This window comes from Rattus norvegicus, chromosome 9 (genome assembly GCF_036323735.1).
Source record: "Rattus norvegicus strain BN/NHsdMcwi chromosome 9, GRCr8, whole genome shotgun sequence".
Classification (NCBI taxonomy): Eukaryota; Metazoa; Chordata; class Mammalia; order Rodentia; family Muridae; genus Rattus; species Rattus norvegicus.
The window spans coordinates 68330291-68402073 of NC_086027.1; the positions used below are offsets into that span (position 1 = coordinate 68330291).

General features: G+C 47.2%; 3 long non-coding RNA genes across 4 annotated transcripts; all 3 read left to right on the plus strand.

Annotated features, from left to right (window-relative positions):
• The first annotated feature begins 33715 nt into the window (after positions 1 to 33715).
• On the plus strand, positions 33716 to 34930 carry LOC134480290 (uncharacterized). The gene is made up of 2 exons (XR_010054661.1): positions 33716 to 34275; positions 34692 to 34930. It is a non-coding gene; the product is annotated as an uncharacterized LOC134480290 (long non-coding RNA).
• Positions 34931 to 52809: 17879 nt separating this feature from the next.
• LOC134480373 (uncharacterized) lies at positions 52810 to 57035 on the plus strand. The gene is made up of 2 exons (XR_010054792.1): positions 52810 to 52861; positions 55642 to 57035. It is a non-coding gene; the product is annotated as an uncharacterized LOC134480373 (long non-coding RNA).
• An 11979-nt stretch (positions 57036 to 69014) lies between these two features.
• On the plus strand, positions 69015 to 71193 carry LOC120094798 (uncharacterized). 2 transcript variants are annotated; one of them, XR_005489497.2, is made up of 4 exons: positions 69015 to 69470; positions 69727 to 69861; positions 70368 to 70465; positions 70871 to 71193. It is a non-coding gene; the product is annotated as an uncharacterized LOC120094798 (long non-coding RNA). The 2 variants fall into 2 exon arrangements; XR_010054793.1 differs by lacking the exons at positions 69015 to 69470; positions 69727 to 69861 and having other exon boundaries at positions 69868 to 70465.
• The last annotated feature ends 590 nt before the right edge of the window (positions 71194 to 71783 follow it).

A 71783-nucleotide genomic window follows, 5' to 3' on the forward strand; every position in this document is an offset into this window, starting at 1 on the left:
TGCTAATCACAGTACCCACTTGAAGGAGCTTCCTTAAGATCAAGGGAGTCAACCCATCCCAAGCGCTTACCAGGACTGGTGTGAAACAGCACTGGGTAAATGACAGTCGTTACTACTGCATTAGCTGGGAGTCAACAGTGTCTCACTCCAAATCTAAAAGCTCTACTGCTTCTGCTCTTGCTTACCTGCTTCTTTTCCCCTTCCTCAGTGTGGCTGTGAATCCTTAACAGGCAGCAGGGAAAGAAAACTAGTCTTGGGGCCAAAGATTCACAACGCAGTTCCCCTTCCTCCAATCTACAAACAAGTTCCTTGGTAAGTTACTTCATTACAATGGCCTTTAAATTTCTCCTGAGTCTCCTGGGTTGACCAGATGACTGTGCTGTGATATAGAAATACATCCTGTGGGGTTGGGGATTTAGCTCAGTGGTAGAGCACTTGCCTAGCAAGCGCAAGGCCCTGGGTTCAGTCCCCAGCTCAGAAAAAAAAAAAAGTTAAAAAAAAAAAAAAAGAAATACATCCTGTGATATTCTCTCTCTCTCTCTCTCTCTCTCTCTCTCTCTCTCTCTCTCTCCCATGTGTATGGCATGTGTGTGTATGCGTGCATGCACACGCATCTGTGTGTCTGTGTGTTTGTGTAAAACTTGAATGCCCAATACTGAAAGCCAGGACAATTAAGACTAAACAAGTTAGTGCTTTCTGTTTTCTGTGAACCCAAATCCTGAAACATGCCCCACCTGTAGTAAGAACACACCTTCACTTTGCAGATCTTGCCTTCCCAGTTGCAGAATTATAAATTGGAGCCATTTTGCTACCTCAAGAATGAGTCCATAAATATGTTTCCTGGGTCACACCTTGTTAGCTTCATTACCCAAAGCTTTTAAAAATAATAAAACCATGCTTTTTAAATAAAGAGCAATTCAGGCATCTCACTTAAGGCTCCCATTTAATCAGTGTGAATCACTAAAGTGTACTGCTTACTCCTGCCCACATGAAGACATTAGATGCAAACATGCACATATCCACCAAAAATACATTTTTAAAAATGCTACTTTCTAGCATCTTCGGTTGTTTTTCTCTAGTTCTATTTAGAGGTAGTTAGAACATGCACATCCTTCTAGCTATTAAAAATTAATGCTAGCTCACATAGTCACCCCAAAATAACATCCAGAGCAACCTCTCAATTTAATCCTGATCCCAGCAAGAGCCATCTTCCTCTTTCACAGTTTAAGCAGAATTTTTGCTTCTTTTCCTTCTCCTCTGTCCTTGCAGAGAGAGGGATTCTCTAAAGCCATCTGTCACTCCTCTGGGAGAGAAAGCTGTGTTGCTTGTGCAGAGTCCCAGGAGTCTACCCTGGCACAACAGAGGAGCCCCAGCAGGGCTGTATAGTCCATGGGATTTGGCTGAACAAAGCCCCAGCATGCAGGATGGTTTTACTATTTCCATTGACACAATGCCCTTCTTGGTGGAGTGCAGCACAGGCTGTGCAAGAAAGACTGTCCTGGAGTTTGGATACCTACAACAGGCTCAAATGACTGTCTGTCCCACCTAGGGAGGAGGAAAATGATTTTTGAAGACCGGGAGAGACCTCCCTCCTCCTTCCTAGGAACGGATGGAGCAGAACCAGGTCCAACAACAGTACATCCTCACCAGCTTCATGTATGTGTAACTAAAGGCTATTCCAGGGCCAGCAACAGTACTGTACATGAACCTACATCCTAGAGAGGGAGAGATAAATGTGGTGGGGACTTTTATTGCCTGATGCCTTTGATAAATGACAGTGGTTAGGAGACTAACAACAAAAACAACTCACAGGGCAGCCTTGGAGCCCTTTGAAGAAAAGTACATTTTGTCTGGTGGTACAGCCACAACCAAAGCAAAGAAAAATGGGCCCCTGAGTAGTCTTGAACCAACTAGGCTTGCAGTGAAAGGCCCTATCGATAATGCTCTCCAGACAGTCAGGTCCTAATCCTGGGAGGCTAGGATGCTACCTCTAATGACAAAAGGGACTTTGGCAGATGTCACTATGTGAATGATGAATTAGTTACTATATCATTGCTGTGACAAAAAAAAAAAAAGCAAACAAAAGCAACTTAAGGAAGGAAGGATTTATTTTGACTGACAGCTAGAAATACAGCCCCATCATGCCAGGGAAGGTATGGCGGCAGGAGTTCAAGCAGCTGGTCACGTGGCCATCTTCAGCCAAGAAGCAGAGATGAATTAAGGTTTCTGCTTACCTTACTTCTCCTTTTTATTCAGCCTAGGACCCCAGCCCATGGATTGTGACACCCACATTGAGAGTGGATCTTCCTTCCTTGGTTTACCAAATCAAGAAAAACTCTGTCACTGACATGTTTAGAACTCTGTCTCCTACGTGATTTTAGATTCTGCCAAGTTTGTGTGTGTGCGTGTGTGTGTGTGTGTGTGTGTGTGTGTGTGTGTGTGTGCGCGCGCGCGCATGTATGTGTGTGTGCATGTATGTGTGTGTGAGAGAGAGAGACAGAGACAGAGACACAGACAGAGACACAGATATAGACACAGACAGACAGAGAATGGGTGGGGTAAGCTGACCCTCCTGCTTTTGCTCTAAGTGATGGGATTACAGGTGTGCATCCCCAGTTTCACAGTTCATATTAACCATCACGGATAGGTAGACTATTCCTAAATTAACATATGTAAAATACACATAATCATAATCACATCGTCAAAGTGTCCTTATTAGAAGGACAAACTTCAAAAAAGCTGGTGGTATAGGCAGCCATCAGAAGCAGTGAAAGTCTAGGGCAGATCTCCTCAATGGACTCCAGGAAAGCCGTTCTTCAGACAGCTCGGCCTGAGCCAGGTGAATCTGGTCTGCCATTTCTGGTCATTCTTCCAAATTCTTTCTTTTTTTTTTCTTTTTTTTCTTTTTTTTCCCGGAGCTGGGGACCGAACCCAGGGCCTTGCGCTCCCTAGGCAAGCGCTCTACTGCTGAGCTAAATCCCCAACCCCATTCTTCCAGATTCTTAATGCACACATTGCTGCTAGTCCTGGTTTGCTTTCAGTTGCTATGATCAAACACGGTGACCAAACAGCAGTTTGAGAAGGAAAGGGTTTATTTCAGCTCACAGTTCACAGTCTTTTACTATGGGAAGTCAGGGCAGGAACCACAGCAGAGACCATAGAGGAGTGCTGCTCTCCCCATGATTTCTTATGTCACCAAGGGCCACCTGTCCCCCAGTGGGCTGCACTCTCACATCAATCATGAATCAAGACAATACCCCTACAGACCAGTTAGAAGGAGGCATTCTCAGTTGAGGTTTCTCTTCCCAGATGATCCTACCTGGGGTCAAGCTGATCTAAAACTAACCAACACAGTGTTGGTACAGTCGTTTGTTAGGGAAACATACAGCTTCCAAATACAAGACCTGCTTTGGTAGCAAGCCTCTCCTTGAGGCAGAGGCAAGCCTAGGAGACAAAAAGAGTGTCCATTCTCCCTTAGGCAGTCACTCCCACAGACTGTGCCACAGACTGAGAAAGAAAGAGGCTCTGTGGAGCAACTTTGTGCCTCACTGTCTGTGTTCATGTGTTCCAATCTAACCCTTCCTGTAACCTTGTACGGTGGATACAAGCACTTGAGTTTCTTTCTTTCTCCTTTGTGGCTCTCCTAGGGCTTGAACCCAGGTCCTGTGCAGTACCAGCCAGTCATTCCACCAGCCGAGCTGCATCCCTGGTTGCTAATTATTTCTGACCAGATGTTTTCAGTTACAAATAATGGAAAATTCCATGTAAGTAGGCTCAAGATACTTTATCCAAGTATTTTATAAAAGCAAGACATTTGGAGCAGTTCAGCTTCTGAAGACAGTTGCTGCTAGACCTGAGTTCAGTTCCCAAGACCCACGTGGTAGGAAGAGAGAACCAACTCCTGGAAGTTGTCTTCTAACCTCTACATGTGTCCCATGGTGTGCATATTGTGCATATGCACACACAATAAATGAAGAGGGGTGGGCTGTCAGCTTTGTTTAAACTAGGGTCTGAAGTAGGGCTGCCTTCTGCTTTCTGGGGAGGACTGTTCTGGGGAGGACTGTTCTTATGACTGAACAATGAGCCAAGAAAGGTTGTTTTGTTTTCTCTCCATTTCTCAGCTTCATTTCATCAGGTTCTCCCACATCAGGTCCTCGCCTAATGACCCCAAGATAGCCACTGGAATGGGTGACACTCCCAACCCAAAACCAAGTGAGAAACAAACACTAGAGAACAGGAGAAATTCAAGTGTTGGCTGGTTTATGGCAAGTCATGCACCCCTCACCTAGCACTGAAATTGGGGTCACCTAGATTCTAGGTTCTAGAAGAATGTGACAGAATGGGAGGGAGTCTGACTCCTCACAGATGTTGAGGATGTCGGTAGAAAGGGGAAAATGGATATGGATTGTGGACATGGGTAGGTTACAGAGAGCCAACAGGATGAGTGTTTGCAGAACTAAAAAGCTTTGGACAGCATTGCTTTTTGAGCTAAAATGAGAAAAATGTCTACCCTCCTTAATAATTCCTGGAGTGAACAACCTTACAAGGGCTACTTCCTTAGTTGGAGACATGTGACACCTCCGACCCCTTAGTACTCCTGGCAATGGGGCTCTTTATTAAGCCTATGGTGGGGGTTGGGGGGTTGTTGATGTGCCAGCTCTTGCCCGTGTTTCCTGTCTGTGCTGCCCTTGAGGAACCACAGGCCAGTTGCCTAGTCTGTAGATTGTGACCACTCCTCCTTTCCCTCACTCTGCTGCCCACCCTGTAGCCATCCCCTTGCTTGTTAATAGTCTTGCCCAGAGAGAGAAGGAGGAGGAGGGGAAGAAGGAGAAGAAGAATAAGAAAGAAGCAGAGGAAGGAAGAAGGTAGGAGGGGGAAGGTGGGAGGAAGGGAGGGAAAAAGGGAGGAAGGAAGGAAAGAAGGAAGGGAGGGAGGGAGGTACAAAGGAAGGGAGGGATGGAGGCCTAAATTAGCCAGCTTACTCTTAACCAATGCTGGGAGATTTCAAGAAGAAAGGCGAAAGGAAATTATGGTTTGGGGATGTCTCAATTCCCACTGTCTGTTGTAACTCTATCCCTACCCTGTCTTAGAGATCACCCAGTGCTGACATACATTAAGGAATACCAAGGAGTCCAGGAACATGTCCTTAGCCAACCAGACGTGTCCAGTGCTTTATCCTTCTCTGCTCTTCATTTTCTGGGTATCTCAAGCAACTGACGAAGCCTGTGCTCAGGAGGCCCTGCCACCACCCTCAGGGTTATTCCAAACCCAGCGACGCTTACAAACACATCCCTGTGTGCTAGTGCTTTAGTCCTGGGATGCTTGCCGAGATTCGCATCTCCAGAGGTTGTTAGTTGTCTTGGCTGCTCACAGGGTTGTTCTCAAACGAGTGATTCTCCTGCCTCAGCCTCCTACGTGAGGGGTCATACCCGATTTCAAGTAACTTTTTAAAGTAAACTTTTTAGAAAATCAGGACAATTGTTTGGAAGTATATTAGAAGGAGTACTGAAGCTTCCTTCTGAGTAGAAAGCAGATAATGACCACAGCAAGTGCTAAATAGCAGACAAAGCCAGGGACAGGGCAGAGATGCAGGCCAGCAGGCAGGACTATCACCAGCTCTGTGAGCACACATGCAGATGCCACATCAGGGCTTCAGTAACTTCTGTTAGCTCTCCACCCAATTGCCTTGAGGTAGAGCCTATTGACCAGACTAAAAGCTTTCTCTCTTTTCTGTTATTCTGGCCAGCCAGTAATCTCTTAGAATCTACCTGCCCTCACCTTGCAGTGTTGGAGTTATAGGTACTAAAGCCATGGCTATAAATGATAATAAATAAAATAAATTAAAAAATAAAAAGGGTGCAGGGGATTTGAACTCTGGCCCTCGTGCTTTCAGATCAGACACTTACCCACTGAGCCATTTCCCCAGTCCCAGCTTTCTATTCTTTTTCTTTAAATAATAAACATTTCAGAAGGGTGTGGTGGTTCGCAACTTTAGTTCCAACACTCAGGAGGCAGAGGCAGGCAGATCTCTGAGTTCAAGACCAGCCTGCTCTACAGAGTAAGTTCCAGGACAGCCAGGGTTCCATAGAGAAATCCTGTCTCAACAAAACAAAACAAAATAAAAAGAATAACATTTTCCCCAAGATCTAGAAACAAAGAAGCCATTTTCTTGGACGTCCCGAGCATAGGGATGAAGCAGAGATGCCCACCGTACTCTCAGGAGCAGTGAGAGTGGCTCTCTGGGGCAGCCCTTTCACACTGTCCTCTGAACTACAGAGGCTTTGGATTCAGCTATGCAATGGATGGACATATTTTCAAATCCAGACCCTATCCCTGTACTGGGACACAGCTCTTCCTTTTACCATCAGTGTGCTTTGGCTCACGTCACCAGAATGTTTTCAGGCAGAGACTTACACAATGAAGCCTCCAAGCGAGGCTCAGAAGGGTCATAAGCAGTACTAGGTCCTGTCAGCCATACCAGCATAACTGCTCTTATACCTGCATAAGGCGGTCTGGACTTGCAACACAAAAATGGACTCCGAGCACCTTTGCACTTGCGTGATACAAGGAAAGTAAAGAATCATAAGGGCCCAGTCATCTTCCCAGGAAGTACGTGCCCCCTCAAACATCACCCAGCTCTTCTGAGAACTAAAATCATACAATGTGCATGCGCTTGTAAACTATGCTCCCGTTTTGAATGATGATATTGATGATGGTGATTGGTGATTCCTGAACTCATTCTTTTTGAGTCATTTTTTCCATCACTGTGACAAAGCCCTGTGCTGACCCACTTATAACCAACGATAAAGGGTTACCTGGTTAAGAGCGCTGTGTGCTCTTCCAGAGGTCCTGAGTCCAATCTCCAGCAAACCACATGGTGGCTAGCAACCATCTTTTTTTTTTTTTTTTTTTTTTTTTTTTTTTTTTTTTTTTTGGTTCTTTGTTTTCGGAGCTGGGGACCGAACCCAGGGCCTTGCGCTTCCTAGGTAAGCGCTCTACCACTGAGCTAAATCCCCAGCCCCACTTGCAACCATCTTTAATGGGATCCGATGCCCTCTTCTGGCATGCAGGTGTACATACAGACAAAGCGCTCACACATAAAATAAATCTTTAAAAAGGCTTATTTGGCTCCTAGATCTAGTGATTTGAGTGCATGATGTCACTATGGCTTTCTGTGGCAAACCATAGTGGAACAAAACTACTTACCTCATGGTGAGGGAGAGAAGAGGGGGATCCGAGGACACCCACTAATCTAGAAGTCTTTCACTCGCCCCCGGCTTTGGACGGTCTCCACCACTTCTCCATAGCTTCAAGCTGAGGCTCAAGCTTCTCACACTTGGCCTGTGAGGGACGGTCCAGATCCGTGCTACGGCATGCACCTCCCTTTTGAGGGCCACAAACAATGAATACACCGAGTGGGGAGGGATAGAACCCACAGGCGAGACTCCTCATGAGGGTGGCTTGCTCCAGGAAACTCTTCAGCCTCAATTCTGCTCATATCTGATTGGCCACATCCCCACAGAGGGAGGGACAGACGTCTATCCACTGTCACTGTCATCTACAGGTCCTTCTGCCAACTTGGGATTAGAAATATCTGGTCTGGGCTATGTGACTTCATTAGCGACTCTAATGTCATTGCTGACCTAACTGAGGCACCAGGCCCTATTGCACAGTACTACATCTCTGCCATATGGCGTCATCCTCATGGTAGGTGTCGATTGGATAAGTCGTGGCTGCTACTGTTATCTCAGTCTTACACAGGAAGAAACTGAAGCTCAGAAAAGATTAGTGACTGTAAATTTCCCAGGATTGCAACACTAGAAAAGGGACAAAGTCACATTTCAAAGTGGCAGGACACACCTAACTGGTTCTCTAACCCTAAATCAAGGCCTCTCCGCCCCAGAAGACCTGAGAGAGTCAGTCAGGTGTCTTCTCCAGCCCAGAGGCTCTTTTATTCCGGAGCCTCCTTCAGAAGGGGTGTTCTGTGAGCCCCGTGGTTTCATCTGGAATTCTAGAAGAGAATCTACTTCCTGCAATGCAGAAGGCTCCCAGATGAAGGAGGGGAGTGGACCCTTGCATCAGCCGCGCTCAGAAGCTGAGGCTTAATTGCCCTGCAAGCAGCTTGTTAGAGGCCGCGTTGGCAGATGAGGGGAGAGGCAATAGAGTCAGCCAATTAAGCAGCCAATGGCGCTGAACTAAATGTGACCTCCGACTTAATTGTGGATGTTGTTTCTCACCAGTCTGGATTTGGGGGAGAGAGAGGGAGGGTGAGTGGGAAGGGGGCTCTTGGGCTCCCCTTTGTTTCTCAAGGGGACAGTAGCATCAAGGATCCAGGGATTTCCAGCACAGAAAAGTTGGTGACAAGTAGCCCTTCTCTCTGCTGTAGCCCCAGGCAACAGGCAGATGGAGATCCTAGGCGGAGGATAAAGGATGGACCAGGCCTCTCAGGTGAAGGAAGGGTTTCTCAAGAGGCCCGAGGCTCAGTCTCGGGGGCACATTTCTAAGGAGGGGACAGAGCAAGGCAGGCCTAGGCTGTACTCTCCAGCTCACACATAGTATGGAAACTTCTCTCTCCTCAGTGCTCATGTTAGTAGCTTGGTAACTGGGGAGGCCTCCCTATCCCCCAGTCCCCTCCACACATCAGAAAGGTACCTGAAGCACAGGGTGCAGAATCATGTGAACCTGGAGAACAGTGGGGTCAAGGGTTCAGACAGAAAGAGTTGGTACCATCTCCATGTCTAGTGGGAGCTGCCAATCTGGCTGCTTCTGGCCTGCTCTGGAGCACTTGGGGAGGCATGGTGCTCGGTTAACCTCCAACAAGTTGGGGCAGCCTCCAGCCTGCAGCAGCCTCAAAATCAATCCCAGTTCCAAGGCCAGGTCCCTTGGAGAACTCTAGCAAGGCCGAAACATGGCAGAGTCCTGGGATCTGGCCAGTCTGCCATTGAGAAGCCCCTCCCAGGGCAATCTTGACTCCAGAACACCCGTGCTGTTGTCTGGACTGCCACTTTGTCCCGAAGCCCGTCTAACTAACTCTGACTCTTTGCTCTGTTTTTTCTTTCATAGACAACAGACTCCACCCATCTCCCAGTAACCCCCTGAACTCTTTTATTTATAAGACAGAGTTCGAGTAGCCCAAACTGGCTGACTGGAAACTCATAATCCCTCTCCTCTGAAACTGTACACCCAAGCCCAAGTCTGATTTATTTCTTCACTTGATTGGTCTGTCTGGGTTGGTTGGTTGGGGTCGGTTGGGGTCAGTCTGTCTATCAGTCTGTCTATCTGTCTGTCTGTCTCCTCTCCACCTGTGTGTGTGTGTGTGTGTGTGTGTGTGTGTGTGTGTGTGTGTGTGTGTAGATGTGGAGGTCAGAGGACAAACTTGGGGCCCTGGAAGCAGGTGCCTTAACCCACCAGGCCATTGCTCCACTCCTGCGACCTTGGCTCCATCTTACCGTCTGTCTCTTTCAGCCAGGAGTCTAGGACATGCTGCCCTCAAGTATCTCTCCATTGGAGAAAACAGCAGGAGTGGGAGCCCATGGGTTATAAAAGCCTGGGGCAGTCGCCTCCACTCTCCCTTTGAAGTCATCAGGCCCTGGCTGGAGAGTGGTCCTTGTTTCACACACAGGAAATCAGCCAGTCTTTATCTCACTAACCTGGACTTTGCTCACTCTGTAGACCAGGCTGGCCTTGAACTTACTGTGACCCATCTGTCTCCAGCTTTCCTGTGCTAAAGTCACACTGGTGTGCCACCATGCCTGTTGTTGTTGTTGTTGTTGTTGTTGTTGTTGTTGTTGTTGTTGTTGTTGTTGTTGTTGTTTTAAGACAGGGTCTTAAAAGGACAAGCTGTCCTTGAACTTCTTAAGTAACCAAAGCTGGCCTTGAACTCCTGACCTTCCTCTTGCTTCCACTGAAAAGTATGGGGTGACAGGCATGCATCACCACAAGCACTGTAAAATCTGTACTGAATCAAACTGCATGCTTTCCTCCCATGAGCAGACACAAAGGAGCCACAGAGCGAATATGAAGGTCAATGGACAAATCTTTGGAGTTGGTCCTCTCCTTCCAACAGGTAGGTCCCAGATAGCAAACTCGGGTCAACAGGCTTGGCAGTAGGTTCTTTCACCCGCCAAGCCATCTTGCCATCCCCCAAGAATGAGGACCTTAATGCAGCTGGCCTTTTAGGAACACAGGGCATAGACCACACTCGGTACTATCACTGTGAGTAAATACTTCCTCAGTACACAAACGTATAACCAGAGTGTACCTAACACCTCAAATAAACATAGAGACTTTCCCCAAAGTACTTTTTCTTAAAATTGTAGGGGCAGAATCATTATTTATGGGAAACATTTAGGAGATCGAAGATATTCATTATGTTGAGAAAATTTTATCATCCTTGGCCTAAAGTTTTTTCTCCTAGCGCTTTTGATCGTTCGAGACTTGCGGGTCTCACAGGTACCTGTCTGAATAAAGCCCAGGGACTATGCCGTCTTTTACGTCATGTTTTCTTTCTCCCTATGTCTCTCTCTCTTTTTTTTTTCTTCCTTTTTTTTCTTTATTGGGATGATGTGGTGAACAACCCAGTCCGACCCTGGAATTCATTATGTAACCTCCAATTTGCAATGATCCCCCTGCCTCAGTGCTAGGAGTATAGGCATAAGTGATGTGTCAGGGTAGTTCCTGCCCCCTCCCCCAACCTCAAATCTTTCCTACACCAAACTTGTTACTTGGGACATTAGAGAAATGACACAGCTTCTGCGAAGCTTCCTTGTCTCTGTACACTGTAACTTACATGTTGTAGCCTGGAGAAGTGGCTTATCTACTGGAACACCATGGCTGTGAGAGTCTCTTAGGATGAACCTGCCTTTGTGTCTGACCATTTCAAAGTAAATGTCCCAGCTCTGGTGTGCACCAGTGTGTCGTCCACTTTAGAGGACTCGGGGCTGGTGGACACTAGGCTTCCCAGCCCCTGCTCCCCAGTTTCTGCAGCAGATCTGAACCTCATCCTCAACCAGCAGTCCTGGGGAGCTGTCTCCCTGGAGCCCTGCTGGAGGGCTTGCACCTTTGAGATCAGATGAGGACATCAAGAGGCAGCTGTGTTTGTTTTCTGAATTAAAGGTTGAATCATTCAAATTATTGTTTTCCTGAAAATAAAGAGATTTAAACAGGCCTCCCTCCCTCACTGCCCTCCCTCCCCTTTTTCCAGTTTGTCTCCAAAGAACTCCAACTCCCAGTTAAATAGCAGAGGGTTGTCTGTGTTTCTATCTTGGGGCCTGAGGGGCTGCACAACAATCTGAGACCTTATCTGAGGTGGCCTGGGGTGGTAGTGGTGGTGGTGGGGGAAGCGGCCACTGGAGCTGAATTCTTTCCAGTATTACACACTATTCAAATGGATAGAGAAGCAAAATTGAACCCAGACCTTTAGTGTGGGGCCTCACAGTGGTCTCAGACCTTTCCTAGGTATTTATTTCTTCCTAGGCACCTCCCACCAAAGGAAGTCAGGTGACTTGGAAACTAAACACGACTACAGAGAGGAGGGGGATCGTGTAAAATAAGCATGTGAAAAGTGTTTAGGAAGGCGCAGTAGGTACTCAGTTAGCTAGTTACCTAGTCAGAGCACAGTAGGCACTCAGCTAGCTAGTTACCTAGTCAGAGCACAGTGGGCACTCAGCTAGCTAGTTACCTAGTCAGAGCACAGTAGGCACTCAGCTAGTTACCTAGTCAGAGCACAGTAGGCACTCAGCTAGCTAGTTACCTAGTCAGAGCACAGTAGGCACTCAGCTAGCTAGGTACCTAGTCAGAGCACAGTAGGCACTCAGCTAGCTAGTTACCTAGTCAGAGCACAGTGGGCACTCAGCAGCTAGTTACCTAGTCAGAGCACAGTAGGCACTCAGCTAGCTAGTTACCTAGTCAGAGCACAGTAGGCACTCAGCTAGCTAGGTACCTAGTCAGAGCACAGTAGGCACTCAGCTAGCTAGTTACCTAGTCAGAGCACAGTGGGCACTCAGCAGCTAGTTACCTAGTCAGAGCACAGTAGGCACTCAGCTGTTTACCTAGTCAGAGCACAGTAGGCACTCAGCTAGCTAGTTACCTAGTCAGAGCACAGTAGGCACTCAGCTAGTTACCTAGTCAGAGCACAGTAGGCACTCAGCTAGCTAGGTACCTAGTCAGAGCACAGTAGGCACTCAGCTAGCTAGTTACCTAGTCAGAGCACAGTAGGCACTCAGCTAGCTAGGTACCTAGTCAGAGCACAGTAGGCACTCAGCTAGCTAGGTACTTAGTCAGAGCACAGTGGGTGCTCAGGAAGTTGCTAACATATTTAAGGCCTATGAAAGATGTTTGAATGGAAAGCCAGAAACATATTTTGCACAATGGTGTTAGTGGAGAGTTAGGTGCAGTAGTGATCCTCAAAGAACCTGTAAACTAGCAGAGCCTATGCATACATAGCATGACATCCTGTGGTGCATAATAATACTAGACATCTACACAGTCACTCTACCTGAGTCCTGTCCTGTGACCTAACCTGTAGCCATCTTTTCATTATCCGTTTGCAGGAAAGCAAACTAAGGAAGACAGCCTTTGCTGCCCAGCTAGTAAAAGCCCAGATGGCTGTGATGTCAAGGGAAGGGTTGACCTGCTGTGCCCATGGTGGTGCCCAGGTGAGGCCGATTGTTAGCCACAGCCTCCCCTCCTACTGAAATGAGTTGATGGCAGAGTTCGCATCCTCTTGCCTATGTGCCTGGAGTGGCTTGTACAGGCCTGGCCACAACCTGCCACAGCTGGGTATTCAATTAAAAGGTGTTAGATACATGGAGAGAAGAGCATGCCAGCTGCCTGTACCCAAAGCTCTCTGTGTAGGTCCCAGGGAGTGACGTCATGTTTCCTCCTGCTGACTGACATCTTACCCTGTTTCCTCGTCCACAACAAGAGAATGGACCTGTTGCTTATTTTACTAAAATGTCATGGACAGTTAGTAACCCATTACTGAAGGGCACGGATAATATAAAAATACATCTCACAGAGTCCCATTAGCCGCTTGATCTCTGTAATAGATGAAGAGTCTTTTTCTTTCTTTTTCCTTTTTTTTTAAGTAGGAAAATCAAGAACTTTTACCTTCAAACCAGCATAGAAGGGCTACCCCATGAAAATAAAAAGTGCTAAAGATCCCAGGTGGTGAGAGCAGAAGAGGAATTTAGGCCTAGAGATGTCTCAGGATAGTCTGTAAGGGTGGGAGCCAAGGAGGCTTAATCCAGTGCCTAAGGAAGACTTTCCCCACGGAAGAATACACTGTCACCCTTCATCTACCAAACAGAAAAGAAGGGGGAAAGAAAGCAGTGTCAGCAATGTTTACCATTTAAAACTCAACAACGAGGATTGGTTAGACCGCTCAGTGGATAAAGAGATCTGTGTGCAAGTCTGCAAACCTGAGTTCAATCCCCAGAACCCGCACGTGGGAAGATGGAACGACTTCTTCAAGTTGTCCTCTGACCTCTACAATGCATGGTGGCCCACACACCCACACAGATATACAAACCAAATACAGAATAAACATAAAAAAAGAAATCAAGACATCTAAAAATGACAATAAACCTTGTAACAGAGGCAAGAAACCAAAGAAAATAAACTCTTCCAACCAAGACTAAAGACGAGTGCACTCTTTGGGTCATCATGAGAGATGTGAAGGGCTATCAAGGAACCTGCAGTCCTCCAAATTGTCCATTAAGAAATCCCTACACAGGGCCTGGAGAGATGGCTCAGCAATTAAGAGCACTGGCTGCTTTTCCAGAGGTCATGAGTTCAAATCCCAGCAACCACATGGTGGCTCACAGCCATCTGTAATGGGGTCCGATGCCTCTTCCGTGCTTGTATACATTAAATAAATAAATCTGCTTTAGAAAATCCCTAAGCAGAAGTTGGGGTGAGGAAGTGGGCGATCAGAGATTGAACAGCAGTCAAACCCTGCATTTTAAAGTAACAAACAAAGTGGGTGGAGCACACCGTGATCCCAGCCCCGGGAAGAGGAGCATCAGTTCAACACCATCCTAGAAAACATAAGAAAACATTTCAACAAACAAAACAAAATAAATGTACTTGGTAGATTTTGCATGAAAGCCTGGCTGTCTTCCCAAGACTCTAAAGCACGCTGAGCTGGGCGGAGGCAGCTGGAGCCAGCAGGCAGCTCCTTCCTTCCTTTCAACCTGACATTCGATACCCCGCCCCCACACGCCTATATTATTTAATGATGTAGAACCGTCCTCCCACTAAAGCAGAGATCCGTGGACCGTTCACCTCTGGTTCCCACAGGTGTGCACTGGTTTGAGCCACTCTGGCTGTTGAGAAGCTGCAGGTGGAATTTAAAAAGGGTAAAGTGGGGCCTCTCTGGGTCAAGGAGGCGGGGACAGTTGAGACTGGGAGCCCCCTTGTTGCACTAGAGAGACATTCCCTCCCTGTTAGAAGCCAGCTGCACAAGATAAGATTTGGTTTTAGCTCAGCATTGATCACTTGTGTGTGGTGATGTGTGTGTACACGTGTGTGTGAGTATGCATGTGGAGGTCAGAGGCTGAGAGCTGGTGTCTTCGGCCACCGTACTCCACCTTGTTTAAGACAAGAGTCTATCCCTGAGCCTGGAGATTACCTATTCAGCTGGGCTGGCTGGTCAGCAAGGTCGGGGATCCACTTGTCTCTGTCTTCCCTAGGGCAGGAATTCTAGGCTGGATTGTCCTTGCAGGGCTGGAACACTCCCCTCACACTTGTACACTCCCCTCACACTTGTGCATTCCCTGTACACTTGTGCACTCCCCTCACACTTGTGCATTCCCTGTACACTTGTGCACTCCCCTCACACTTGTTCAGGAAGAGCCAACCCAACACTCTCCCACTCTGCTCCCTGTCCAGCCATGAAGTGAACAGCTCTCTTCTGCATGTGCTCCCACCGTGACGTTCTGTCCCACAGGTACCAGAGCAAGGACAGGCTGAAGCCTTTGAAAGGGTGGGAACTTCAAACCAAAGCAAACATCTTCAAGATGTTCCCCTCAGGTGTTTTGTAGAGGTGATGAGAAACATCCCTTATCGGCAGCTTCCTCAGGAACTGCCACACCTGTTTTACTTCCTTTTCGGTCTTTGCTGGAGAACTTAGCAGAAATGTCACTTCAACCTGCACAGGCTTCACTATACACCCTACCCAAATGGACCTTCTCTTTCGCATCCACACTACCAGAGGTGGCAATAATTCTTTCTCATCTGTCTTCCGTAGATAATGAGGAACAATTAGCTCCTCGGGATTAGAATCGGGTCAAAGAAAAGCCTCCCCAACTGCTGGGCAATGGTGGAATAGCAACTGCAGATCCATGCCCCAAGTTTTTATCAGAGCCTTGGCTTTGGTTTTAAAGGATGGAGATTTCCCATAAACACCTGCTTTGGTATGTCTTGGAAACATAGGAGCTCTTCCATCATCAGCACAGTGGCTACCTCTGAGACAGAAGCATGGGCTTTTCAGCTACGAGAGTGGTCTTAGCCACATAAGAGATCAGAGTTGCCTCATAGCCAGCTAAGATGGCTCAGTAGCAAAGGTGCTTGCTGCCAAGCCTGACACGCAGAGTTTGAACCTGTTATGGAGAGAAAGGACTCTTGTCTACTCTTACAGACAAATTTCTGTTGTACTCAGTTTTGTTCTGCCATGAGGGTTAACACAGCAAGCAACTGACTGACCGAAGCAGAAGATGGCCTGGCGCTCTCCGAGCAGAGGACGGGAAAGAATATCTCCTCACAGCTGTAGAGGAGGCCCCCATGAGAGCAGGAGAAAGCCAGCCAAGCTTTGGGACAGCCACAGCTACTCTTGCTTGGGACATGATTACCTAAGTGGCCAGGGTGTGTGTGTTTGTTGTTGTTTGGTGGAATAATCCTTATGACCCAGGCTGGCCCACTCTCTTTTTAAATTGTATGTGTGTGTGAGTGTGTGTATGAGTATGTGTATGTTTGTGAGTGTGTATGTATGAGTGTATATGCGTGTGAAAGTGTGCCTGTATGTGTATATGTGTGTATACATGTAAGTGTGTATATATGTGTGTGAGTGTGTGTATATGAGTGTATATGTATATATGAGTGTATATGTGTGTGAGTGTGCCTGTATGTGTGTATGTGTATATACATGTAAGTGTATATATATATGTGTGTGTGTGTGTGTATGAGTGTATATGTGTACATATGACTTTTATTTTATGTGTGTATATGTCTGTTAGAGTGTGTCTGAATTTGTGCACATGTGTGTATGTGTGTATACGTATGAATGTGTGTATATGTGAGTATGTGTATATATGTGTGTGAGTGTGTATGTGTGTGAGAGGATGTATATATGTGTGTGAGTGTGTGTATATGTATATATGAGTATATAGTGTACGTGTATGAGTGTATGTGTATGTGAGTGTGTGTATACACGTGTGAGAATGTGTGTGTGTGTGTGTGTGTGTGTGTGTGTGTGTGTAAAGATAAGAGGGCAACTTCCGGGATCGACCTGGCAGACTGTCCAGGCACATGGCTATCCCTGCTGAGCCATCTTGCTGGCCCTGTTCTTATTCTTTCTTTCTCATGCAGTTTCTCAAGTTCTGGGACCACAGGCAAGCACCACCATGCCAGCTCCCGAGAGACTTTCAGCCTCCCAGGGAGAGTCACACGTGGGTCCTTGGCTTGTCCCAAGGCTTGGCTGGCTCCTTCTGTTCTCAGCAGGGCCTGGCATACAGTTGTGAGGAGCCATCTCTTCCCATCCTCTGCTCAAGCAGCATCTTCTTCTAATTCACACAACGGTGCCGTGCCAGGCCCTCATTGGCTTGTTCCACTGATTCCTGGGTTGAGTGAGTTCCACTGGCTCTCACCCCATTCCCCACCCTCCCTCTCCTCACCCTGCTTCCCACCCCAACCCTGCACTGAACCAGAACTTTTGAACTTCTCCTTTGCCAGCCTAGCCTCTCCCAGAAGTACCCACCTCTGGCTCTCCCAAGGCTCAGGCCTAGGACGTCAGGGTTTCCTGAGAAACCATCTCCCCACCTACTACCTAACTGTGCCTTAGGGTGAGACCGGCAGAAACTGGAAGGAGCTGGATGAAGCTGTCTCCACTTAATTACTTCAAAATGGTAAGTACATTCAAGATCCCAGAGGTTATTTAAAATGACATCTAGTACATGAACCAAGTGCGCTCTCCCGAGAAGGTCCAATATCTCTCCTACATTGAAAACCTTGCCCCAGGGCACAGCCTTACTCCTGAAACACTGAGTTTGTTTCTCAACAAGGCTGCTGCCCAGAACTCACGCTAGCCTGGTTTATCTCATTTCTCAGACAGGTTGTTCTTGGAGCTTGTTTTCCTGTCTACATCAAAGCTGGCTAGCCAGGGAGGTAAGGTCACTAGACTCCCCGAGGTGGCCGTGTGTCTCACCTTGGAGGGCTTGGGTGCATTCTACCCAATAAACACTGGGGCCCTGGAAAGGCTGAGATACAGCGGACCAAGAACAACACCCTGTCCTCACAGAGGACACATCATCCAGTGGAGGATACAGACAACAGCCCAATAAGTGAAAATACATAAAAAGTAAAAGGGCCACAATGAAAGAGTAATGGGGGAAGCAAACAATTCACGGTGAGAGCCTATTGACCTGTCAGGCGTGAATCTGCTGCAGAGCACAGGACCAGCCATCTGCCAAGTGTCCTTTTGCTCCAGTTACAAAATGTTACAAAATTTAAAGGGCCCTTCCATGCCTAATGTAAGAGGGAAATGTAGCCAGGAGTGTAGTAATGCCCAGGGGTGAACAGCAAGGTTCAGCCCTTAGCAGGGCTCAGTGAGCCCCGTGTACAGCATGAACTGTTGCTGGCACCCAGAGACTGTAAGCCAAGAGGACAGCGAGGCTCTGGAGAAACTGTGGTGAAAAGATCAAGAGATCGGAGCAGAAACAGACCCTCTAGGGTCTGATAACATCTACTCAGACCTCCCTTCAGAGAGAGTTGGAAGATGACACTTCAGCGAATGACCAGACAGAGGAGCTGACTCAGAAGCAAGAGAATGCGGAACACTTCCCAAGGAAATTTCCCTTGTTTGGATGGATGCTTAAAGAACAGAATTACCTTGGGGTGAGGAGAAGGACAAGGGGCTGAAAATGTGTGGAAAGCCAAGATCAGGAAAGAAGATGTTTTTGAATTGCGTTTGTATTTATTTGCCGTGTGTGTGTGTGTGTGTGTGTGTGTGTGTGTGTGTGTGTGTGTGTGTGTGAGTCAGCTTTCAGAAGTTGATTCTGTCTTTCCACCATATAGGTGGACTCAGGCCAACAGTCTTGGTGAACAAGAGCCTTTTCTGCTAAGCCATCTCACCGGGCCAGGGAGAAGGATTTTTATCTTTGGAGAAAAGCCTCAGATGCTTTGCATTTGAGAGGGTGTGTGGTACCCAGAAATGCTGCCCAGAAAGACTAGCGGATGTCAGTGCCACACTGGCTTCTGTGAGCATCAAAGGGAACCTGGCAGTTTGCTCAACACTGAAACCCTGTGTATTCTCTCCCTAACAAAAGAATGAGCTCCCAGAGGACAGCACCGTATACACAAGGACTTTTTTGGCTACCCTCAGTAGCCAAGGACTTTCCTGCCAGCGCTGATGCCCACAAGCAGAAGGGACAGTGATGGTGGCCTGCTGCTCAGACCACCAAGAAACAATGCTCATCTATCTGGAGAACAGCCAAGAAGATTTCATTTCCCCTTCCTTTTGACCCTGTGCTCACTGTGGCAGATCTGCAGATGCTCCAGGGACTCTCCTTCACCACTCTGTTCTTTTTATAGGTCTCAGCAACTGTGGCGTGTGTGTGTGTGTGTGTGTGTGTGTGTGTGTGTGTGTTATGTGTGTGTGAGTGGTGAGTGGGGGGGCTTACTGGGTGTAGTAGAGATGGGTATGGGTGGGGTATGTGTGTGTAGTGTATGTATGTGTATGACTGTGAGTATGGTGTGTATAGTATGTGTGTGATGTATGAGTGTGTATAGTGTGTATATGTGTGTGATATGTGTATATATGGTGTGTGTTTATGCATGTGTAGTGTATGTATAGTATGTGTATTCTATATGTGTGCTGTATGTGTATGTGTGGTATGTGTGTGGTGTCTGTGTGCTCTGTTTATGATATGGGGGAGAGGAGCTAATGTGTGTGTGGTGTGTGGTATGTGTGTGATGTGTGTGGTGTGTGTAGTATATGTGTGGTGTGTGGTATGTGTGTGGTGTATGGTATGTGTGTGATGTGTGTGGTGTGTGTGATGTGTGTGTGATGTGTATGGTGTGTGTGGTATGTGTGTGATGTATGTGGTGTGTGTGGTGTGTGTGATGTGTATGGTATGTGTGTGATGTGTGTGGTGTGTGTGATGTGTGTGTGATGTGTGTGTGATGTGTATGGTGTGTGTGGTATGTGTGTGGTATGTGGTGTGTGTGGTGTGTGTGATGTGTATGGTATGTGTGTGATGTGTGTGGTGTGTGTGATGTGTGTGTGATGTGTGTGTGATGTGTATGGTGTGTGTGGTATGTGTGTGATGTATGTGGTGTGTGTGGTGTGTGTGATGTATATGGTATGTGTGGTATGTGTGTGGTGTGTGTGGTTTGTGTGTGATGTGTGTGTATGTGTGTGTGTGGTGTGTGTGGTATGTGTGGTATATGTGTAATGTGTGTGTTTGGTGTTTATGTGTACATGTGTGATGTATGTGTGTGTGGTATGTATGTGGTGTGTGCGTATGGTGTGTGTGTGTGTGTTAGATGTGATGCGTGTGTATGGTATGATGTGTGTGGTGTGTGTGTGGTTTGATGTGTGTGTATGTGTATTGTGTAATTGTGTGTATGTGGGTGATATGTCTTATAGTGTGATATGTGTGTGTATGTGTGTCTGTGTGTATGTGTGTATAGTCATCTCTACCATATTCATATTCTCACTCCTTTCCAGCAGGGCCTAATTTCCCCTTCCATTTTTCTCAGAGGCTCTCAGTACCCCATTTTCTCACAGATCCAGTGAGAGCCCACTCTGCTGTCCAGGTAGACGTTTTGGTCCCATCCTCATCACTCAAGTCTGCAGATGCCAGACCACACCCTGCTTCTCAGTGCCCTCCCTGTAAAAGGTGTGTCAGGTCCCTGCATATGCTCACACCAGTCAAATCCTTACCATCTGGCCAGCCACCCACCTCTGCACTCCTGCTGGTTCCCAGTTCAGGTTTTTCTCCCTTCCCTTGTTAGCATCCTTGGTGACCTCAATCCTCATGTCAGTGACCTGCCTAGTCCCCTGACTGCCCCCTTCTGTACCCTCCTCCGCTTTGCTGACCTTTGGGCCACAGAATAGCGACCACAGCTGGACCACATTATACGCTTCTGCTCCTCCTTTAGGACCTGGAGCTGTGGTCGACTCTTCATCCCTGACCTCCTAACCTGCCACATCCCCTCGTGCCTCCTCAGTCAGCTCATGGGCCTCACTAGCTTCTCTTATTTCCTGATACTTTCTAACACATAAAAGTATCCATCTTTGGCCTGTATTTATTAATTGATTGATTAATTTATTGGAAGGTTTTTTTAAAAAAATGTCTTACCCTATAGCCAGGGTTGGGCTGGAACTCAGCAATTTTCTGCCCCAGTTTCTCAAAAGGTATCAGAGACATGAGCCACCACACCCGGCCAGCCTGTTTTACACACACACACACACACACACACACACACACACACACCATACACACAGATATTCACACACACATACACACCACACACACTCATATAAACACCCCCCCACAATATACACACACATACATATGTACATACTCACACACATATGTACACATAAACATACACACATGTATACTCATACATACTGACACATCACATTCATACACTCATAGACTCAAACATATACACACTTATACACTCTCTCATATATATATATGTACACACACATACACACCATATACACATACATACACACATTTACATACACCACACCCAGATATTCACACATAACACACACACACACACATACCATACACACAGATTCTCTCTCTCTCTGTCTCTCTCTCTGTCTCTATCTCTCTCTGTCTCTCTCTCACACACACACACACACACACACACACACACACACACACACCTTTTTTTTCTGGGTCTTATTCCTCCCCAACAAATACAACTGCTGAGCTGAAGGAAGGAAACATTTGGAAAATGGCCTCTCCCAAGATCATAGCTATTATATACTGACTGGAGGCTCCATTCGTCTCAGCGCTTGGCCTGGGTTGCCTCTGATACCAACATAGAGGCACTTTGTCCCAGTTATTATGGAAATAAAAACTAAATCTAGATCAGAAACTCTCAGGCAAAAGTTTTAATTGAAGGAAAAATGGGTTGAGGAAGAGAACTGCACTGATTTGGGGAAACTCGGCTGCAGTTGACAGAGAGCAGGTTTCTTATCAGCTGTCAGAGGGGTCTGGAGGAGGTGATTTTTGTTAGCCATGAAGATGGTATTTTTAAAGAAACCTCTTCCTCAAAGTTTAAGGAGATTTTTCTCAGGTAAGGTACAGATCGGCGGCTCATCCTTGGAGACATCTTGGCCTTCTCCAGTGTCTAGCGGTGTGTTGTTTCTCTCTCTCTCTCCTTCTCGTGATAAGATAAGGGAACAGGGGCTGGGGATTTAGCTCAGTGGTAGAGCGCTTACCTAGGAAGCGCAAGGCCCTGGGTTCGGTCCCCAGCTCCGAAAAAAAGAACCAAAAAAAAAAAAAAAAAAAAGATAAGGGAACAGAGGGCAGAGGGACCGTCACATTTCATTCTCTGTTGACAAGGAAAGAGAGAGATTTCTGGTGGGTAGCAGGCTTTGTGGATTAAGGGTGTGAGAACCTGTATCTCTTGTTCCCACAAAGGTCCCTTTGTCTGTCTCACTTCCTCATAGGCCTCACGAGAACCATGGGGCAGATGTGATTATTACTCCCAGTTCAGCACATGAAGAAACCCAGAGAACGGAAAGGAAAAGTCATCTGCCCAAGGTCACACAGTTAAAAGCAGGATTCAAACCCAGAACCCGCCATGCTCTACTGGAAAGATAGAGGGAGGAAAGAAAGAAGGAAGGAAGAAAAGCTTCCAGAAGATTCCAAGGACAAGCTTGAGAAATGTGGGGATTGGTATAAGAAGCTCCATCAGTCGGTCAGCACACGCAGGACGAGGTCTGTCACTGTGGGTGCACCAGTGAAATTCTCGGAGGGACCATCTAAGGAGCAGTGGGTCATGAGTCAGAGCTCAAGTTCCAGAGCTTTGGCAGAACGCCAGAGTCACACCAGGCCAGTCTCAGCTGTCACTTAAGAACAGATGTCCTATGGGTGTCGCATATCTGAAGGTAATTAGCTGATACCAGCTCTCTTCATCCCTGCAAGCAAGTCGGCTTGGTAATCAACCAAAGCTTTCCAAAAGGGTGTGGGGAGACTGGCTTTCCCGCCCACTGCCGGGGAATGTGGCTGCCACAACATTTTTCGGGCAAGAGTCAGGCAGTACATGCGGAATGAAACTAAATCCCTACCTCTCGTGTTAGACAAAAATCAACTCAAAAGAATCAAAGGCTTAAATTAAGACCTGAAACTTTGAACTTACTAGAAGAAAACATAAGGGAAGTGCTCCACGACGTGGGGTTGGAGGGGATATTTTGGACTAAGACTCCCAGAACACAGGCAAAAGTAAAAATGTACTAAAAGGGATTCTACTGAACTAAGGGCTTCTCTAGAGCGAGGGGAACGGTTATGAGTGAAGGGACGGCCCGCACAATGAGAGAAGATATTTGCCAACTGTCCACCAGCAAAGGCTGCGCATCCAGACAGCGTTATAACTAAGAGAGCAGCACAACCAGAAATCCAACCAAACCCGGGCAAATGATCTGAAAGGAAATGTCTCAGAAGACACACAGATGACCACACATTAGATTAAAACACTCAGTATCACTAAGCAGAATTGCAAGTCAAAGGCACAATGAGCTGTTCTTCAACCTAGTCACAACGGCCATTATTGAAAGGACCAAGTAGCAAATGCTGGTGAGGACACAGAGAAAGGAAAACTCAAAGATGGATGGTAGGAATAGCTGCTGGAAAACAGAGCTGGCTGGTTCCTGTCAACTTGACATAAACCCAGACACATCTAGGAAGAGGGGATCTTAATTGAGAAAACGTCTTGCCTGGGGGCAAGTATGTGGGCTATTTTCTTGATTAATGATTGACATGGGGGAGCCCAGCTCACTGTGGGTGGGACCACCCCTGGGCTGGTGGTCCTGGAAGCAGGCTGAGCAAGCTGTGAGGAGCAAGCCAGTAAGCAGCACTCCTCCATGGCTTCTGCGTCTGCTTGTGACTTGGGTTCTTGCCCTGTTTTCCCTCAGTCATAAACTATTACCCGGAAGCATAGGATTAAAATATAAATAAATAAATAAATAAATAAATAAATAAATAAATAAATAAATAACCCATTCATGGCACCGATAGAAACCCTACTAAAACAATTATGGAGGTTCCTTTACATCAGCGGTTCTCAAGAACCCTGTGGGTGAGTCATGACTCCTTTGAGGGTCACATATCAGACATCCTGCATAATATTCCTATTAATTAACAGTAGCAAAATTACAGTTATGAAATAGCAACGAAAACAGTTTTATGGCTGAGGGTCACCACAACTTGAGGAACTGTATTAGAGGCTCACAGCATTAGGAAGGTCCAGAACCACTGCTTTACCTGCTAAAAATAGAACCACCCTATGAACCAACACTCCCAATACTAAGTATTTATCCAAAGAAATTAACTCTTCCATGAAGGAGACACCTGTGCTCTCAGGCTAATCACAGCACCACTCCCAGTAGCCAAGAACTGGTACCAACCAAGCTGTCCACCAAACTTGAATGAAGAAAATGGGACACATGTGCCTGACTATTACTGAGCCATAAAAAGAGGAAGTCCTGTCGCATCAGAGATGATAGAACTGATGGGTATCATGTTACGTGAATCCAGCCAGGCACAGAGAGACTTACTGCGTGTTCTTATTTGTTTGAAGTAAAGCAGTCACTAAAAAGTGGAAAGGGTACAGAATCGCACGGGGATTGAAAGAAATCAGAGTAAAGGGCAACAAAACAGAGCTGAACGGGAAGACTTAGTTCTGGTGCTCTACTATGGAGTTGGGTAACCACAGTCTGCAACAGTGTTTCAGAACAAAAGAGGAAGGGGCTGGAGAGATGGCTCAGCAGTTAAGAGCACTTGTCTTCCCAGAGGATACAGGCTCTGTTCCCAAAACAAACATGCTGGCTCACAAGTATCCATAATTCTAGTCCAGTTCTGGCCTCCACGGGACGCATGGTGCACCAACATACATGCAGGTAAAACATCCATGCACATAAAAATAAATAAATCTAAAAAAGAGAGCGAGGTTTTCCAGCAAATAGAAATACTCTTTGAGAAGACAGAAATCCTTATTTTACCCTGATTTGACCACTACACATTATGTACAAATATTAGTTTATTATATCATAGAGGCATATTCCAAAATCAAGCGAAAACTTTATTCAGGTTTGGCAGTGCATGCCTGTAATCCCACTACTGGAGGCCTGAGGCTGGAGGATTGATACAAATTCAAGGCCATCTTGGATTTCCTAGCAAGTAATGGCCAACCAGGGCTACGTAATGAGATGGGATAGTAGGGTGCAGGTTTGCAGTGGGATTCTTTTAGCTGTCCTGGCTTGTGACACTTTGCTGAGACAGTCTCTCTGCAGCCACCACGATGGATACTCCTTGATACTCACGGCCGCAATGCTCAATTTACCTTGGGAGATGGAGTATTGGTACCTTTCTCTGGCCTCACCCTTCGGCTGCCCACCTCTGCCCAGGCTTCTCTGACATCCTGGGATACCAGCTCGCTCCCCCATGTTTTGTTTCCCCATTTCTTGGCATTTCCAGGTTTCCAAAACTGTAGTTTCTCATTCTCTAGCTTTGAAAAACTTCTCCGTGCTTCTCAAGCGGAGAAGGAATTAATCAAATTCACTCCCAACGCTGCTGTTGTATTTTCTGCTTTTCGAGTGCAGACATGCATCTTGGAGTGCAGGTGTGCATGCATTGTAAAGACCCTGGGCTGGCTTGCTCAGGGACGAGCTGGGAAAGTAAGTCTGCTGAACCAAACCTAGCCCATTCAGATAGAGCAAAAACTGTTTTCTCCTGAGGGTGACTTTGAGGTTCGAACTGGGGAAACAAGTGGAAATGAGGAGTGATCCTAAGGAGAGCTGAAAGGCCTGCTGGAGAGTGGACCAAGGTTAAAAGGAAGTTGGGTCCTATAGCAGGTGCCCTTAGGATGCCATATGGTGTTGTATCTGGGACCTCTGGGGCTCCGTCCTTCAGGTTCCCTGATCCTTCCTGGCTCTGCGGTCCCTTCATATCTGAGGCAGAAGAGTGACTGTAAGAGCACACGTGGGTTAGAATTGACGCTGTTCCTTCCTGGTGAGGTGACCTGGAGTAAGTGCCCCTCTGGACTTCAGTGGCTTTCTCTGCAAAGAAAGAATGCTAATGCCCAAGAAGACCAATGAGAATAAATGTGCGAGGCAGCACCTGCTGGAGGCTTACCCGGATGCAGGGAACCTGTGAGGAAGTTCATTCTGTCCCCAGAGAGAACATTAGTGCCATTAAGGAGAAAGGAAAGAGGCTCTCCATTAGTAGGCATCTCCATTGCCCACAGATGCAGTAGCCGCCTGATGATATAACCCTGTCCTCTGACACAGTGTCTCTGATCTTGGGAATGTTTCCTCTAATGGTCCAAAGACTCTCCGTCCCCTTTCTGTCCTGATGAAAAGGGAAGTGGAATGGAGTGGTGGCATCTGAGCGAGAGTGAGCCATTTGTTTCTCCTCATTACAGAGCCCAGGGTGAAACCAGTGACATTGACAACTGTCCTGTGACCAACCAACTCTCTGGTGTGACCTGTGTGGTCATAGACAGCCATTTGCCTCCCCTTGGGGCTCGGTTTCTTCGTGTGAGGTAATCGGCCAGGATCAGAACTAGTCTTGGTCTCTTTCACCCCAGAGGAGGTGGTGCTGGTCCTCAGTGGAAGGCATGGCCCCGTCTTCCTGAGGGTCTGAGGTTTAACTATGATGTAGCATCTGAACGAGGAGCGTTCCAAAGCTGCAGCCACCTAAGAGGGAAGCACACAGATTGGACTGACTCTCCAAAATTCTGAGGAGGAGCAGCTCAGGTCCGGGAGGGCTAGGAAAGCAGAACTGTCCACTCCCCATACAAATATCGCTAGTGGTCTCAGTCACCAGAGGCGCTCTACCAGCTGAGACTCACAGTGGTTGGTCTTGCCAGTTTTCAACTCCACAGTGGTGTGCAAGCCACATACATACACCCCACGGAGCCCATACTTCAAATTTTACATTTGGACCACCCTGCTTCCCTGCTGCCAAGGTTTTGATGGGCAATAAGATACCATCATCATCATCACCACCACCACCACGGTCATCGTTTCTTCCTCCTCCTCCTCTTTCTCCTCCTCTTCTTCCTCTTCCTCTTTTTCTTCTTCTTTATCATCATCATCATCATCATCATTCATGCTGGGCATAAAATACATGTAGTTCCTGGACACATGATCACAAGGGGACACATGCTAACCTAGTATCCCATGTTACTAAACCATGATGTCCCACAGGTTGGATGTGTTCAGTAAAGTTAATTTCAACTTTAAAATGTCTTCAAGCTTATGATGGATTTACAGGGCAAAGCTCTATCATAAGTCAAGAAGAACCTGTATTCCACAAAATCATCATCATCATCATCATCATCATCATCATCATCATCATCATCATCATCACCATCATCAACATCTTGTGGACACCAGCTGGACAAAACTCCATGCGTGCCACAATTTCTCATGATCCTAACATGACTTTTGTGGATGTACCCTGAGGACAAGGTGATCATGTATTCTAGAGAGAAAGACCCTTAATTCCACTTGGGGTAAGGGAGATTCCCCCAAGGTCCATTATTGTGCTCCTGGACACTCCATTATCTACAGGGAACAAGGAGATGGAGTTACTCGGGGGCCTGTAAGTTACACTGAAATTACCCAAAGGCCTCTCTGCAGGCTGTTCTCAGAGAGAAAGGAATGGCTGCTGTAGATCGTGCACAGCTGACACAGCCAGTGTGGGAGAGGGAGCAGGCGTCCTGAACCCACCTATGTCTCCCTCCCCGTTCCTTTTTACAACCACAAAACTGCAGCAAGCCAGATAATGGCAGGAAGACAACGGGAGCACGGGGTGCGCGGGGTGGGGGGAGTAGAAGAGCCTGGGTCTGAGTGTGCGCTGACAGCTCAGCTCTCCTGTCCCTCCACTCCCCAGCTGGTCCCACGACCTGGGTCTCTGTCCATGCAGCTCTCTCTTCAATAGTCCACATTGTTCCGGGAAGCTCTTCCTTTTGTTTCCCGTCCATTTATGCCTGGCTCATTTGTCTCCCATTCTTGGGAGCAATTCATCTGTTCTTGGGCCCCTCCGTGTCTTTCTCCCCTTGATTCCTAAACAAGTTGCTTGGACAGGCCCATTGTCTTAACAGTGAGCAACTCAACACATTTAGTAAAAGTTGTGTCCTAAAGAGAGAAGCCAGTAGGGATTCCAGGTTTTAGCCATGGTAACTTCTGGGAGGATTGGCAGTAGTGCCGTGGCCATGTGGCCTGGGCTTTTTGTCCTTTGTCTTAGGTAAGAAAAACCTAAGTTCCATCAGGAAGCGTGGGCAAAAGCCCTGTAATTCGCCCTCTACATCTCCACTCCTCTGGGTGTGGTAAAATTACACCACATAGAGAAGACAACACAGAGTGTCTCCTTCCCACTGGCTGTGGATATGCAGCACCTTGGGGCTGTCCGAGGGGAGAGAGAAAGAGCCTGTGAGGTCAGAACAGTTTGGGGAACAGTCTGGGGAAGACCTACATCCAGTAGGAGCAGAGGCTCTCAAAAAAGGTACCATGGGCCAGACATGATGGCACACACCTATAATCTCAGAACTCGGGAGGCAGAGGCAGGGGAATCTGAATGTGAGGTCAGCCTGGTCTACAGAGCAAATTCCAGGACATCCAGGGCTCCATAGAGAAAACCCTGCCTCAAAAAGTAAGTAAAAGTGCACTGGGAACCCCAAAACGGATCCTGGTTGAACATCATGTACTCTCAGGCTTTGCTCGGGGCATGCCAGAGAAGTGACTGTGCTGGGATCCTTGTGGGAGCAACTCTACCAGTTCTTACCACACACCAAAGGCGGAGAGAGAGGGAGTGTCCTCCTCCCCTGAGCTTCTAGGCTGCAGGGTTTTATGCTGACAACACAGAAGGCCCCTTAGTGAGTCCCCAAAAACAGCAAAATAACTAATAACATCACACACACACACACACACACACACATACACACACACACTCACATACATATGCACACACACCACACACACACACATACACACACACTCACATACATATGCACACACACCACACACACACACACACATACTCACACACACATATACACACACACATACAGACACACTCATACACATACACATGCACCACACACACAAACACACACTCACACACACATACACACACACATACTCATGCACACACACATATACACACATACACACACATACACATATACACACACATACACACACACTCACATACATATGCATGCGCACACCACACATACACACACACATACTCACACACACATACGCACATACGCACACACATATACACACACACATACACACACATACACACACACACACACACACGCACACACGCACACACGCACAAGCATGACCACCATGTGGAGAAAGAATCATGAGGAATCTGCAAACCCTGCTGATCCAGAGGGAGGCCTCTCATTGAGCTGCAGCACAAAGCTATCTCTTCAACATGGTGGCCGCTCAGCACTCTTGGCAGAAACACTTGGCTCTAGCAGAAAATCTCAGCAGGGCGGCTTGTTTCTGTTCATCAAACACCAGTAGCTTTCAAGGAGAGCAGCAGAAAATGGGAGAGATGTGTCTGATCGCATTCGGGCCTTGCGTCAGCACTTTTCTGAGCTCAATTCTGATCTTGAAAGAAAGGTTGTGGCTCTCCTTCTGCCCCACAGACTGAGCCAAGGAAACAGTTGGCAGGCATTAACCTGCACCCCAGATGCCCTCATCACATCCTCGGAGATACCCCAGAGGCCAGTTATTGAGAAGCTAATGAGGGAGCTCACCTTTTCCCTGCTAAAACAAGTTCAAGTTACAAATTACTTGAATCCCTCTGTGTCTTCTCTGTAGCCACCCCCACTGCCATAGCTCCCTGTCTGTTTCACTCCTGCTGTTCCCTCCAGTGACACAGGGAGGAGAAAGTGGAGTGTAGACCTAATACAGCTTACACCCGCTCAGCCTCAAGGACAAGCAATCTGTGACACCCCATGGAGGAGATATTAGAGGATGCCCAGGGATCCTGCCCACAAGGAGCTTCCTGTGACCAAGAGCTGCCGTTTCTTCCCTCTCAAGAGATTCAAGGAAGAGAACAAGACATCTAGGAGCCATAATGTCATACCCAGACTACAGAAAGGAAGGCAAAACAGGGTGGATTTCTAGAACCCCGCCTCAAAAGTTCAAATGGACTTCTTTGAAAAGTACGTAGCCACACATAATCCAGAAGGTTTAGGGCCAATACTCTTAGGACAAGTGAAATTAAACAGACTGTCAATAATACAATATTTGATATGCAGTGGCCTATCTGCAGGTTTGATTTTCCATAGTTTCAATTGCCTGCAGTCAACTGTAACCTGAAAATAAGTGTACACTGTTCCTAGTAGCACAGTGGGATCTTGTGCTACCTTCCTGGGTCACTAGATCAACCCTTAGTTCAGCGTATCCACACTGTATGTATTACCTGCCCATTAATCACCGATTAGCCATCCCAGTCACCAGATTGATTGCCCTAGTAACCTTAGGTTCAGGTAACTCTTATTTTACTTAATTAATGATGGCCCCAAAGCACAAGACTGTATGTATGGTGTTCAGACATTGGGCTGTCTTCTGCACTATGAAAAGCCATGCTTTGCTTTGGTCTCTTCTGTCACAAGCGCATCTGGCAGACATATCCTACATGGACTTGGTACCTCCGCTGTGCTTGCAGGGATGGAGGCATAAATGGAGACCTGGGAAAGAGATAGGCTGACTGCAGAGGAAGGAGGAGACCATTTGCCAGGCACTTCCACTAAAGGAAGCATCACTTTACCCTCTTTCCAAACTTCTGGGGACAACTGGCAGCTCCTGGGTAGCCCCCTTGTCAAGTATGGGTCCCCAAAGAGAGAGAAAGCTCAGGACTCTCAGGGCTGTTCTCTACACTGGTTTGAGGAAAGGCCCTTTCCTGTTCTGGGGCCTCTAGCTGACTGGCCAAACCAGTCAAGCATGACACCAGCCTATCCATTGGCTGGGTCGAGCATCTCTTTCTGTTTCTTTCTGCTTCCTGTGGGTGCTAAATGGAAACTCACTCAGTCCCTCCCCTCATCTCCCTCCTAATCACAATTATTTGCTTTAACAGGACTCCAAGTGACTGTGGCTAAAGCAATCCCAGGCAGCAGTCACACAAGGCCACCAGCACCTTGTCCAAGCCACAACCCCTGGTCCCTGGGCAATAACTTAAAAGCAGCTGGCTCTGCCGCTGTTCTCTCTACAGTGTGTTTAGCAGGCCCTGGCTACTTTTAGAATTGCCCCGGTGCCTGGTCCAGGTTCCAAATATCTACCCACCTCACCTCTGGCTTCCAAAAACAACTGCCAGGACTTGGTTTCCACATGCCCAGAGCCAGAGAGAGCATAGCACCAGGAAAGTTCTATGTGCCCAGTACCTGGGAGGTCTCAAATAATGCTTAGCTAGGGACGCCACCTGGGTGGTGGGGAAGTGATACTCACACTGGCTGTGGGCTTTCCAAGCCAGCTCTGATCTTAATGAACGCCGAAAGTCCTTTGTGAAAAGGATAGACCATGTGTCTGAAGAGGCCCCCTCTACTGCCCGCTCTCTCTGTTCTTTCTGCCCCAAGCTACAGGCTCTAGATGCCCCTCCTTAGATGATCAAATCATCAACCTGTTGCCCTGTACTGACCCTAGGAGCAGAGCCTCCGCCTCTCCTCCCCCTGCATCCCCTTACTCAGTGTCCATAAGCCACAGCTTAGTGCTCACCTCACTCTTCCCACTTAGGCAGAAGCAGGCCTGAGAGCTCAGGAGTGACTGAGTGCGGGGTGCTTCCTGTGCTTGCCCGTCCTGACCAACGCTTAGTCACTACTTGAGCAAGGACTAAGTCAGCCCTGAAGTTAGTTTGCTACGCCTGTGAAATGAACACACTCGCATCCTCCCGGCCCACGCTGTGGCCCTGTCCATCACTGCAAACTGATGCCTTTTTGTCGTGACAGATTCCAAAATTCCCGGTCGTCAGGGACTGCAGTAGTTTTTGTGGGACTGCACTACCTACAAATGGCTGCCTTTTCACTATAGCACGGCCAGGTACTTATGCCTATCCAAGGACACTCCCAGACTCGTCAGGAATAACACTCAGGTTCAGATACCTGGTGTTGTGTTTTATAAAATGAGGTTTGATGTGGCTGGAGGGGAGACTTAGCAGGCCCATACTGAGGCATCCCCCTGAGGTATCAGCCATAGGATAGGCTTCGTATGAAAGGAAGTTTATTTGGGACCTGGAAAGGGGGTCTGGAGAAGGGAGTAGAGGCAGAAAAAGGAAGGAAACAGAGAAGAACAGAAAGAGAGAGTAAGAGAGAAAGAGGAAAAGAGGAGAAGAGGCTGTCCAGGGACATGTGAGAAGAGAGAGAGAGAGAGAGTGAGTCCAAACAGTCCTTATATGCCTGGCTCCTGGCTTGTACCTGGCGGTTGCTAGGTAACTGTTGGGCAGAGACTAGAGGAAATGCTAACACCTAGAACTTATTTTGTGGGTATCACCATGCCAAGCAGTTACTTGGGGATTAGTCCCATAGCGTGTAGGAAGAAACTGAGGCACAGAGAAACTAAGTGACTAGCCTAAGACGGGACAGGGTAAGATGTGGAGGAGCCAAGATTCAACCACCAAGCTACACTTCCCAGAGGTGTATGGTTCACAGTGGGTGGATCCTCCAACATCAGTCAAAAATATGCCCATTGGCCAGTCTGACAGATGATATCCCACAACGGAGGTTCCCGCCTCCCAGGTAACATTAGTTTCTATAAAGTCTACAAAAATTAAATAGTACCATCTCTCTCTCTCTCTCTCTCTCTCTCTCTCTCTCTTTCTCTGTGTGTGTGTGTGTGTGTCTTTCTGTCTGTCTGTTTCAATTTCTCTGTCTGTCTGTCTCTGTCTCTTTCTCTCTGTGTATGTATGTGTGTCTGTTTGTCTCTATCTCTCTGTCTCTGTGTGTGTGTGTGTGTGTGTGTGTGTGTGTGTGTGTGTCTTTCTCTGTTTCAATTTCTCGGTCTCTGTCTGTCTGTCTCTGTCTCTCTCTGTGTGTGTCTCTGTTTCTCTCTGTCTCTCTCTGTCTCTCTCAGTTTCTGTCTCTGTGTGTCTCTTTCATTTTTACTGTGCTTTTGAGGTAAGGTCTTCCATGTACTCCAGGCTAGCATCCAATTCTTGATCCTCCTGCCTCAGCTTCCCTTTAAAGCTCAACTCATCACCTCTGAAAGCATCAGAGACTCAGAAATGTGTTTCTGGGCCCTGTGAGTATTGTCCCCAGAGCAGCTGTCCACACGGAGTGTGTAGTTCTGAACCAGAAGCAGCAGCCCTGGAAACGAATGTCTGAGGATGTCAGGCTGTTCCCTGGGGTGTCATTTCCCCACCTGAGACTATGATGTCCTAATTCCCCTGACAGACCTCACCAAGACTTTGAACCCCGAGAGCCTGGGCAGACCAAGCTCCCCAGGTCAGAATGTCTCTTCCTGATATGAAGTCAGAGGTGGTGAGCACATGGACAAGAACGGGGCTGTCTGGAAGGCTTGTATCCTCCCACTCATGGAGGCTGATGACTCACATTTTCACAGAACCTGAATATTCTTACATGGTTTGAGAGCTGTTGGTTTTGTTTTTAATGCTTTCTATATTAGTCTGTTCCACTTTCACAGATCCAAGACAGCCTTAATTTTTTAAAATGTATTTATTCACTTTACAACCCACTATCTATACCCCCTCAGGCAAGTCCTCTATGCCCCCTCCCCTGTCTCATTTGAGGAGAAGCTCCCTTCTGGGTATCACCCTCCACCCCACCCCACTCCAGGCCCCAAGCGCCTCCCTCCACCCCACCCCACTCCCTGCACATCCAGTCGCCCGAGGAATCAGTTTAAGCACTCCTCTCCCACTGAGGCCAGACAATGCAGTCCATTTAGGGGCAAGGGATCCACAGGCTGACAGGCAGCAGGCTCAGGATAGCCCTGCTCTAGTTGTTTGGGACCCACATGAAGACCAAACTGCTCATCTGCTCTATATGTGCAGGGGGCCTAGGTCTAGCCTGTGTTCTCGCTTTGTTTGGTGATTGGGTCTCTGGGAGACAATTCTAATTTTTAACATTTCTTCTTTCTCATCTTGTCAAAGCACTCTCACAACAGCCACCCTGGGACCACATGGTCTTCTTCAACCTGTAACAAAGCATTTTGTGCAGGTAAATGGCCCTGTGCAGTGGGGAGGGAAGGGGACAGAGTAACCGTGGGAGCGCATCCACGTTGCCCGGTTGGAAAGGTCTTACGTGGGTCAAGATAGAACTACAGAGCAGTGGGACCTTGGAAGGGTTCTGCCATCCGCTCCTCTTCCATTATTACCTACATGAGAAGCCTGAGGACGTGAAGTGTTAACGTTTGTGTGGAGCATAGCGAACATGTCTTCACACCAACATGTCTTTACCATCGCGAGGATTCGAGGGTCTTGAGTTCACGGTCCACTGACGCATCTCTTTGCTCAGCATTACCCTCCTCTCTGTACAATCTCTATACATTCCTTGTGGCTGTTGGAGGAGGGGTAATGTTTGGAATGTGCGTGGTCCTCACACACCCACTACCCGGTTCATCGGCTAGCTTCAATATGGTTGCATGCGGGATATCATGAGAGTAGTCTTCCTGAGTGGGACTGGTGGAGACCATGGTTCAAGAGGACAAGCTGTTAGCTTACAGACAATTCCGCTAAGCGCTTCCCAACAGCTACCTAGCAACAGTTGCGTCATCACCTGCCGCCATTACTACCCGCGCCCACCACTGGCCAGGTGCAGGTGACCTGGCAGCATGTAAGAGACTGCTCGCTACCCCCTCCCCGCCCCTTCTTCTTCTCTCACTGCCTCCCTCTCCCTCCCTTCTTTCTCACTCTCTTTCTCTATTCCCACAAGTGGGACCCTCCAGGGTCCCTTCAGTGCTTGACCCCTGCTGAGCCTCGCTGATGCACACGGAAGCCTTTTGTTCCCTGAACGCCCTGTCCCTGAACAGCTTGCCTGGGTGGTACACCTGGGCAATAACACTGCTAATCGGTTCCTGTTTTTTGTTCTTCTTTCTTTGGTCCTGAGGGCGTAAGCGGGTTTTTCCACTGTGGTTCCTGGGTTTCTCCACCCAGTGAACTTGGGCATATATTCTGTGAACCACAGTAAAAGCTTTAGCATTCTCGTAACACGAATGACCTGAGTATGTGTCTTTTTCTTAAATGCCGTAGGCCTACGCCTGGTTCTCAGTACCCTGGCAGCACGAGCACCGACAAATGGAGGTCCCACTGAGATCGGGAAAGTGAAGAATTCCTGATGGGGTCGTCCAAGGAGCTGGCGAGCAAACTGAAGGGACGTATTGGGTAAAATGGGCCACAAAGTTGGAGCCCCAGTAAGCAGTGAGTAAAAGGACACCATGGGAATTGAAAGCACATGCAAAGAAAAATAAAGTTTTGGGCTCTTAAACCTCTCAGGCCTACAACCAGGTACCATGGCAGCGCGGGCACCAACACCCACATGTTCCCAGTCTTCCTCTCTTTCTCTTTTTGACCTTCTCTGTTCCTCACCTTCTCTGCTCCTACCCCTTCTCCAAGTCCTCACTCCCCTTCCCCCACAATAAACTTTTCTTATATCAGGTCTGTAATGGTGTGACTTATCAGGGGACACCTTGGCATCAACCTGCCAGGTACCTCCTTACTCCTGCCGCATTATATTTCAGAACACAGGCCACCAGCTTCTTGGCCTGCGATGCTGGCTGGAGTCAGAGCCCACTTCCTGCCAATGTTTTTGATTGGGTGCATGGCTGGATCTCACTTTCCATACCATGTCTCAAAGAACATTACTACATCCATTTCTTTGCAACACACACACACACACACACACACACACACACACACACACACACAGTGGCACACTCTTTCTGGGAGGAGACTTCTAGAAGAACAAGGGTGTTTTTTAGTTCTAGCATCTGTGTGTGTATGGTTGGGGTGCCCCCTTGGGCACTTCGTAGGAGATAAAGATGGGTGTTGGTAGTGTTAACAGTCAGGGTGGTGAGAGACAGAAGCATTAGGGACAGCCAGAACACACCAAGTAAGACTGTAATTTCCTAAACCCTATACCACAATCCTTGCCAGCCACACCATTGTTCTGTTCTTGCCTGGATTTCCATTTTAACTGAGCTGCTCAGTGAAGCCACACTGGGGCCTCCCCTAAATCTTGGGTAAGCCATTAGTGACGCCAGCTCCCTTCACACCCACAAAGAGATGCTGCCTGGAGCTAAGACATGGGGATCCTCTGGAGGCTCCAGGCTGTCCTGAGAGGCTCTCAGCTGTCCCCACCCCTTGGACAGGTTTCCAAGCTTTAGGCAGCTCGTTTGTCAAAAAACCCCGAAATTGTCAGACTAGGTACAATATAAACACTCGTGTAGTTACAGGATAATAATTACACCTTCCATGTACATAACACCTTTCTCCCCAGAGCAGCCAACTCCTCCTGCATTATCTCATTAGCTCTCTCATCCCTGAGAGGCAGGGAGGACCCGGTGTGGTCGCTCACAGTTCCCAGATGGGAGAGAGAAGAGGGAAGAAGGAAAGGAGGGAGAGAGGGAGGAAAGAGGGAAGGACTGGTTCAGGGACACACACTTAGTTACAGGGGTTAGGTGTAGACTAGCTGGGGACATAGGCAGAAAATGGAAAACCTCCACTGAGCAATTCAGAGGTGGCGCCAGACATAACCCTGTTTCCCTGTCTCCCAGCCTTCGGTGCTGGGAGCCTTCTGGTCCCCATTCTGCAGATGGGGAAATGTACACAAAGAAGTGTAGCTGCTTCCAAGGGCGTCAGAGGCAGGGCAGCTCCCAAGAGCCAGCACCTCAGCCAGCACCCCGAGCAGCAGAGCAATGCTAGGTAAACAAAGGCAGAACACATTCAGCAGGGACGGGGCTGGGCCCTCCTCTGGCCCCCAGAGGTCAGAGGTAGCTGAGCAAAAGCTGCTCATTATGTAACCTTATGGAATCCATAGAAAAGGCCTAATTCACTGAGCGCAGTGCCCCACCCCCACGCCTCCTCCCTTGCTGGTCGTGTTTTCTGGTTCATCCTTTTGACGTAGGGACAATTACCGCTATTCATACTCACCCCAAGACCACCTGCCTCTGCCTCATTCTCATGCTCATGGAGCTAAAGAGCAGGCACAAAGCAGGCCCTGCAGAGATTCCCACCAGACCTGGGTAGGGACCTCTGTGCACCCCCACCCCACCCCCACCCCTGCCAGCGCACTGGGGCGTGAGGCCTCTGCAATTTCCGGGGTCCTGTGGGGACTGGAAAACTCAAGCCAGAACTGGTGAGGAGGTTGCCTGGCCTGACTGCTTGACATCTCAACTCTCTGGGAGGTTTGACTGGAAGTTATACCTTTGCCGTGTGGGTGAGGTGAGGATCCCAGGTAAACACTTATTTTGGGGGCCCTGACCTTCACAGAGCGTGTGATTATATAGTCAGAAATTCTGTGAACTGGTCAGCGTCGAACACATTGGAAGTTTGAAGTGGCCTCTGGCAGGACATTACCATGCGCATGGGCAAATGCTACAACCGCTCTCACTGCTACCTGTCCTCTGCCCCCACACTCCCACTCCCACCTCACAGTCAGCTGTTCGTTCCTGGAACATCTGGGACAATCTGCAAAAGACAGGCAAGCGCTCAGGACAGCCAGATATCCACTCCCAGCTAGACGCAAGATCCTCTGCGCCATTCCTGATCGGTATCTGGATCTTCAACATTAGAGAGACACTTTCTTTCGTCTAAGCTCCTTCAAGAAACAAAGCAAACAAAACTGTTATTTGATCCCATAGATTCTCTGCATGGAGAGTGACTGTTGGCTCTTCGGTACCATTTGCTAAAACTCTAAACTACACCTTCATAATGATGCTTGCAAACACTAAATGAATTAGATCGAACTGGGTTATTTTTTAAAAGAGGCTTCAGGTCCTGAGTTCAATTCCTGACAACCACGTGGTGGCTCTCAACCATCTAAAATGTGATCTGATGCTCTCTCCTGGCACACAGGTGTACATGCAGGTAAAGCACTCACACACATAAAATAAATACTATTTTTTTTTTTAAAAGACACTTCAGTTGGTTAAAGTTGAATTCACAGATGTCAAGGGTGATGTTTTAGTCGGCATGTAAATATATGCTGGTTATAGTGACAATTTGACAGACAAGATCTAGACTGGCCTGGGCTCTGGTGATGAACTTGAGGAATTGTCTAGAGTAGGTTAACTAAGTTGAGCAGACCCACCTTAGATGCAGGCAACACCCGTAGACTGAATTAAAAGGAGCAAACTGAGTAAAGCACAAATATTCTCAGCTTTCTTTCCTGAGTGCAGCTGCCTCAAGCTCCTGCCACCACACCTCGCCCACACGGTGGACTACACAACAGCTCTGTAAACTATAGTAAACCCTCCCTCCCTCCCTCCCTTCCTCCCTCCCTCCCTTCCTCCCTCCCTTCTTTCCTTCCCTCCCTCCCTCCCTCCCTCCAGTTGCTTCCATTGAGTATTCCCCTGCAGCAATGAGACAAGTGGCTAATATAACGCAGACGACCATCTTTGGGTGATGGAATGGCAAGGGCTCTCTCACCCTGTGTAGAGCCCTGCCTAGAAGTGGGTGGGTCTCCTCGTGGTCTTTGGAACACTTCTCAGGATGCTGAGGGACATTGTGAGGATTGGTGAAATTGTCCGGGCAAGTTACTGGAAAGCAAGAGAGAATCCTGCCCTAAGACAAAGGTGTTTGGGAGCTGTTTTCATGGTAAATCTGGCGAGCAGCACTTCGTTCTGAAGCCACCATCTTTTCAACCATCGCAGGGATGTTGCTTTCTGCTAAGCACAATGGAAAGAAAGTGAATAAGCAAGCCATTGGCAGGGCCTGCAACTGCCATCCACTAAAGAGTTGTGATTGCCCTCTCTTTGGAAAGTGCTTTTTCCCTTGTTCATTGCCCACTCAGAGACTCACCCATGCAGAGTCCTAAATCCACTACACAAGCCCTACAGGTCCCTACAATCCCAAACCCTGTGGATGGACTTCACCGGGCTTTTCTCAATAACCTCAGGACTCTTTAAACCTCCTGCTTAGACCTAATCAAGCCTTTCTTCAAGCTACATATGTGAGCTTGCTTATCTCTTGCAGTCCTAGAATTGGACCAACCCCAGGGACTGGTACATGCCCTTTACCACTGAGCTAAATCCCTATCCCATCTTTATCTCTTCAACTAGGAAGAGACAACTTAGAACGCTCTCCATCTGTGCACCAATCATGCACAAATCATGCACAAATCATGCACAAATTATTGTTCACCCATCATGCACCTAATCATTCGTGGGCCTAAGAGTCGAGAGTATAAAGGAAAAAGGTGGGATTGTCCTACCCTCCCAAAGACAGTGGAAATGGCCACCCTTTTTACTCAACTGTTTGGAAGTTCTAGCTGGTTGATGACATTCTCCCCAGAGTAATAAGCCATTCTAGGTACAAGCTGTACTAGAACAGAAAGTTTGGTTGGGGCCCATCCAAGAAGACTTCTGACCTCGAACTCACATATCAATCAATAAAGGTCTTCGGGGTTCAGATAGTGACCTGAGGGTACTTTTAAAATGTCCATATTGAGGAATCAAAATTTATTTTCTGGAAAGGCATTCCTGTACAGTTCCAGACAGTATAAAAACATAACCATGTTGTAAATGCAATACTTTGGCCTTTCCAAATGCCTATGTTAAATGTGTGGTCTTCAGGTTGACACTATTGGGAGGCGGTGGAAGCCTCTACAAGGTAGGGCCTAGTGAGAAGTTTTAAGTCCAAGGGGGAGGGATGTGAAGGAACCAGTGGGATCCAAGCACCCCCTTTCACTTGTCTTTGCTTCTAGGCGACTATGATTTAAGAGATTCCTCTGGGTTCGGTCCCCAGCTCTGAAAAAAAAGAACCAAAAAAAAAAAAAAAAAAAAAGAGAGATTCCTCCTCTCCTCCTCCCCACTGTCTTGTACGACCTCACTGCAGTCCCAAAAGTGACAGGCCAACTGACAAGGGACTGGAACCTCCAACACTGCCAGCCAAAAGGAAAATGCACAAGCTGACTAACACTGGGAATATTTCAGGCTATGCAGTCTGCATTGTAACTATCCAGTTCTTCCCTTTGTAGCACAGCCAGTCGTAAGCAACAGGAAAATAAATGAGTGTGGCTGTGTTCCGGTGAAATCTGATTTGTGGATGCTGAAATCTGAATTCCTATCATTTTTAGTTGTCATAAAATACAATCTTTTTGGGTTTTCACACTCTAAAAGTGGCCAAAGTCCCTCTTAGCTCCTAGATCAGATTCTGATCTCCTGACCCTGATTCCGAAGGATGTTGGAGGAGGCTGCACGGCTTTCAGGCTGCGGGATGGCCTGGAGGTGCCCAGAGGACGAACCCTGATGGACTTTCAGACTTTACCCTACGTGTGCATGAGGAGTTTTCTGTGGAACACTCATTCATTAAACGCATTTTTTAATTTTTTTTTTTTTTGCGTTGAGATTTTCTTTATTTTTAGCCATTACTGGAGGGTGAGTCAGTTTCCTTCTGTTTTAGGTGTTTCTTAGGTGAAAGAACCTTGCCTACTCTAAGTCACACATTTGTATAAACAGTGAAAGTTCCCTAAATCCAATCTGCATACAGAACTTCCACAGGTAATGGGGCCAGTCACTAAGTGGGACACATCAGTCACTGTCAGCCAACAGAAGTCAGCTAACCGACCAGCTGAACAACTGTTCTGGGTGCCTAACTGTGCTGCATCTGGCTGCTTTGCCGACTTCCAAACACGGCCTGTGCTGTCTGGATGAACCTTAAGAGCCTGGGCTTTGGAGCCTCCTACCCACCTCTGCTGTGCTCTGACACTTGGAAGCCAGCTCCCCATTGCTTCGTTGCTGTGGCTTCTCCGTGCTCCACAGAGGCCGCAGTGATGGACACAGTGCATCACTGTGAGGTTCTGGCCACAGGAGGCCTCCACACACCACTGAGCCTTGTTGTGTGGGAGGGACTTCTGCAGCACTTGGGGCAGGGAGTATTTGGATCAAAGCTGCTTCATTCCCAAGACCACAGATACACCGCCATCCCTTCTCCTTCCTTCCCAGCCCCTTCTTGCCTTTCGCTATGTCCTCCTTTCTTGTTCTTTGTGTTGCCTGACCCCTGAGTTCACTGAAGTCAACTCTTTTTGTTCAATCCAAAACTGTCTAAGGGACTACTTTTAGCAACCAGGGAAGGTTTAGCTGAAGAAACGCCCTCTGAGGAGAGCCCTGAACTTACATGACCTTCCATGTTTGTTTCTATTGAATCTCATTTTAAGAGTTTATTATTTTAATTGTGTGAATGTGTGTGTGTGTGTGTCTGTGTGTGCACACACAAGCCTGTGTCTGATCCCCCAAAGGAACTGGAGTTGCAGGCAGTTGTGAGCTCTGAGAACTGAACTTGGGTCCTCTACTAGAACAGTAGGTGCCCTTAACTGCTTAGCCATCTCTCCAATCTCCAGACCTGTCAATCTGAAAAGTTTCTGTGAGGAGAAATGATCTGATTCTCATTTTACATGTGAGAAAATTGGGTTTTGGTAAAGGTTTCCTAAAGTCGCAGGCTAAGGAGTATCTGAAAGTCGATATTTTCTCGGCCCTGTTCAAGCCCTGCTCCTAGCCTTAGTTAAGTAAGCTTGGCTATGACCTCATTTCACAAAACCTGCCCATCAATAATGAGTCCCCCTCTGCTGCATATCCAAGAAGTTTTATGCCTTAAAGAAACACGCTTTGAGGATCTTCCTCTGGCAGGTAGACAAAACAAAGTTCCCTCTACTCAGGGAGAGGAGCCGAGAGGACTGGAGCTTTAAAGAGTGACAATGTGCTGTTGGAATAGACTCAAAGGAGATAAGGATGCGCTGGCTACAGATTATGGTGACGCGTTTCCGACAAAAGGAAGAGTCAGCGCACACGCCCAGAGCCTAGAGTCATCCTCAGTGCATTCGAGGAGCACTTCAAAGGCCAGCATGTCACAGCAGATGCGGAATGGGCAGAGGGATGGGACAGAAGGACAGAGAGGTAATTTGGAGATGTCGGGCTCAAGTAAGGCCTTGAGGGATGGAAGGGCGTTACAAAAACCAGTTTCCCTCCATCCACTATCTTAAGGTGTAAGCCTCTTGAGTCTGTGTCTACATGTCCTCGTGATCACAGGGGGTTAGAGTGCCATGGAGCCTTTCTTAGCTCTTGGTGAGTTTAACACACAGAGTTTAACCAGGGTGCTGACAATTAACAGCCACCAAAGCCAGCTGGAACCAGTGGCTTCCAGGTTCACTTGGTTCACTGCTCCAGTCCCTGATGGAGGAACAGCAAGTCTAGGCCTCTTCAGTTCTAGAAGACTACTTCTGCCAGAGAGGCTAGGGAATCCAGCAGGGCCATGATGGACTACATAGGACTTATATAGGAATATATATCTGCATCTATCACCATCCACAGGGCCTTATAATTTTTATCTTGGAGTATTAGGGCTGAGGTCCCCACACTAGCAGCTCCAGTCAGCCCTATGCCAAGGAAAGGACCTAGCACCACAGTGGAAATGGCCACCCTTTACTCAACTGTTTGGAGGTTCTAGCTGGTTGATGACATCCTACCCAGAATAATAGGCTATTCTAGGTGCAAGCTGTACTAGAACACAAAAATATTTAGGTGTATTTACAACCAGGTCATAAATGCATGGGGTAAGCTCTGAGGTACAAGCCCACCAAGCATTCTCTGGGGGCAGCATGTGTCCTTAATAGGTGGAAGTAGGCTGAGGATACCTTATTACCAATATAGAATCTTTGTCCTGTTATTGACGTAGGGTCAGCTTACCTCTATCTGGTTGTCACCATCTCCATTGAGTACCCTCTTTAGTCTGTGACTTAGTCTCCAGAGATAGCTGTCTCTTCACGGTAGGAGGGCTGAGCATTTAAGTTGCAGTCCTTTGTTAAATGTGAGCGGGAGGACTTAGGAGCCTGGAAAGCAGCTTCTAATAATCGCAGGGGTCCAGACTCGGGTGTTGTAGTGGGTGATGCAGGAGGTGGACCAGTTTTAGGGAGCAGTTGTTTAGATGAAGTGAGACCTCTCAAGGTGGTGGGTCCTGATGAGGGATTGATGATGGGCAGGGGCAGAAGTTGTAGGAGTGGTTGGTTCAGCCTTGTTAATACCTTGTTGGGACCTAAGGGAGCCATAGGTCTCACAAGGCCATTTTGGAGCAGTTGGTACAGTAACTAGGAGTCCCAGATCATAGCCAGAGATGTAAAGTCTTTTTTTTTTTTTTTTAAAGATTTATTTCATGTGAGTACACTGTGTCAGACACCAGAAGAGGGCATCATATCCCATTACAGATGGTTGTGAGCCACCATGTGATTGCTGGGAATTGAACTCAGGACCTCTGGAAGAGCAGTCAGTGCTCTTAACCACTGGGCCATCTCTCCAGCCCTGAGATGTAGTCTTAGTCCCCATGTTTTGCAGCAGTCTGATTGGCCTTCTTGCCAGCTGCTGTGAACTTAATGACAAGGCTGTTGCATCTCCCCCAAGGGGTACCCAGAGAGTAAGGAAGTTCAAAACAAGTCCCTCTCCTAGGAGGCTGGGTGTCTTTTTGTATGTGAGACCCAGCTCTGGATGTCTGTCTATCTCTAAACTGGATCACAGTGGAACCCAGCTCTGGATGTCTGCGTATCTGCGAACTGGGTCACAGTGATGAGGTCATCTTTGGGGGGGGGGGGCTTCCAGCTTATCCACCCAGTAGCTTTGCATCCCCGTGCTGCACAGAAAAAGGACTCTGGGCCTCCACATTTGGTTCACTGGCTCCAATCCCGAAAGTATCCTAGGCAGACTCTGAAGGCCTGCAACAGTGTGTTCCTTCAGCCCTGGGGTGGGGATTGGGGGGAGGCGGGAGTGTGTGTGTGTGTGTGTGTGTGTGTGTGTGTGTGTGTGTGTGTTTGCAGCCGTAACCAGGAAAGGGCTGTTGATCCAAGGGGTCCCATCCCTCATCCACTAAGTCACAAAGGGCTCCATGAAGATCAGGAAATCAGGTGCCTGGAGGAGCTGAATGGGAGGTAGAGTTGGCAATGTTACCCGTTACAGCATTAACTGTCTGCCACGTTAGATCCAGGGAGCTTGTGTCTGGCGCAGCAAAGCGTAAGCAGCAAGCGAAGCAGGACCAGGAGCGCTGGAGTGGAGTCTCAGCAGATCGACAGGATGTGGGGTGACCTAACACCATTCTTGTGGCGGTTCATCTGGAAGTCTTTTCCGCAGGGACCTCAACTGTTGGACCGTGTCTCTCTTGGCAGGCACGACGTGGGAGTAGTGTGTCCACATCCAGATCCTGTCCACCTTAACAGTCGTCAGCGTGGTCAGGTTCACAGTGTGGGGTCCTTTCCAGCACGGTTCCAGAATCTTGTAGTTATGTCTCTTAATCCAGACCTTGTCACCTGGTTCAAAGCAATGGCAGTTAGGGGAGGAACAGACTCATAAACCTGGCAGATGGCAGCCAGAGTTGCTTCTGGAACCTATGAAGGGCTTCCAAGGATTTTAAAAAACTTATGTTGGTCATTGTCTTAGTCAGGGTTTCTATTCCTACACAAACATCATGACCAAGAAGCAAGTTGGGGAGGAAAGGGTTTATTCAGCTTACACTTCCACATTGCTGTTCATCACCAAAGGAAGTCAGGACTGGAACTCAAGCAGGTCAGGGAGCAGGAGCTGACACAGAGGCCATGGAGGGATGTTACTTACTGGCTTGCTTCCTCTAGCTTGCTCAGCTTGCTCTCTTATGGAACCCAAGACTACCAGTCCAGGGACAGCACCACCCACAGTGGGCTGGGTCCTCCCACCTTGATCACTAGTTGAGAAAAATGCCTTACAGCTCAGCTGGGTCTCATGAAGGCATTTCCTCAACTGAGGCTCCTTTTTCTGTGATAACTCCAGCTTGTGTCAAGTTGACACACAAAACTAGCCAGTACAGTCATATTCAGCTAAAATATCAGATTGGAGGTTAGGCAGCATGAGAGGTAGCCTCCCATATAGGATCTCAAAGAGGGCAAGACCTAAAGTATAGGGGGTGTTCCTAGCCCTACATAAGGCATAAGGTAGGAGAGACACCCAGTCACCACCTGGGCTTGCCTGGACTTGCTCAGTTCTTAGGCCTAGTCTATTCTTAAGCCTTATTTGAAGCCCGTCATGGAGTCAGCCTGTCTCATCCTTCTCACAAGGAAAGACCCCCTTCTAGCAGATAGATTAACTTACTATATAATGTAATTAGATAGAATGTTAATTTTATATATATATATGTATATATATGTGTGTGTATATATATGTGTGTGTGTATATATGTGTGTGTGTATGTATGTGTATATATATATGTATATATGTATATATGTATATATGTATATATGTGTATATATATATATATATATATGTATATATATTACTTCTTCTTGACTCTGGGCCTGGTGCTATAATCTGGGCAATTTATTAAGATCCTGATGTTGGAAGTTCTAATGCTTTGATTCATTTGGGAATCTGCATGTCCAAATGCTGAAGGTCCTTGTTCCCAGTTGGTTTTTGATTGATTAATAAAGATGCCACTGGCTAATGGCTGAATGAAGGGTGGTGGGGAGGAAACCTTAGATTTGCACAGGCTAGGGCGCAGGAGGGAGGAGGTGAGAGAAATCTCCATGAAGGGATGGGATACGGATGGACACAGGAGCTGCAGGAGATAAAGCCGACCAGCCATGTGAGATTTCGAGGAAGTGACCACTGGCCACGTCCCTGTTTGGGTCTAGGATAGCAGGTGGAGATTAGAAATGCCCAACCCTTGAGCTGGCTGGCATCTTACAAATAAGCTAACGTGTATGTGTCTTTCATTCGAGGATAGGAAGGCTCCCTGATCAGGTAGCTGGAAGTGCGGCCTGCCGGAGCATAAGACAGAGTAGACAAACTCCTCGCTACATGGGCAGTTACATCCCAGGTCAAAAATAGAAGAACAAAAAAGGGGTAGGGATGCAGCTAAGTCGTAGAGCATGGGTAAGGCCCTAGGTTTAATTCCTAATATCAAGGGGAAGAAGTGCATTCTGGATTCATGACTCATGAATGAAGAGGGGTTTTGTTTTCTGTATTGATTGGCTCTAGGGTTCACTGGGGTTTCAAGCAGGCTGGTTAAGTGGTTCTCCCACTTGAGCTATGTAGTCTCAGCCCCCAAATCTTAACATTCTGTAGTACTTGTCTATTCTAGCCCAGCCATGGCGTGGTAAGAGAGTTCTAAGAAGTAGGCTAGGGTCTGAATTGCTGCACAAAGGCCCTGAGGATGCCCTGCTCTAGTTCTTGATTATGAAGGGCTCGGCAGAAGACAAGAACGGAAGCTTCGGAACTACGCCACAATAGGCTAATACTCAACTCTAGTCTCTGCTGTCGACAGGCCTTTAGGCTTTTGTTTTGGGGCCACATGGTTCTTTTCATCGTCTTCTATTTCTGTTACTGAGTCTTCCTTGCATAGTCCTTCTGCTCTGAATAGATCAGTAATGGCATCAAATTATCAACAGGTCTATGACAGAAACCACAAAGATTCCCAGTAATGTCCTTCAGGCTCCTCCTGTCTCTCAACTCCTGGAGGGGGGAGGGGGGTGTTCCAAAACACAGGCCAACATAAAGGTGATCTGTCTGTGTGGACTTGGCTTGGCTTGGGACAAACAAGAGCGCCACTCTTGAATAGCCAACAGAAACAGACTTGTGTGAGCCCCAGGGAATTCCTTCTGTCCTTAAAGAATCTGAAAGGAACCAGGTTCCAGCTTTCTTAAGACATCCTCTTTGTAGACAGGAAAAATTCTTGGAGTTAGTGCTCGGTGGTGCCCCTCCTGACACACACCCACAGGACACCTGTAAATGGCCCATTGTCTTGTCTGGGCTCAGTGTGAATTCCTCAGCAGTCAAAACTTTGGGCTTGTTTTTTGTTGTTGTTGTTTTTGGTTTTTTTCCTGCTCTGGACAGGCTGACACACTCAGACACCTCTCCTTTACTCCCTCCTGGTGACACCTCAAACAAGAAAAAACAATCCTTTTTACCTCCTACCTCGGTGATACTGAGGATGCTATACTACCAAGCTCAACCCAGAGCCCCCATGCCTTTTTTTTTTTTTTTTTTTTTCCGGAGCTGAGGACCGAATACAGGGCCTTGCACTTGCTAGGCAAGCACTCTACCACTGAGCTAAATCCACAACCCCTTTCCATTTCACTCTTAACACACTGAGGAACACTCATAAAACAGACGTTTTTCCAAAAACATGGCCAGGGAGATTGGGCAGAGTCAGAGATAGCTTACCCCCACCCCATTTAAAAATATTTTAATCATGTAATTATTTTCTTTAAATATTCATATGTGGCTGGAGATGAGGCTCAGTGGTTAAAAGCACTGGCTACTCCTCCTGAGGAGCTGGGAAGAGAAGGAGGAGGGGGAGGGGGAAGGAGGGGAGGAGGGAGGGGGAGGGGAAGAGGGAAGGGGAAGGAGGGGAGAAGGGAGGGGGAAGAGGGGAGGGAGGAGGAGGGGGAGGAGGAGAAAATGGAAGTCTCTTGCTATAAACACCTGCCAGCCATCAAGCTGACTCTTGGGTTATTCAAAACAGCCATGGAAACTGTGGTCTAAATGTAAGGCGGCCGAGGTCTTTATGGGCTTAGCCACAATACCTCAGCAGCCTCTGCGTTCTCAGGTCCAGGGATAAGGAGGTTCAGCTGCGGCAGTACCTGGGAATAGGAGTCAGAGAGGTTTGGCCTTGTCAAGAATGGAGGTGGTGGGGGTGGCTACTGGCATGGGGTGTGGCTTACAAGACAGCGTACCTGTATAGGCTGAGGACATAGCTCAGTGACAGAGTTCTTACCTAGAATGCAACAAGTCTTGAAAGAAAGGAAACAACGTTTGAAAGGAAGGAAAGAAGGAAAACAAAAAGCTTCTTGAAGGGTGTTCTGAATATTAAATTAAATAATTCACACACAGTGATTAACCCGGATACTTAAGTCTATGTAACTACTATTATCACAGTATCATCCCGTGTTAAATTAGTGGAGTTTGAGCAGATTCTTCTTCTCTTTGCATAGTTTTTGTACACAAGGGTTGCCCAATGGAATAGTCTTTATAAATTTATCAGCTTAGACCCAAAGCCCTTGCTGGGAGTCCCTCATCTTCCTTACTAGCACTGTGCAAGCCTGACAGCTGGGCCCGACCCCACATCAAGAGCCTTTGGGACTTTAAAAAAGCCAGAGAGGAAAGGGATGGGGGTCCAGCTGCTCTGTCTCTTTCTGTTGGGAAGTCTGTGGCAGGCGGGGAGCAGCAAGGGCTGGGACTTTGGCAGGAGGAGCAAAGTCACTAGCCAAGGAGTAATGGGCCAAGCATAAGAAAGTACTATTTACTGCCGTCACAGATAACCCACCTAAGCCAGGCCTGGTGGTGCAGGCTGTAATTCAGCTTCTCATGAGGTTGAGATAGGAGAACAGCAAGTTCAAGGCCTGCCTGGGCAACCTCAGCTCAAAACAAAAATTAACACTGGGTGGTGATTGCCTAGCATGGGCAAGGTCCTAGGTTAAATCCATCGGAACCGAAATAAATAAGACAAAATGTCCTCACGAGACACACCACTTCAATGCAGAGACAGCAACAGCACACACTGCACACACTGCACACACTGCACACACACACACACTGCACACACTGCACACACTGCACACACTGCACACACACACACACACACGCACACGCACATGCGCAGCCATACTGTCCTGACTTTTATGCCCTTTCTCTTTATTCTCTCTACTGCAGACTAGTAGAGGAGCCTTTATCTCTAGTCTAGCATGGGCTAAACAAGGTGTCAAGACAGCTCATATGCATGGTGGGGAGGGCTATAAGAGACTGGGCTCGCGTGTGTCCCAGCTGTGGACTTGGCAAGAGGTGGGCTCCTTGTCTATAAAATAATTGTCTTACTACAGTCCCTACTGATGCTGAGACTACAGAAGACAAAAGGAGAGAGCAGTGGTGGGAGAAACCCAGAAAAAAGTAAGTACAGTACGCTGTGTCCTCTCATTAAATTCCCAAGCATCTGCAGAACCCCCCAAAGTATCTGCCAGCATCTCCAACTGAGGGTCTTAAAGAGGGAAGTCCATTAGCAAGTGGATTAATGAGAGTTGTATTGTCAACCCAGACCACTTATCTGAATGGAAGACTCCTTGGCTCTTTGTCCTCATGGCAACGGGGAAACTGTGGTTAGGCCACTCCTGTTCAAAGGTGTGTTCTCTCACACAGCCCTATCTCATGACAGAGACCTGGGTAGAATCCTGATTCGCTCACTTATAAACATACCAGGTTGGGACACTCGTTCAGTTTTGTTTTTGTCATGGCTGTGCCGTAGTATCCTCTTCTCTGACATGATTCTTTCCTATTAGGGGGTCCCAGGACCCTTCGAGAATCTGGTGAAAGTGAGTTTACAGATTTGCATAGATGCTGCTTGTGAATAGCGGTGGGTACTTGAGATCAGTTTCAGGCAGTGTAGGCACATTAGAGACTGCCTTCTTCCTGGCTTTGCCCTGCAGATTGGAGCTCGGCGCTGCTAAGAATCGGAGTTCTTCCACCTGGTGGATTCTGGGAGCCAGCTTGTTAAAGGCCTACACACAGTCTGTGGCTCTGTTAACACACTGTGCTCTGGCGATGAACCCACAGAGGGTCAGGCCACAGAAGGAGTTGCAGGAGTCTCCCTTTTTCTGTGTAATTTTCAGATTGACTAAACTCCCACGTTTCTGAAGAAAAATGGAAAAACAACACCTAGTAAAACAAAACATGGGAACTCCTCAATCTTCTACCATGAGAAAGCATGTGACCTTGACCCGCACTTCAGAGAGGAAGGATGTGCTCAACATATGCACTGCAGTCACAGAGGAGGCCAGGCAACAAGAACTGCTGTGAGCTGAGAACGCCATTAACCTGGCCAGCAGTTCTCTTGTGTCTGAAAGGAACAGTTATGCCCACGTCTTGATAAACAAATAGGTATACGGACCAAGAGTACGGACTTGCTAAAATGCCTCTGTGAGAGAGCTAAGGCCAGGGAGGACTAATCTGCACTGTGAACTCAATTGAATTTAGAGTCACCTAGGAGATTGGTGAAGCACCTCCTCCTTTACAAAGAAGATTAACTGAATGTGGAAGACCCACCTTGTATGTGGATGACACCACCCCATTGGCTGGAAGCATGGACAGAATAAAAGATTAAAAGTACCACCTCTCTGTTCCTCGTCTGCCCTGAAGTTCCTCTGTCACACACTACTGTCATTATGACATCCTGCCCAAGCATGCAGGGCCAAGCAATCACGGATCGCACACTCCAAAAACATGAGCAAAACACACAGTAATCCTCCTTTCCTTTAAGTTGTCCTATTAGGGAGTTTGGTCATAGAGATGACAAAAGGAACTAAGACAAAAGATCAGAATCTAGCAGTCTGAGCCCAGAGCCGAGCCTGCTGGTTTAATTACCACCTCACCTCTGCAACCATCTACCTCTACATTGCTGTGGTAGAAAGGGTAAGTGGAGGTCAGGAGAAAGAGACGTTTCCCACAGTGTTCACCTCTGGCAGCTTCTCTGATGATGTCATGTGCCAACAACCCAGAACCTGGGAAGTGAAGCACCTGCCAAACGGGGTTGGTTCCCCTATGCCCTCTGGTCTCTCCTGTGCACGGGCCAAAACAAGACTTCAGTGGTTCATGCACGTAGCCACCCAACAAGAGCTTCTGTACTTTCAGACTTGGGCAATGGGACCTCACCCTGTGATGGCTACAGGCCAGTCAGTCCCTTTGCAACATCCAGACTAGGCAGACAGAAAAGCTTTTATCTGGGTTGCATAAACTGAGATGTATCTTTTTACCCAAGAACTAAAAGAGTTGAAAGTGGGCACTACTATGTCTGAGGTCACCAGTCCCCACAAATGACCTAATTACAAGTTCTTATCCAAAACACTCGCCGCCGTGAGCAGAGCAGAAGCTGCACGCAGAGGCTCAACTGTCAACTTCACACTGCTGCTGACGACGGTGCCAGGGGAGAAACGGTTTTGAACAAAACCACAACGGTCCGGTCCTCTGCAAGGCTAATAGCAGCTTCCCTTCACAGTGTTCCAAGAGATAGTCTAGACTGATTGAATGACCATTCCACCAGTGTTCGAGAGTGGTGTGGGAAAAAAACTCAGCCCTATCTCCACCCTGGGGCCCGAGCTCCAACTTGATTTCTTCCCACAGTACTGTCAGTCATGGTCTGACACCGGTTTGATTGTTTCCTCTGAAGGGCCGGCATGAGAAAGTGATGGTAAGATCTGCATGGAACTTGGAGAGTGTCCTTTTCCCCAGATTCGGAGAATGAGACCATGAGAAGTTAAAAATCACATCATCTACTTCCTCTATTGTGACTAGAGACTGAACTTTAGGCCTCAGTCTTCTTATAGGCTCCATCCAACAGATAAGAGATGGGGTTGGGGATTTAGCTCAGTGGTAGAGCGGTTGCCTAGCAAGTGCAAGGCTCTGGGTTCGGTCCCCAGCTCTGAAAAAAAGAAAAAAGAAAAAAAAAAAAAAAAGAGAGAGATCTGACCTGGGCTGCCCCAGACCCCCAGTGTCTGTACGCTCATGGTGGACTGTTTGCACTCCACATAACATAGTGCTGATTTTTCTTTTCTTTCCAAAAAGGAGGAGAAAAGTCATGGTGAGTGCTGGGAATGTTTGTGCTGGTTCCTGGCTCGCAGGGTAGGTTCTCTTTCCGTTTAGAGTCTGTCCTTTTCTTCCACCTCGGGATGGTGTGTGGTTTTTTGGGCCTTCCCAGCTTCTAGACCCACATGTATCACTGTTGCCAGGGGAGAACCAAATCCAAAAGGAGGAGAGGAGGAAAATAAATTTCTTGTTTTTGCAGCTAAACAGCCCAAAATGCAGCTAGAGAAGTTCCATAAAGGTTCAGCGTTCACCAACACAGAGTGGGAACAAAGCTGACCCCTCCCCGGGCCATGCCCTCTGACCCAACTGCAATGCAGACTGTCAGCTCAGCTTCAGGATTCCTTGCGGAGGGAGGGCGGCTGCCTTTGGGGGTTGGGGGAAGAGTTTTAGCACCAGACCCAGTTTCCAAATGGCAGGGGGAGTTTGCTCATGAATATTCATGAGCAGTGTTTAGTGCCTGGTGCAGTTTTTCATGCAAGGTGGGTTTAGAGGGAGGACTATATTACAGAAATTACCGTCTGCCACCATCTTTGGGCTCAAATTATAAATATTGAACAGGGCGAACCCCTCTCTTTCTGTCTTCGACTTCACTCTGTGTACATTAAACTCATTCTTTCTGTTTAACAGGCCCACTGTGTTTCCTCTAGAACTACGGTTCTGTGTCCACAGAGGCACAGAAAATGTCCATAAGCCCCTTCGGTCCCTAACATAATGAAGTCTTCTTCGCAGTTCAAGTTGCTACTGGCCACAGCCAGGGCTGCGAGAGGCTTGTGTCCGCTCCTCAGATCAGCTTACAACAGAAGGGCAAGAATCTGAGATCTCATTCGTTCACGGGGAGGTATGCCTTCCTTCTCACAGAAGATCGGAAGACAGCTGGAATTTCCAAATCGTCAGCAGGCAGACGCAGAAAGGGCATGGGCACTAGGATCTAGAGACCAGGGTTTTGAGGGCCATCCTGGACTAATATTTTCTCTCATCAGCTTCAGTAAAATGGAAAAAAGGTTTGTTATCAAGACAGACAAAGAGGGGTTGGGGATTTAGCTCAGTGGTAGAGTGCTTGCCTAGGAAGCGCGAGGCCCTGGGTTCAGTCCCCAGCTCCGGAAAAAAAAAAAAAAAAAGAGACAGAGAGAATGGAAAGCCACCGTCCAGCAGCATGTAGGAACTACACCACCCTAGACTGTGAAGTCTCTGTGTAGTGTGAGGGTTATGACCACATAATAATAATTTTATTATTATTAAGCATAATAAAGTACGCACATTATGAGTTTATATGCAAATATATCTATATGCAAATGATGTTCTTAAGCATAATGAAGTAGAGTTGAGTCAAACTGAGGTGAAGACAAGTTTTCTGTCCTGAGCATCTCTGAGAGTCTAGTCCCTCACTTGGATTAACCAGATTTTTCTCTCCAGCAAGCATTAGCCTTGTGGATGAGGTACATTTTCAGTCTCCCTGTGGAGATGAGGAAGGAGCTCGTCAGAGGTACCTAGCTCAAGGCCACATGAAGCAGCACTGGCCAGGCCTCACCTGGAACCTTGCTTTCTTGTGACGTTGGCAAGATATTCCAGATCTCGAAGCCTCAGTGTCCAGAGAGTCCTGGACTCCATCCTTGATACTTCTGACAGGTACTGTAGCAGGCCAATGCCCTCAATACCAGATGCCAACTCCTCCCAGGGCCAGCGTCTCCTGTCAGTCACAGCAGGGAATGTAGAGTCCATGTCCAACAGCAGGAAGGCTCCTCACATGAGAGGCTACAGACAATGGGGCAGACCAGAGGGGCCTCGGCTGTTCTTTTGTTTTTAAGCAGAGGACTTGCTCTCCCAGGCATCCAGCCTCTCTGGCAAGAAGAAAACCCACCCTGCAGCCTACTCCAGGCAGCCTCTGTGGTATCCCCCCAGCCTCGTGCCCACACTCCGCAGTCATGCTCCTGCATCTTCCCCAGGGTGCCTCTCCCTTCCTCTCACCGGGTCCACAGACAGGAAGCCAGACAGAGCAGATTGAGGCAACCCAGCTGTCCGGCCATTTAAAAGACTCGATTCTGTGGGAGGCACTGGGCATGCTCCAAAACCAAAGTGGCCTAAGTGATTCCAGAGCGATTTCCTGTCTCACCTTCCTCCCCACCGCCGGCTTTTCTGAGAATCTGAGAAGCAGGTATTCCGGAAAGCCGATGCCGACATGGGAGATTACATTCTGAGTTGCCATAACAGCAGCAGAGAGAGGCAGGCACACCGTGGGTAGAGGAAGGAACTTGACCACTAAGTAACTCTCGGCACAACCTCCTGTGGAGGCTTCACCAACTCTTTGCCTAGGTTTCCTCCAGAGTAAAAGTGAGGTCCAGTCCAGTGTATGACCGCCTTCACTGTGGGAGGGTCTTGGTGACTTCAACCCCTACAACCAGAATTCCCAGACCTGAATTTCTGTAAGATAAAAACGCTTTTTCATGCTTAATACTGATCCTGTGACCAAAGAGCAGCTGGCATAATTCAGTTACTGTTTTACTTGGCTCAGTCCAACTTAGAGACATTGTTCCCTTTTTAAAAAGATGTATCTTTAAGTTATGCATCTTTGTGGGGGGTTGTGAATGTGAATGCGGGTGCCTTCAGAGGTTGTGGGACGCCTTAGAACTGCAGTTAGAAGCACTTGTGATCTGTCCGACATGGGTGCCGGGAATGGAACTTGGGTCTTCTAGGAAAAAGTATAACACTCTCTTAACTTCTGAGCCATCTCTCCAGGCTCCCAGTCCTCTTATTTAAAACTTTTACAGAACCTGCTCCTTGCCCCAGCTGACAAATGGGTTTCATAGGAAATATTGATCCCTGGGAACTCCCCGGGGGCCCAGCTCTGCAGTGTCAGGGAAAATGCATATCTCCACCCTCAGCAAAGACCACTTAGTCACTCAGCTGCTACCAAGCCAAAGCCTTCACATACAAGGAAGACTGGAGCTGGTGAAAAGCTTCTCTCTGAAGACAAGGAGAGAAAAGGACCCTAAGATGTGTCCTTTACAGTGACACTTTCCCATTAACCCAAGGCAGAAAGTCAATGAATGGCCAGGTAGAACCCAGGACTTCCAGGTACTATCTATCTGAAAGAATGTTCCACAGGCCCGAGGGTGGCTGGAATTCAGTAATGGGGTTGGTGCCTATGGCTTTGACTCGTGAATCTTGTGGCCTATCTATGACTTCCATTTCTCTGCCCTCTTAGCTCTTTAGAACGGTATGAATGGTGGAAAGACAAGAAACAGTGGTGCCAGCTGCCTTGGGGCTAAGGACGAAAACCCACTGGGGGTTCTGTATGCTTTTAGTTTTGGTTTTTGTTTTTATTAAAAATGTTTTCATTTACTTATTTATGGAGCTAGGGTACACATGCCATGGTGTCTGCATGGAGGTCAGAGAACAGCTTTTGGAAGTTGGTTTTCTTTTCTGTGTGGGTTTCAGAGCTCAAACTAGGTCATGAGGCTTGGTGACAAGAGCCTTCACCCGCTGAGCCACCCTGCCAGCTGTCTCTACCTTAAAATAAATTATTTTATGTAGGGTGTAGGAACTGAACCCAGGTCTTTTACAAAAGCTGCCAGGGTTCAACTTATGAGCTGTCTCTCCAGCCCAGTCCCACCCTTTTGAAAAGTATCTTTTGGGGAAAAAAAGTGTTTTATTAATTTATTTAGGTCTCAGGGATTTTTAAAGCTGTTTTTATTTTATAACTGAAAGAAAAAAAAATATATGATTTGCCACTGGGCCCAGGGCCTTCACAGACCAAATTCCGTGACCCACATTTCAGACATTGTTGCAATCACAACTCCCCCTAATATGACTCTATGCACCTTAGACACAGCAACTGACTGGAGAGTTTTCAAGGCCATGACTAGTCCTGGACATTCTTTGTGACTTCCATGGGAGGCCATGGTCAAATTGGGCAAAGGAAGGTAGTCCATGTGAGCCCAAAGATCTGAGGCTATGACACAGACAAAGCTGACCTGCTCCCCTCGGGGAGGAACCTGTGAGCCAAGCCCCACTGGGCTATTACCAACTGGGAAGGGAACTTACAGCATTTTCCTAAATTAAGATGTATAGGGCCGGGGCTGGGGATTTAGCTCAGTGGTAGAGCGCTTACCTAGGAAGCGCAAGGCCCAGGGTTCGGTCCCCAGCTCCGAAAAAAAGAACCAAAAAAAAAAAAAAAAGATGTATAGGGCCAGTCATGCTTCACTACCACTAAAGCCATTAGGTAATGCCACTTGACCACTTACAACTTGCCTAGCTCTTTAATTTTATTTTTAATTTCATGGAATGTGTTTTAAGAGGGCTTTCTTTTTTTATAATATTAAATTCCGTATCTGTATTAAAAACCTAGTGTCAACACCAAGTATCTTAATGTGTCTAAACTTAATGTTAAGTGTTCCTTGTATTTTTAGGTCAGCCTAGCATGGTGGTGTGCACCTAGAATCCCAGCCCAGAAGAGGCCCAAGGCAGGAGGATCAGGAGTTCAAGGCTAGCCTGTGATAAATAACAAATTGAAAGCCAGTCTGGTGTCTGTAAGATCCTGCATATTTGTTTGCTTGGGGTTTTGTTTTTTTTGTTTTTTTTTTTTTTGAGACAAAACAAAATACCAAAACTCAAAACAAAATGGAAAAAGAAATCTTCTTGGCCGACCACGTTTATTTAAACTGGAAGAAATCTTTGTGGGGTTCTTTCTTTTTTCATTGAATTTTCCTCATTTCTCAGTCTTGGGCCGTTGGGCACATTAAGACAACAGCTCGAGCCTCAAGCCTTGTTATCCCCTCAGGTCTCACCGTTCTTGACAATGCGTCTGGGAGGCTAGGGCTTGCGAGTCAGGCCTTAGCTACTCTACTATTGACTGCTCCTGTTCTGTTTGCTACCAGGAGACAAATAGGCTGCTGTCCTAATTGGTCTAGAGAAACGCATCCCTAACTGTGGAAACGATGATTAAACAATAATGGGAACTGCAGGACAAAGAATATGTGCTTTTCTAGCAACAAAAGCATGAGGAAATGCCGCTTTTAATGTTAAGTCTAAACACACGAAGGGGGATCCGTAAAGTCTCGGAATCTCGGCAGAACAAGAAAAGCCAACAAACACACAACTAAGAGGCTTCACGACTTGAATCCTGATGTCACCATGAATTATCCTCTTTGTCATCTCCACCCACAGAGTAATGACAGACAAATTACATGCCTGAGGTTACTCTCTGGGCTGAGGTCTAGACCGCCTTTTTCTCTTCTTCCTAAGCCAGACACTGTTGAGCCGACGTGAATCAAGGGGAAACTGGATAGGACAAAAGCAATTTTTTTTAGGAGTGCAAATATTGCATTTGTTAACGCAACGTGCAGAATCTTGCACTTTCTACGGATATGATGAAATCCAAATATCAGGGATTACTAGAAATCTGATTTTTCCTGCTTGGAACCATTACCTGAAAGATAAGTAAGAAGACGAAGAAGCCTGGCCCAGACTTAAAATACTTAACAACTGCTAGATTCAAGCAAGACCAGAAGGCAGCATAAGCTGATTTATCCTGGTGAGGCTCTCCTCATGGGCTTGTCCAGCTCACTTCCCTGGTGAGGTTCACCCAAGGATAAAGAACCTGACCACAGTCAATAACCATTGATATGACTGATGTGGGATGGGGGCAGGGGTGGGGGGGGCAGGAAGTTGTTGTTTGGTTGTTTTTGCTTTTACTTCTTATTCCTAGTCCTGAAGTTTTTCCACCCCCACCCAATCTTCTGCCCTTTATTCAACACTATTCATCAACTGTAAATACCAAATAATGAGTAATCGCTGCCCTAAATAGCCTTGGCTCCTGTTCTCTCCTGCTCTAAAACTTCCACAAGTAGACGGAGCTGTGGGCAAGATCACAGAGTTGCTGGGTTTAGGGCTCAGTTTTTTAATAAAAGGGAAAAGTGAGAAATGTTTGGAGAGGGCTATGGTCCCTCACACTCACCTTGCCGCCGTGGTAACAGTAGTAGGAGGTAGGGGCTGTGGGGATTAAGACATGAAGCAGTGCCCTAAAACGATACAATTCAGCCTCTTGGAACATGAAAGATCTATTTCTTCTGTTTCTAAGCCACTCAGTCTGTGGTGGTTTGGTTTGGCTGGTTTGGTTTTTATGTTTCTCTGTGTACACGGGGTGTGCTTTCTTGTGCACATGTGTACACATGGAGGCTAGAAGTTAACCTCTGAGGTTGCTCCTCTGGAACTCATCACCTTGGTTTCTGAGACAAGGCCTCTCATTGAGACCCGAGGTTCACTAATTAAGCTTGGAGGCTGGCCATCAAGCCCCAGGTATCTGCCAGACTTTGTCTCTCTGGTGTGGGGTTTACAAGCAAACCCCACCAAACTGGCTTTTTACATAGGTGCTGGGGATCTAACTCAGGTCCTCATGCTTACCCAGCCAACGCTTGACCAACCAACCTGCTCCCTGATTCATTCATTCATTACTTATTTGCAGTTCTAGAGATAGAAAACCCCGGGTCTTTGTACGTGGTAGGCAAGCACTATACCAGAGTTGTACCCCCAGCTTTTAAATTTTTGTTTCCAAATGTTGAGCCATAGTCTTTGCTAAATTGCTTAAGCAGGCCTTTGCATCTGTAATTCCCCTTAGTGTCTCAGCAGCTGGGATCACAGGAGCGCGCCACCATACCAAGCTCGAGTAGGAGTATTCTGTTAAATCAACCTAGGTGGACTAAGATAAGGACAGAAGTACTTCAAGGGGGCAGGAAAACCTGATGTTGGCAACAAGTTCGTGTGTCAGCAGAGATGGACAGAAAGCCTCTCACACCCTGCCTTCCTTCCTTTGGTCAGTGCACATTGCTGGACTGCCTATGTGTCACACAGTAGGAAGTCCCAAGCTAAGACAGTGAATAGGAACAGACCCTCCCTCAAAAGAGCTGGGGTACTGTGGTGTCGCAATGGAAGGATGAAACACTGTCACAGCAGGAACACACTGCAAGCTGTGGAAACACTTGAGGGACAGGGCTCCAAAGTTGAGGGGAAAGCATTGCTATCTACAGATGAGCTTCAATTATCCCATGAAGCGCTGGGAAAGAAGGCAGCCTTCCTAGATGAGGAAAGAGCACAGGCAAAGGTCTGAGCTGAACAGGAAAGAAGAGCATGTCAGTTGACAATCTTAAAGCCGGAAGAGACAGCATAGGTTTGATAAGATCGGAGATCAGAACCACTACGAGGCCAAGCAGTGACCACACAGAAAGAGAGGTAATTTCAGTCTACAGTCCAGACTGAGGGCTGCAAATCCTGAGCCAGGGATATGAAATCAAACAGAATTAATCTTGAAGAAGACAAACTGTCCAGGGATGCATCAGGGACGGGTTGGCGGTCTGAAGGACGTAGAGTTGGCGGAAGTAGAGATGAGAGCTGAGGCCGGTCAAGGAAACGAGGGGCCCTAGAAATCAATAACAGAATGTCATTTCAGCATGGCATTGACAGCAGAAGCGAGCCTGCTCCTGCAAACAATCTAGGAACTGGGTGATGCCAAGTGTTGGCAAGGGTAGGAGATCCAAGAACCCTGTACTTGCTGGTGGGACCGAGCTGCTTCAGGGAGAGGAAGAATTTACAGCATGCAGCTCTGCTCCTGGCTGCAGATCTAGCTGTGATAATGTTGATCAAATGGGAAGCTAGCAGCCATCCAAGAGTAGGCTGTTGGGAGGATGGATAAGTAACTACAATAAAGACAGATGATAGGACGGCACAAAGCTAGAAGCAATAAATTAAATACACTTCTAACAGCTTGGAAGGATCTTTAAAATGTGGTGCTAAGCAAAAATAACAACAAAGCAAAAGGCAAAATAAACCACAAAGGCATTTATGGAAATAAAAGATACAGACATCAACATTTTAGCATAACAAGTGGACCAGGATCCTCCACTGGAGTGGCAGCCATAGCTTCCTTCCCTTTTCCAGATTATGTTTACCATAGCAGTTACCACCTTCCAACCTACCAATAACTTTCCTTGTAGACAAGGAAAGGGAGTAGCCTGGGTCTCACTACGTAGCCCTGGCTGGCCTGCATCTCTACATACAGACCTAGCTGGCCTCAGAGCTGCAGTGATCCACCTGCCTCAGCTTCCGGAATGCAGGGAGTGGTTGTGCATGCCACCATGCAAAGCATGTGTTGATGATTTTCTTTCTTTTCTCTAGTTTTTTTCAGGTGCTGGGCATCGAACCCAGAGCCTTGAGCGTGTTGCGCAAACACTACCAATGAGCCTTCGTTCTCACTGTCCTCTGCTTCTTAACAGAATCCAAGGGATCCCACACACGCTGGCTGGCCTCAACCAGGATGTTGTTGAGAATGGCTCATAGGTTATTTCTCTGCTGGTGAAATGAGCCAATTTGAGCCAGACCAGAACATATTAAAGGGAGGTTTATTGGAAAGCTGCTCTCAGGCAAATTCTTTGGCCTCAAGGATTGAGGCCAGGAAAGTTGCCATGGTTGGGGGGGGGGGGAAGGAGGGAAGGGGAGAAGGAGTAGGAGGACAGGAGGATGGGGGGAAGGAGGGAAGGGAAAGAGAGAGAGAGAGAAAACAAAAGTCTGGATTATATGGGTTGGGGAGGGTCTGGGCTAGAAAGTTCAAGGATGGGGGCAGGGTATGCCAGGCTGGGACTGAAGGATGCTGGGAGAACCTGGAGGCCAGGTCTGTTTCCTTAAATATGCACCTCAGATCCTTATCCCAGGGTCCGAAGCTAAGTAATGGCCCTGAACCTGGAACTTCTGGTGCTCTTGCCTCTGCCTCCTGACCGTGGGAATTGCAGGCGTGTGCTGCCATGGTGTGTATGTGTGTGTGATGCTGAGGGTGAAACCCCAGTGCTTTTGTGTGTTAGCTTAGCTCTACCAACCGGGCCACACCCCTAGCCCCTGCAGGCCTTTCTTACTTTTATGCTCTTAGGTAAACGTGCATCGTCCTGTTAGAATATACATCCCACGAGAGCAGGGGTCTTTGTCAAGATTGTTCACCAATGTGGCCCACAAAAGTCTGGCACAAAACAGGAAACTCAACAAACACATGTTGAACGAATTGATGACCAAGAATACATAGAACACGTAAGTCAAAAAGACCGACTGCAAGGAATTAGAAAAGTAAATCCTAAGACAGCAGAAGGTGGTTTTGGGGAAGTGGGCATGAAAGAGAGGCAGTTGAGCTGGGAGGATAAGGGCATAAGGCAGGAGCCAGCCTGGGGAAACTGTTCTGGGCTTAGGCAAGTAAGTGGCTTCCTCTCTCACCTCCCAGGGTGAGCCCTGGGCCTGCAATCAGCCATGTCGACCTTTCCTAAGGCATCAGTAAGCCCACAGCTACGAGTCCCAGTACTAGGAACTCAAAAGTCTGAAAGAATTAGGGGGAAGGCCCTCCTGACCCATCTTAGGAAAGATACAGGTCAGAGGAACCCGCCCCTGTTACCACTCCGGCTCACAGAAGCTTAGCCAGTTTGTGGATTTGGAATTCCAACTAGTTAACATGCATTTGCAGGTTTAAAGCACAACAAAGACTGTATTCATGCTTGAAAGTTCCTTGTAAGTCATCAGTTTCCCTACCGGGGTCCTACCTGAGGAGAGGCTTTAGAAAAACAATTCTCAGGCCACATTCCCATTGAAATTCTGACTCAAAGGATCCCTGGGGGATCTGGGGTGTGTGTGTGTGTGTGTGTGTGTGTGTGTGTGTGTGTGTGTGTGTGTGTGTGGTGGTGGTGGTGGTGGTGGTGGTGGTGGTGGTGGTGGTGTTTTTCGATTCTCCAAGTAGTTGTGGACCAAAGCCACAACCATCAGTTCGTACCAAGCATCTTCCTCCGGGAGAAGCAGTAATTCTCTGGGAGGTGGTTGCTGGTGAAGCCAGCAGAAGCCAGTGCAAGGAGAAAGAGGGGTGCAGGCCTGCAAACAATGAGCCAAACACCCCCTCAGCCCTGCTTTAGCATCAACATTCCGGTTCACCCACCTGGGCCCTCGGTCACCAGGAGACCTCACGTGTACACACAGGCTATAACCTGCCCTAAGCCCAGATCCAGCTGCTCTTCCCAAGCAACTGTCAGCCTGCTGGAAACAAAGGCGATTGTTCTCAGGAATGCTTTGCAGGGAGGTAGAAATCTGTCCATCCTTCCCCTCTCCCAATCCCTTCCGGCCTGGGTTCCCGCCTTTAATCCCCAAGAGAGAAGGTGTTCTAAATAGGGCTGCCCTTGGCACTTTCCCCGATCCAATTTGGAAGTCACCGCTGGTGCGCTCCTGTGTGGTTACTGGTCCACAATACCCAGCTCCAAGCGAGCGCCCTTATTTTCTACACTGAAGGCTGAGATGCGGGTAGAAGAAGGCATTTAAAAAAAAAAAAGAGAAAAAAAAAAGCACACTTGGAGATGCCGAGCTTCCTGTGGGAATCATCCTATTATCGACAGGAGGGCCCTGTCTGTCCCTGCCCCCACCCGACCAAGCAGTAAATTGTAACAAGAGAATCTGGCTGAGCAAGTTTCTGGTTCCTCGCTATCTTGTGGACAAAGAACTCTTTGAATATGGTTTCTGTGTTTGGCTTCTAGCGATGGAGTGGAAAGTGATGTTTTCACTATTGCTGGAATTTTCTCCCTTCGGCAATGTCCAATAACGGCCTTTCACGAGGAAGGCGGCGTTGGGTCCCGTGGGGGCAGGGAGGCCACGTGGCAGGAGAGCTGTGGCCAGACCATTTCCTGCTAATTAACCTGTGGATATTGATAATATTTCTCTCTGGGAAGCTGCTGGCGATAAGGCGTCTGTCCCTTGCTGGTCACCAAGTCATCAATAGGCAGACGGCCCCTGTTTAACAGGGTCCGTAATCCAAACATGCCGGAGATGAGTGATTGATAGAAAGCGCCCGCTTTAAAAGGAGTCCAAATCTAAACAGAATGTGTCTGGTTACTAACAAAATTAAATTACCCTCTGCTGAAGGAACTTCCCTTCCAGGGAAAACAAACTTACAGTTGTAGATAAAATAGAGACTTGGGCATAAATTCTTGGCGACTCCTAAGAACAAGCAAGCGAGAGTGTCAAATTTATGAGCTTAATTTTATTTTGTGTTTTCTCCATTTTGATATACTCTGTCGGTGAGAAAGTACAAAAAAAATGGTGTGGGAAGCTACATTTGAAGGGTAAAAGTCTAATAGACTGGTGCAAAGCACCCGGAGGCCCGGGTTTTATTTAACTTTCTTCTCGGGGCTGTTCTGGGAAATTACTCCTTTTTTTCCCCTTCCTAGTAACATGATAAGCAGGCTGCTGAGGAGAGAAGGACCTGGTATGGATTCTTTCTGACTGGGATGGTCTCTCTCGGCTTTCAGGCCTGCACTGTCTTGGGCTCCGAGAAGGACAGACGAGTATCATAGTGCTCACGAGTAAGGCAGACAGATTCCAAGTGAGGGGGGAAATGGCTTCTAGATCTAAAACTCTTGGAGACTGTTTAGGGAGGTTGTGGAGAGCTCTCCGGAGAATGGACGGAGCCCTGACTCAATCCAGGGCTAACCCATGAGAGACATACCCAAAGGACTGCTAAGCCGCAAACCCTGAGCTTCCAGGTGCTGCTGATCAAAGTGCATGGACGTTCCAGTCTGCAGACTTGGTTTATTAAGTGTTCCGCTGGAATGAGGTCTGCCTATGAGACCCAGGCTTTAACAATGACACCCCTTCTTGTCTTTGAAGTCAGTTTCTAAGTCTCTACCCTGACAGAGGAACTTTATCTCCCACACTCTTGGAGCCCCTCTTAGTTACCTTGTGGGTATGAAGTCAGGGACTCCAGCCCTATTCTACACAGCCCTATTCTAAAGAGAGACACACCATCTGTGTGGCACTGTGTTTGGGAGAAATTTGCACTTATTGAATATGCTACAGTGTCCCATTAGGGAAGGTGCCCCCTCTGTCCCTCTTCATGAACCACACCAAGCTGGGTGGGTTTCCAAGGGAGCATGTGAGACAGTCTGGATCTGTGTGCGAGTGGGTAGGTCTGTGTGGCTGCAAGGCTATGGCTCTCCGTCACATATCATCACTTTCCACTGTGAGCAGCCCAGCTGCAGTGCTGAGGTAGCCCAGCCCAGTGGAGACCACTGTGGAGTAAGGTCCTCTGTCACCCACTCTTGTCCTTCTTGGTCACCCTGTGGTAAATTCTTTACCATTGTGACACCCACTGACACACCAGTGAGGCAGGATCTTAGTCACCTGGGTCTGGGAGGACCTCAGTGTGCCCTGGGCTGCCACAGTTAATGTCCCATAAGTATTGCTACCACTGTCACCCATTTTTTTGATGGGCTCTCAGCCATTTTCCTTAAGCCCCCTTTCAACTCACCACGGTTCCTAAAGCCCTCCTATGTGTGAGGCCGCAGTTTCAAATTCCAGCTCCTTCCAGAACAAATTTATTGAGAATCCATTGGCTTCATTCACTTCCCATTTGTGGATCTCCCATGAGATGGGCAACAGCAAGAAAACAGCAAACTAGGCCTGCCTTCCTTCATCACTAAGGCAGAGAGCATCCAAGGCAGTGCTGACCATTTATTCTCCAATGCTCCTGGAAATTTCACATGTGTTCTCTCCCCACCTCTTTGGCTCTGCTCTGATGGGATAACTCTGCTAAATCAGCCAGAGCACTAGAAAAAGAACCTCTTGGTTTGGTGTCGGACACATGGTGAAGCCCAAAGTGGTAGGTGTGGGGCTCTGTGGGCTATTACTGCTGCCGTTGCCACGGTTGGTAACATCTCTGTGCTCTGTGAGGGAAGGTGTCACCTCTGAGCAGGAAGACCATGGCGGGGACATTTGGTCCCAGAATTGTCCCACACGGGGTTGTCACATCATGCCAATTTGGAATACTCAGTCACAGTGGCGATTTTCAGTAGGGAACTCCAAGGCCTCTCTATCTTTGGGAGAGAAAGAATCTGTTAGGTCTGTTGTTTCGTTTTTATTTACGTGTGATTTTTCAGCTGATTCTTCTGTTTCTAGGAAATCAGTCTCTTTTCCCCCATTTGTGTTCTCTGGCAAATCAGGAAATAAAAAATGCTGGTCCAGAGCCTCACTCTGAGTCACCAGAAGAGAGAAACACCACAGGGGTTAGCAATTCATGATTAAGACAAATCATAACCATCTAAAAGTGTCCTGTGTGAGAATTACGCAGTCTTCCTCCCTCTGTCCATCTTTCTTCCTCTCCACCTTCCTTTTTTTTTTTTTTCTCTTTCTTCTTTTTTCTTTTTCTCGAAGCTGGGGACCGAACCCAGGGCCTTGCGCTTGCTAGGCAAGCGCTCTACCACTGAGCTAAATCCCCAACCCCCTTCCTTTCTACTTTCCTTATGTCCGTCCTACCCTCCTCTCAACTCCCTTCCTCCCTCCCTTCATCTCTCCATCCGCATCTCTTCTTTCTTTTTGTAGCTTTGACAAGCCGGATGGTGCTAAAGAGCCCATAGCAATCGGACATCTCCTTCCTCAGCACCTCAGATGAGCAGGAGCAAATGAATAACATTGTGGACACCTGCAGCATTTCACAGCCCGGCTTACAGTGGTCAAAAATACAGAAGAACTTGGGGGCTAGAGAAACGGCTCCGCAGCTAAGAGCACTGGCTGCTCTTGCAGAGGACCATGATTCTATTCCCAGCACCCACAGGGCAGCTCACCACAGTCTGTAACTTCAGTTCCAAGGCATAAGGCACTCCCTACTGGCCTCCTTAGGTAAAGCAGTCATGCATGTAGCACATGACCATGTAGGCAGGCTCATACATATAAAATAAAATTAAAATGATCTCAAATGGGGCTGGAGAGATGGCTTACCAGTTGTGTGCATGTGCCGGTCTTCCAGAGGACCTAGGTTTGATTCCCAGCACTCACATGGTGACTCACAATAGTCTGTAACTCCAATTTCTGGGGAATTCAGTGGTTTTTTTTCAGACCTCCAAAGGTATCAGCATGGATGTGATACACAGACGCACATGCAGTCAAAATACCAATATACATAAAATAAATAATAAATCTTTAAAAATATAGAGAAATTGGCAGTATTTGACAATGTGTCCCTTTTTTGTATAGAAAGGACTTTTGGTCTTCATTGTATGTATGTAAAGGATTTTAAATTTCACAGCTAACCCACTAGAAAGCTGTGCAAGATAAACTATATAGATACTTTCAGTACATTTTAAAAATTCCTTCAGCCAGACGTAGTAGCATGAGGCCAGCCTGACCTACAGAGCTAGTTCCAGGACAGGCAGAGCTACATAGGAAAATCCTGTCTCAAAAAAGTAAGAAAAAAAATCCTTCCAATGCACAAATTTAAAAATAATTTTTTCAAAAAAAAATAATTTTTTCTCACCATTTAGGACTGAGCCGTGGTCTTGCTGGGCAAGCACTCTTCCATTTGCTCCCATTCCTTAGCTCATAATTTGAATACAGTTTTTCTGTTTCCCTTTCTGTTTTGTTCTTGATATATTCAATACCTCCATTTCCTGCTGTTTAAATCAAAAGGGAAACTTCACCTGGCATTATTTATTTTGACTCTTTAATTCATATGCCTCTAGAGAATATATCTTTTGTATGATTCTGTTTTTTTTTTTTTTTTTTAAAGCTTAAGAGGAACAGAAGACGAAATGCCATTGGTTAGGCCTTGTAAGAGGTTGTTCAGAGGGGTCTCTCTTGAATTTTTTATTTAAGTCATACTTCAGGTCTTTGATGTTGACAGCTCTGAAATATTACCTTACAATTACATCATAACCATGAAATGACTTGTGTTGGCTAGTGACAAGACTTTTTAAAGAGTTTCCACTAAATACACAAATAATAAAATGAAAGGATGTCAGAATATTCCAAATGATTAGTGATGGTATTAAAATGAGCGCCACTGCTATATATTGTGGCTCTAAGAAATTTATAATATTTATGACCAGACCTTCAGCTAACCAGTCTGTTTTCTCTTATTATTTTCCTTTTTAAAATGACTAGAAATGTCTTCTATTACTATTCCACATGATTTGCGGTGACCTCAAAACATCAGAGCCATTGATTTTTTTCCCACCCTTCATGGGGGGAAAAATGCTCATATTCATATCAGAGTCAATAGTGTAGCTGAGTTGAATAATATCCTCAAACATTTGCTAATTTGAAAAAAATAGTATAGTACAGTAACAAATCACACAGTTCACATTCAGCTGTGTGCCTTGGCCATCTACCAAAAGGACGGAAGAAAAGAAATAAGGCTTTCAAGAATGGCCATCCTGGGTTGGGGGTATAGCTCAGGGTTAGAATACTTGCCATCGTGGTGCTTTGATGGTTTAATATAATGGTTCATAGTGGTTTAATTCCCAGCAGAACCGGAGGCAAAGCAGAGGAGAGAGTATTCCAATCATCCATCCACCCAACAGGGGCTCTAGCCTCAGCAGAAGTGGGGATTCAAACCCTATCTAGGCTCAACTAGCTTCCCTGCCCTTGTACATCTACCGTCTGGTGTGACCTTGAAGCTGGAGTGTAGAAAAGAAATGTTTAGAGTACACACAGGCCTTTAAATATCAGGACCCAGCTCACCCGTCTGGGGCCCAGCCAAATCAGGCAAAACAAAATCGCAACCTGATCCACTGTGAATGGATCCATTTGGTGAAGGATGCCTCTGGATGGTACTTTATAAGCAAGCCATGGAAGGGACTTTTCAAGAATAATCTAGACTCCACAGTTTGTCTGCTTTCAATGTGATAACACATTGAAAATGCTCAATTCGCATGTCCAGTTAGGTACAGCTGCTGGATACACAGCTCTGTGCTGAAGCTACAAGGAAAATTCTAGACCACTTAGTGTTTTAGAGACGCTAAACAAGATTATAGAGAGAGCTATCTTATGTTCATATAGGTCAAACTGTAAGGCTAGCCACACTTCTGTAGCATGGGCCAGCTTTGCTACGTCCTTGACATGTCAGTGGCTCCGGAGAAAGTATAACTGATCAGTTAGTGACCTAAATTTAAATGAGAAGAAATGGAACATTTATTTTTAGAACCAGAGTGTTTACTATTGGAGGTGACGGTGACGGTAGTTTTTAGAACCAACTAGTAGTCATAAACACAGAATTGTAAATTCAGAGTTTGCTTGCTGATCCCTCAACGACATTAACCCTCAGAAGGCTTTAGCTTGTGCAGTCTGTATGTGCTATGTAATCATAATCCACACAGCAAGCATCAGCTGGTACCTTCCTGCTGGTCAGGGAACTGTCTCCCTGTCACCAAATAGTCTGAGGTGCACAGAATCTGAAATATATCAGGGCAAGTGTCAAGAAAAGCGAGTCCACCTGTTTCTAATTCATTTCATTTACTCCTTAACTGCTACCTTGCAGGAGCAGTGCTGTACTAAAAATAAAATAAATCTTGCAAGTTCCCCTTTAAGTTTTCTCAAGTGTATAGACAGTCGGTCTATCAAGCAGAGTCTCTCTCCTCCATCCTTCAACTCCTGTTTTGGTTCAAGTTCTGAGTGAGTCTCATATATCCAGCTAGACACTCCAACATGTTGGGAAATATACTACCCCTGATCTGGAGGGGAAAGCCAGAGAGCAAACATTGAGTTTCTCATAAGTCAGACCTAAGCCTCCTCTTGCTCCTTAGGAGATCAAATGGAAATCGTGAAAGTTACATGCAAACGCACTGACAATCGAGAGAAACAGGGTGACAAGATAGGAATGTGACTTTAAACAGGGCCATCCTGCCTGAGATGTATAGGGTGGCTGTAGGGATCACATTGACAAGTCTTGGCAGCTTTCTTTTAGAATGAGAAAACGCAAAGAGTGTCCTCGTTAAAGCTGATTTCCGGAGAGTTTCAGATTCCTCATGCCTGCTTTGGTAACATCACCCAAGTTCCTCTTGCCAATCTGTGAGGCTCAGTACCTTTGGTCAATCAGCTGCGGTCCCACAAGCAGAAACGGAAAGTTTCAAGGGATGCTTGGCAGTACTGACTCTAGTGGAACAAAAGAACTAAAAGATTCTATTCATTGATAATCTTTGATGCAAGGTTTTAGATTTGGTGTTTGGGGACGTCCCCCCTCCTCCTCTCTTAACGCAAGAGGCAGTTGTTTTCCAGTATAAAGAGAGATTGGAATTAGGCTCTATACAAAGAATGACCCAGTGCTGCTCTCCTTTCTAATGCTCTACTGCAGATCAACTCCTGTTGAGATTTTCTCTTTCCTCCCTGTAACATTCCTGGAGGGAAAAGCCCTGACTGAAAACTCCCATCACACAGAATGCTGATTACCAGCTTCGCCTCAGCTTCAGGGAGAGCTGCCCGGAGCTGTGCATGTGTCTTCTCTCTGTGTGGCTTCTATCTCCCCACACTCACTCCTGCAGAGACCCTTCCCTGAGGATCCACCACTCGGTGTCTCGAGGCTCCCTACAAAGCACTTTGCTGAGGAGTTCTGGAATCCTCGGGTCTGGTTGCTGAGTCCGCCCGCAGTCTTGGGTGTGTCCGTGTGTCCTGCCTGAACGCTTGTCTGCTTGTAGAGTAAAGCCGCTTGGTGGAATGGAAACTTTAAACATTCTTTGGATGGTCCTGGTATTTGAATCACTCTCTAAATGAGTTTCACATGGAAAAGAGTTTGGAATCATTTTTTAAGGGAGGACTGAGAAAAAGATAGAAATATCAAAAGAATGGCGGCCTTGGGGTTGGGGATTTAGCTCAGTGGTAGAGCGCTTGCCTAGCGAGCGCGAGGCCCTGGGTTCGGTCCCCAGCTCTGGGGGGGGGGGGGGGGGATGGCGGCCTTGTGATATCTCAGCTGGAACCCACGGCATGAGCCAAATGTGAGCCCCCTGAAGGATGAGTGTCCTGGAAGTCAGACTAGATGACCCACCGGGGACCTTGATGGCTTCTCTCTCCTGCCCTCCTCCTGTCTGAGCATGCCTATTCGGTGCTGCTCTCAACGTATACAACTTTGTGGCTACAAAGAGAGAAATGAGGCCCAGCTGAACTAAGAGACAGGCTTCTGGGAAACCTCTCACATTATGAGGGAAATGTAACTAAGAAGTGCAACTCACCAGAAAGTTCTTCCGTACAAAGAGCAAGACCGTAACTGCCCATTGGAACTGCCGAGCATCTGGGCTGTAGTAATGAGTACCTCAGATTCCCTCAGGCAAAGCAGTCGCCATGGCATGTAGGATCTGGAGCAACACTGGTGTGTGGTCAGAACACAACACCAGAGCAACAGCTACAAGCATGTGGTAAAGACCTTCTTGAGGACTTGGGACAATGGCACACAGGACTACTCCACAGTGAGGTACAAGGAGAAGGGAAAAAAAAACTGTAGTATTTAAGCAAAACACCACCATATTCCTTCCAAAAAGTTAAGAAAAGTAGTGATGGAAGCCTGGGATAATCTCCAAAAGTCAGTCTTTTCAGATATGACAATCTCTAAGGTCTTTGTCCCACCCCCCTTTCTCCTTTGCTCCTTACTGTGTAGACAGATGTGGATTTATTAGGCCAAGTTGAACTGAGGTTAATTTAATTCTGAGGGTTTCTCCACACACCTTCAGACAGTTGGAGACACTCAAGGTTTCGGAACAAAAGCTGGAAGTCCCTGCATTTGCACAAATCTTGGCCTAGTAGAGCAGCCCAAAGCCTCAGGAAAGAAACACAAGGATGGACCAGTACACCTGTCCCCCTTTCAGGTGAGTGCAAATGAGAAAGAACAGTGGCTTTCCCCCTGTTTTCAAATAAGTCATCACAGACACACACACACACACACACACACACACACACACACACACACACACACCCTAGGGCCACCACAGAACGGGAGACAGCTGAGTCAAGGCCTGAGCACCAGCCTTCAAAGGTCAGTCAAGTGAGCTGGTGAGTTTTCCTAAACAAAGAGCACACACATGCAGGAGTACTTGATTGGAGACAAATTCCTATAAACATTTCCTTCTGAGCAAACGACAAGGCTCAGCTAGCTTTTTTTTTTTTTTTAAACCATAGAAAGGGGGTGAGATGAATGGAGACAATTACACTCACTAGTTTGCTTTGTGAGGTCATAATGTTTCATTATGTGCCAGAAGTAATAACGTACACATTGAGGCAGATAAATCGTCCAACGTGAACACCGGGGAGCTTTCAGCTCAATCTCCTGTTAGAAAAAGACTCCGAATTCCTCTGTTCTTTTCTGTGTCCCTAGACCAGGCTTTGCTGACAGCGGCTGGGAACGGCTGCCATTTTCTCCAAGCAGAGATAGTCTTGAGCCTCAACACCAGAAGCTAAATGGCAGGCTCCTCGGTGAGTATCTGCTGTGCCTGACACCATTTGAGGCTCAGGGGAACCGGAGGAGGAACAAGCCTCAGCTCCTACCCTTGAGAAGTTCTCTGTGCGGAGCCAAGCGCCAGAAGCTCCTTACAGAGTCGCTGCTCCTGAACTGGGGCCACGGTTGCTAGGCAGTGGGTTCAGAACAGTTACTCAAGTCAGGAAGTCAAGTCCTGCTTTTAGCTCTGCACCCTGACATGTGAGAGAAGTCACTTGTCCCGGATCCTCTGCCCACAGAGTAATACATATAATTAGAGAACTACTTAACATCTTTCCTATAATGAGCATATGCCCGGATATAGTTTAATGACTCAAATTAAAAAAGAGCACAATCCATCCCCCACGTCTTCTTGAGTAAAATCCAAATGCCCTTTCCCACAGGTTGGATTATGTCTTTGGTGTCCTCCAAACGCCATTCAGAAGTTGGGGATTTGTTGAGAGAATGAGCCGATGGTTCACGAGACACGGGTGCTTCCTCAGAGTGCTTCAGCGGCTGGATTGGACAACTGTGCCGTTCTCTGTCCTGGCCATACTCTGTCCTGGTACCTGCCATCTTTCCCACCTAACATCCATTCCCCCTTTTTTTTACATTTCTATTTTTTTCTGCTCAGTGCTTCTGATCTGGCTTTGAGGGATGATTCTCTCCTGTTGGGTGTAATCACGGTGGTTCTTTTAAACAAAGCTAAATTATGCTAGAAACACAACATCAGACATTTGATTTTTTTTTTAACATTTATTTACTTTTTTTATATGACTACACTGTAGCTGCCTTCAGACACACCAGACGAGGGCATCAGATCCCATTACAGATGGTTAGGAGCCACCATGTGGTTGCTGGGAGTTGAACTCAGGACCTCTGGAAGAGCAGTCAGTGCTCTTAACCATTGAACCATCTCTCCAACCCCCCAGACATTGGATCATTGGATTCTTTTTTTTTTTTTCCCAGAGCTGAGGACCGAACCCAGGGCCTTGCGTTTTCTAGGCAAGCGCTCTACCACTGAGCTAAATCCCCAGCCCCTAGACATTGGATTCTTAAGTCAAAGGTCAACTAAGACCACGGTACCCCAAGATTACCCATTGGCTCCCGACACTGAGACCCGCACCACCTGTCCTAAAACCCGTATTTCCTGCTTACTCTGTTTCTGTGGCTTTCTGCCCATCTTTATAATAAGTATCTTTTTGGTTGACTTAGTACCTCTTGCTTACAATGGAAATATTCTAACCTCTAGTATACACCTTCAGAATAGACTCAGGCTATTACATTGGAATTCCAAAATAAAAAAATTAGAAATCC